Source organism: Camellia sinensis, chromosome 6, assembly GCF_055761805.1.
Source record: "Camellia sinensis isolate YWXY chromosome 6, ASM5576180v1, whole genome shotgun sequence".
In the NCBI taxonomy this organism is placed as follows: domain Eukaryota; kingdom Viridiplantae; phylum Streptophyta; class Magnoliopsida; order Ericales; family Theaceae; genus Camellia; species Camellia sinensis.
In genome coordinates this window covers 142,549,617-142,621,705 of record NC_138966.1, presented here as the reverse complement: position 1 = coordinate 142,621,705, position 72,089 = coordinate 142,549,617, and the positions used below count along the sequence as shown (strand labels likewise).

At 36.2% G+C, this 72,089-nt stretch overlaps 1 protein-coding gene and 1 pseudogene across 1 annotated transcript; one reads left to right on the top strand and one right to left on the bottom strand.

Moving 5' to 3' along the window:
* Window positions 1-28,418: 28,418 nt before the first annotated feature.
* Window positions 28,419-30,652, bottom strand: LOC114308267 (endochitinase EP3-like). The gene is made up of 2 exons (XM_082874956.1): window positions 30,131-30,652; window positions 28,419-29,243 (listed from the first exon to the last, which is right to left on the bottom strand). The coding sequence occupies exons 1-2, from the start codon at window positions 30,549-30,551 to the stop codon at window positions 28,840-28,842; spliced, it is 825 nt and encodes a 274-aa protein (XP_082731082.1). The 5' UTR covers window positions 30,552-30,652; the 3' UTR covers window positions 28,419-28,839.
* A 13,919-nt stretch (window positions 30,653-44,571) lies between these two features.
* LOC114281867 (endochitinase EP3-like) lies at window positions 44,572-45,909 on the top strand (annotated as a pseudogene).
* The last annotated feature ends 26,180 nt before the right edge of the window (window positions 45,910-72,089 follow it).

Here is a 72,089-nt window from a genome sequence, read left to right as displayed (position 1 = left end):
CCCCCCCCCCCCGAATGACCACCTCAAGAAGAAAAATAGTAAAAAATTTGCACTGGCCGATCGACCGTTCAGTCATCTGCCTGGTCGACCGGTGGTTTGACGAAACTATAAAACCCTCCATTAGAGCACCTAATATCAAAGAGAGTTTTTCCTCAAATTTTACTCAAATTTAGTGAAAAAATTGATACACTGTTGGAGATGCCCTAAGAGCATCTCCAACCCAATCCTCTCACCAAGAGGATGAAAATATTTTTTTTTATTCAAAAAGTAAATACAGAGTATGCCAATATTCATTCAAACTCCAACCACAAACCTTCACAACCCTTCATTTTCTTCCGGATTGGGTATCACCGGACGATCAATAGTAATTTTTTTTTTTTTTTTTTTTTTTACTTGTTGGGCATTTTTTCTTCTCTAAAGATTTATCTCGAAAATATTTTCATCAAAAAGTAATTTTTGTTCATTAACAAATATTTAATTTTAAAATTTTTGTAAAATATATTTAATATTATACTTATTTTAAAGCTATGATTTCATACTTTTTAATGATGCCAATTTTATAAAAATTAAATTTATGTATTAAAAGTTATTTGTAATATAATAAAAAATATAGAATGAATAGTGTTTTGGAGGGGATCCTCTATTTTTCATCCTCCCTCCAAATATAAAGGATCAACTCATCCTCCTCCCAAATAGAGATGAATTTAGAGGATGGGTTGGAGGAGCAAATCCTTCATATTTGAAGTTATAGAGGATGCATTGGAGACGCTCTAAGACATGAATAGATATAGTTCATTAAGGGGATTTACAGTGAGGGTATTTACAGTAATTTATTCAAAATATGGGGTTTCTTTTGATTAAACCGTGATTAGTGCATGGATCCCAAAGCCCACATTGCCAATGCCCACATTGCCAAGAAACCCCACATTTCCAAAGCCAACTTAAAAATGAGTTATAATTGAGGGCATTTACAGTAATTTATTCTTTAATATATTTTGTGATTTATTATTTGTCCAAAACATCAAAAAAAAATTAAATAATAATAATAATAATAAATAATGTGACATAGCATTTTCAATCACTTAATAATTATCTTTAAAAAATGGAGGGTCTGTTCTCTTGAGTCCGGATTCTCGGCCGCCCTACCCGGCAGCCCCCAAAACGACGTCGTTTTGGGGGCAAATTTTCAACAAAAAAAAAACGCAGAGGAAGAGAGGGAGGAAGGAGAGGAAGAGGGAGGGAGGAAGGAGGAGGAGGAGGAGGAGGCGGGGCCAGAGGCGGAGGCGACGGCGGTGCAGTGCTGGAGGCGACGATCTGGATCGGGCGACGATCGGACGGCTGCGACGGCCGGCGGCGAGGCGACGAGCTGCGATGGCGAGCTCGCAACCTCCTCCCTCCTCCTTCCTCCCTCTTCTCCCTCTCCCCTCCCCTCTGGTTATGGCAGCTCGTCGGAAAAAACGAAGAAGAAGAAAAGAAAAAAAAAAAAAAAAAAAAAAAACCCCAAAACGACGTCGTTTTGGGGGGCTGCCGGGTAGGGCGGCCGAGGATCCGGATTCTTGTTGTCTTACCCCTTTTTCAGTGTTTCCTGTTACTAAAGTAATTGGCAGCTTTTCACTGTTTCCTTTTGTTAAAGTAATCGCCATGATGCAATTTTAAATGCAATAATCACGGTTTAATCAAAAGAAACCCCACATTTTGATTTTTTTTATTTAAAAAAAATATTATGTCATTCAATAAATTCTATATTGAACGTGTGCTTAAGGAATAATAGGAGCTAAATGAACATATATTCTTAAATTAATAAAATAGTAAATAAATTAGAAAAACATATCAGACATATAAAAACGTGATAATTTGAACCAATTAAATAATTTCTGCTTTTTAGGAGAATATTTAGAGAGAGGAAGGCATAAAATTCCATTTTTAAACACATTTTGCATTTCTCCCTAATAATGATGTACAATGAGCAAGAGCTATTAGGCCATCTCCAACCCTACACCACATCCATCACCAAAATCAAATCTGGTGAAAAAGTTTCTTTTTTGTGTTCCAATGATTTCACCAAATCTGTGTCAAATTGAGAATGTTAAAAAAATTTCACCAAACTGAAGATCTAGGCTACCTTTCACCATTTTACTATGCATGACCGTTGAGGTGGGACCAACCGGACGACTGGCCGGATGTCCCCTCAGTCATCCTCGTCATCGAACAATTCTCACAAAAATAGATAACGCAGAGTGTTGGAAAAATTGTTTGTGCAACGGTGACTTTTGGCTAACTTTGAGCCTAAATTAAGATGGGCTTTGGACACCGATTGAGGTGTGTCCGGGTGGAAACACGTTGTTTGCCAGGTGGTGATTCACTTCGTATATTTGATTTCAAATCATTTTATGAGTTAATGCAAAATTGACTCCGAAAGAGACTTCAACAGTATGGTAGTTGAACGAATTTAAATTGAATTCGTCTTTGGTTTCTTCATCAACAATGAGTTCGCAAGCACTCAAATCTTCAAGATCAATCTTCATCAACAATGAACTCACATTCCCAAATTCAATCTTCATAACGTGTGTTTGGATGCTGAGAAGCTACAGAGTGGAAAACAAATGGTGATCTTTACTTTATTGCATGCTGATTTCTGATTGCTTCTCTCTCTCATCCAATTAAAATTCTTGTGAGTTAAGTAATGCTATTTTACAGGGTTCATATGTCTGTTATTTTGGAAGTTAATTGTATCTTCCATTAAATTAGTTTTTGACATTAATGAATATTTTGTTTTTGTTTTCTAAGTACATATGTTCTTTAATTTACCAACTGTTGTACATTATTTGATTGATATTTGCAGTCATTCTTTTAGGAATTTTGCATGAGCATTTTCTGGGCCTGTCAACTACTTATTTATGTTGTGAATCACAGGAAGAAGCAAAAACACTCTACGGATTATCAAGACACTGAAAATGATTTTCATATAGAGCAGGAGAGGTGTGAATTCCACCATGGAAAGAGTATTGACAAGAAGAAGAAAGTATCTCTTAAAGGATGGAAGGGTTGTGGTGTCCCCTCCAATCAAGAATTGGGGCCAAACAATCACTAGCTAATAGCCCTGTTTGGTGGAGCTGTGGGAAAGTACTTATAGCTTATGCCTAAACAGCTTATAGCTTATAACTATGAACATAAGCTGATTTCTGACTTATAAATTAAGCATCTCCTGCCCCACTCAAAGAATAAGCTGATTTCTGACTTCCAAAAAGCTATAAGTTATAAGCTATAAACTAAACCAAACACATCAAAATAGCTTAAATTAAGCTGAAAGTTGAAATAAGCTACTTTTAAGTTCTGCCAAACAGGCACAATATGCTCATAAAGTGTAAAACTAAGAAAACAAGTAGCCTTAGAAGTGTCAGACCTCAGCTTCTCTCCTTCTCTCTCATTCCACCTCCTCCTCTGTTCAAGATTTGTGTTGGATTTCTTTTCAAATTGCCTTGCCAATGGACCGGCTGGTCATCCTCCCGGTCGATTGGCATTTTATTGATAGACAAAATATATTGTTGGAGAGCTGGATATCAGATGGAGTAATTCCTTAAATTTTTATTCAGATTTGATAAAATATTTGATATACCGTTGGAGATGCCCTTAGGACCGTCAAATAATACCAATTTTTTAGTTATAAACTATTTAATATCCTGATTTGAATCCTTTCTGATATCCTTTTCTCCTATTATCCTTACTTGACCAAAAAAAAAAAATATATATATATATATATATATATATATGAGTTAATTACATTAAGACTCCTTCAATTATGAATTCATACATATCGATCGTCTTAATTATTAAAATTATACAAATACATTTTTTTTAGAGATGATTTAAAGGGAGTGAAAGTAATATATTTTTATAATTGAAAAGATTAAAAATATTCATAAAAAAATTAAAATAATATTTATTAATCATTAAAAATTCTTAAGGTAAATAATCCTAAAAATAAATAATGATGTACAATAGAATCTAATTAAGACCCCACATACAATTTTCCAATGGTAAGCGGTCTTTTTTTTTTTCATATATATATATATATATATATATATATATTTTCCAACAACTTTAAGAAAAGGAAACAGTGGCAAGTGTAAAGTCATGACTGTACAATAGGGTCTGATTAAGACTCCACATATTATTATTTTTCGGATGAGGATTCCTTTCTGCACGAAATTCTATTACGGATTTTATTCTGGTTATTTAAATAGTTTATTTTGTTAAGTACTTGATGTAGGACAAGATTTTCAGGATAAGATTTTAAGAATTTTTATATTTTTTAGTTTTAATATTTTTAATATATTATTATGATTCTTGTAATTTAGTATAAATATTTTAGAATTATTAGGTTTCTTAATTTTATTATTTTGGAATTAGATTTTGACTAGGATTTTAAATAGTTTAGAATTCTAGTTTCCTATTCTCTTAGGTTTCCTAATTTGTATTGATTTAAGTTTCCTAGTTTATTTTAGAATTACTTAGGTTTGGTTTATTATAAATAGCTATGTAAGCCTCATGGCAAAGACAATTTTTTTATTCAATATTAAGATATTTTCTTTTCCTTGTGGATTCAAGGTTCTATTTTTCTCGTGGATTCGAAAGCCCCTTTCGTCTATTAGAACAATATCTAGTCCCCGTGTATTCCCCTGCGTCAAGTGGTATCAGAGCAAGGTTTCTCCTCGCTCGATGTCATTCATCGAAAGAGGAAGCACAAGCTCTATTGACGATGATCATAGAGAAAGATCTAATAGGATTCGAGTCAAGGGATTTGCCCAAGGCCAACCTGTTAGTCACAATGTTAATAGGAACCATGCTATGGGATTTGCCCAAGGCCAACCTATTAACCACAACGTCTTGAGATGATCTTCTTATTATCAATATGATAATGAGGATAAATCTAAAGATGAGTTATTCGAGGATTATGGTGAATATCAGTCGGTAAGGCAACAACGAAGATTCAGTGATGTGTTCAATAGCAATAATTGTATCAATCATGACTTTTCAAATTATCAAGTACCACTGGAAATTCCCTATTTTAATACTTCTTGTCATGCTGAGGATTTTATTTATTGGTTTCGTAAAGTTGACAAATTCCTTGAGTGTATGGAAATCTCTGAAGAAAAGTAAGCCAAATATGTCGCACGTAAGTTACAAGGTTATGTTTCTACATGGTGGAAACAATTGCAATATGGTCGAAAGCAACAATACAAACAACTCATTAGGACGTGGCATAAGATGAAGAAGTTGATGAGTTCTAGATTCCTTCAATCAAATCATGGGCAAATATTGTATCAACAATATCAAAGAAAACTTGAATCGAAACAATTTTTCCAAGGTAATTCTGATTCACAATATTCTTCGCAACTCAATAATTATTATGCAATTGTGGATAAAGATTATTCGAGAAACATGACTACGGCTTTGCCAAGTTTGGGTCAATCAAGTCTTATAGGTCAACAAATTTGTTACGCTCCACCACACATTGAAGAAGAAAAGGTTTTAAATATCTCAATGTTTCAAAATTTTGAAAGCCCAAACAGACATTCAATTGAAGTAGAAAATCAAGTTGATTTCAATAATGGCGACAACGTTGAAATTAATGAACGAGAGGTCACTGAAATTATTTTGATCAAGATGTTTGAAGAAGACAACGAAAAGGTGAAGCAAGAGAAAAATGTTGAAGGTAGCCAAGAGCTTCTAATGACGGAACTATCATCTCTTGATTATTATGATGGTTATGAGATCGCAAGAGAAGGAGATCTAGTTGAACTCAATGGAAAAGAAGAAATAAAAGATGAGGTAATAAAGTTGACATGTGCACCAAAGAAGTTGATTGAGGATGTTGCAATTGATATTCCAAGATTGATAATTGAATATCCAACTGATTCTAAGACAGAGCAGAGTCCAAAGAGTATCCAACATCAACATAAAATACACTTCATTGATTTTCTTGGTGTGGAGCAATTTAATTTGATTTTCAATGCTTGTCTAATTGATCTTGTCAACCAGTTGAAGCATATAGAGAACAACTTTCAGAAAGTAAACTTCTCTGCATATAATGTTCAGAAGAGGGACAAACAACTGAAGTATTCCAAGTATCTTTTTATTTGGGATGGACGATGGCAGATCTCTAATATGAACTCGAGGACGAGTTCTTTCAAAGAAGAGGAGTCTGATGTAGGACAAGATTTTCAGGACAAGATTTTAAGAATTTTTATATTTTTTAGTTTTAATATTTTTAATATATTATTAGGATTCTTGTAATTTAGTATAAATATTTTAGAATTATTAAGTTTCTTAATTTTATTATTTTGGAATTAGATTTTGACTAGGATTTTAAATAGTTTAGAATTCTAGTTTCCTATTCTCTTAGGTTTCCTAATTTGTATTGATTTAAGTTTCCTAGTTTATTTAACAATTACTTAGGTTTGGTTTATTATAAATAGCTATGTAAGCCTCATGGCAAAGACAATTTTTTTATTCAATATTAAGGTATTTTCTTTTCCTTGTGGATTCAACGTTCTATTTTTCTCGTGGATTCGAGAACCCCTTTCGTTCTAGTAGACGAAGCGGAATACACGGGGACTAGATATCGTTCTAGCAGACGAAAGGGGCTCTCGAATCCACGAGAAAAATAGAATCTTGAATCCACAAGGAAAATAGAATCTTGAATCCACAAGGAAAAGAAAATACCTTAATATTGAATAAAAAAATTGTCTTTGCCATGAGGCTTACATAGCTATTTATAATAAACAAACCTAAGTAATTCTAAAATAAACTGGGAAACTTAAATCAATATAAATTAGGAAACCTAAGAGAATAGGAAATTAGAATTCTAAACTATTTAAAATCCTAGTCAAAATCTAATTCCAAAATAATAAAATTAAGAAACCTAATAATTCTAAAATATTTATACTAAATTACAAGAATCCTAATAATATATTAAAAATATTAAAACTAAAAAATATAAAAATTCTTAAAATCTTGTCCTGAAAATCTTGTCCTACATTAGTACTTCTTATATTTCATTCACAAAAAAGTTAAATGGATTTGATAATTGGAACTTGTTTAATTATTGTTGTTGTCATTAAAAGAAATGTATGTTTATTTTTAAAAATATAATTATCGTCTATTTTTTTAGTGAAAAACACAGTAAATTGAACAAGTGTCAGTTATCAGATCGACTTATTTTTTTTGTAAATGAAATACACAAATTGTCAGACAAAATATCATTTGATCAATATTATGGGTTTCCTAAAAAAAAAAAATTGCCTTGTACTAAATATCACATGAGGGAAGAGGGAGGAGACACTACAGGAAAACAAAGCAAAAAACACGGAGTTTTTAGCGACGCCGCGCCCCCCGTCGCAAAAAACGGTTTTTTGCGACGGTAACTTCACCTGTCGCAAATAATAGCCTTTAGCGACGGCACTTACCCGTCGGTAATGAAACTAAGCGGAGGGGTCGGAAATGCGGAAGTATTAGCGACGGTAAATAAAACCGTCGCAAAAAACCTTTTTTTTGAGACGGCATATATCATTTGCGACGGAAATTTGCCGTCGCAAAAAAGGATTAATTCAAACGGCGCCGTTTTACGACCTACTGCCTTCTATTTGCGACAGTCTACATCATACCGTCGCAAAAAGTCAAAAAAAAAAACCCCCCTCTTCTTTTTCCTGTTGCCGCTCGATCCTCCTCCCCAAATCCCTAACTTCACCCCCAAATTTCCCAAACGGGCTACGAGGAAGACAGTGGTGGTGCGGCGGCGACGGCGACAAGTAGTGGTGCTCCAGTGACGACTCTCTCTCCCTCTGCGTATGCTCTCTCTCTCTCTCTCTCTCTCTCTCTCTCTCTCTCTCTTTCTCTCTCGGTCTTTGTATATATATATATAGATGAATGTCTGAAATCTGTCTATATATATATGCAATGTATATAAATCTATATATATATATAAATCTGAAATCTGTCTATATATATATATATATATATATATAAATCTGTTTATCTGAAATCTATATATATAAATCTGTCTATATATATATATAAATCTGTCTATATATATGTCCAGAGACCCCCATTGTCAAAGACATGTTCTCACAGCTTTATTGTAGAGCTTGAATTTAGTACAAGTTATTGTTTAGGGGACACTCTATTTTCACACTTCATTAATAAAAGATTTAAAAGATGAAAACTCGTATTTTGATAAAGACATTATTCACAACAAAATTGACAATGAAACTGTGAGTTTTTATGTTTAAAATCATTTTTTTAGCACTACTTTATTCAATAAATCAATATTGAATTAAATGACATAGTTCGATAGGTAACGTTATGGGTGAGCATGGTTTGGTTTGGTTCAATTTTAAAGTAAATCAAGATCAAATCACTACCCAATTCCATAATTTTTTTAACTAAATTGAATTATAAAAATTTTGGAAACAAACCAAATTTAACCATAAAAGACCAGTTTGATTTGGTTTGAAATTAAAATTTTTATAAACCTTGTTATCGTTTACAATATGATCACAACATGCTTAAACATTAAATAATATACTATGATTTCATAAACAAGAACTTGTAGAACAAATTGCGAACAAAATATAAAATTTTGTAAACTTATGAACCACGTTGAATTTGTTAGGATATTTTCAATAAAAACAATAATATTATTAATAACATACTTTAATTGTTTAAATCGTTTCAAATTATATTGGTGTTTAAGAAGATTCAATTACAAATAACCAAGAGACAAACTCAATTATAAAGTTTTAATAATAATATAAACTCAATTATAAAGTCATGAAGTTTTATCTTTAACTAATGGGGGTGTTTTTAACCACGGAAAGTCAGTGGAGGTCTGAAAAAACTTTACTAACGAAATAAAATTTTGACAATGGGGGTTTGATATCATACACATGTAATGGTTCGATTACAAATTTAAATTGCAAATGTTTAAATAAGTCATAAAAATATTTGAGAGAAAATAAAAAAAATACAAAAAAAAAAAAACAGGATTTTAACCCTTATAATAAAATAAATCTTAAATTTTTAATTTAATTAATTTAAACCTTAAATAGGAATTTTAGACATTTCGTTAATTTGCCAAATAGGATGTCGAGTGAATATTTATGTGTAGGTATTATATTTAGAGTTACTTTGGTGAGATATTCTTGTGGATGTGTACAGATGATGGATAAGAGTTGGATTGATTTGCCAAATAGGATGTCGAGTGAATACATTAATGGGATTGATGAATTCCTTGTGTTTGCCTACACCAATAGGGTTGAAGGTTCGATGATTAGTTGTCCGTGTAGGAAGTGTGAGAATCGATACTATTTTGTACGAGATGGTGTACGGGAGCATCTGATTTTGAATGGTTTTTTTAAAAAATACAAACATTGGATTAATCATGGGGAATCTTACATATCTCTGCATAGTAATCGAGAGAATGAAACATTAGCTAATTTAGACATTGGAGATGATATGATTGGAATGATACAAGGGGCTATGGGAAATCCACATGCCGGTACAAGTGTTGAGGGTGATGAACCACAGGGGCCTGATCCCCGTGCATCTGAACCCCAGCTCGGTCCAAATGCAGAGACTGCAAAGTATTTCAAACTTCTTCAAGATGCACAAACTGAATTGTATCCGGGTTGTCAAAAGTTCACATCTTTGTCATTCATTGTTCGACTTCTACATTTGAAGGTGCTTAATCAATGGACGGACAAGTCTGTTGACATGTTGCTTGAGTTATTGAATGAGGCGTTTCCGTTGGGTGTGAAACTCCCGGACTCATATTATAAAGCTCAAAAGGTCACAACAGATTTGGGCTTCACGTATGAGACGTGGGATGCATGTCCCAACAGTTGCATGTTGTTTCGAAACGAGGACGCCAATCTTGATAAATATGTCATATGCAACAGTTCTAGATGGAAATCAAATGGTGATGGTGGTTCAAATGGTCCTAACACAGGTGGCAAACAAGTAGCTGCAAAACAGATGAGGTATTTTCCTTTAAAGTCAAGGTTGCAGAGGTTGTTTATGTCATCTAAGACGGCCAAGTTAATGAGATGGCATGCAGAGGAACGAACTGATGATGGTGTCTTCAGGCATCCTGCTGACTCCCTTGCATGGAAAGATTTTGACCGTCGGAATATTGACTTTAGTAATGATTGCCGAAGTGTAAGGCTTGGCTTAGCATCTGATGGTTTTAACCCATTCAGGACGATGAACATAGTTCATAGCACTTGGCCTGTTGTGCTCATTCCATACAACTTGCCGCCATGGATGTGCATGAAGCAACCATTTCTAATTTTATCTGTGCTTATTGACGGCCCGAAAGGACCTGGTGACAAGATTGATGTTTATATGCAACCGTTGATTGAGGAGTTGAAAGAACTATGGAATGAGGGTGTGTCAACATTTGATGCATCAACAAATCAAATGTTTCAAATGCATGCAGCTTTACTGTGGACAATTAGTGATTTTCCTGCATACGCAAACTTGTCAGGATGGAGCACTAAAGGAGAATATGCATGTCCATGTTGCAATAAGGAAACTACATCGTGTTGGTTGAAGCATAGTAGGAAACAATCATACTTGGGTCATCGCAGATTTTTACCTACTGGCCATAAATTCCGGAAGGATAAAGTATCATTTGATGGTAGTCGGGAAGTCAGACTCAAACCAAAATTGTTGTCTGGAACTGAGATGTTGCTACAATTAGAATCTGAGGGTATTTTAACCCAATACAATAGGGATGACCTTAAGGAGAGGCATAGGAGACAGGTAGAGAAGGAGAAAGCTGGACATCGCACCCATAGTTGGAAGAAAAAGAGTATCTTTTATGAATTGCCATATTGGGAGCACAATCTAATAAGACACAACCTCGATGTGATGCATATAGAGAAGAATGTTTGTGACAATGTGTTGTGGACAATATTAGGGGTTGCAGGAAAATCGAAGGATGGTGTTAATGCTCGGCGTGATTTACAAGATATGAATATTAGAAAACCCCTACATTTGCAGTTAAGAGGGTCGAATAAAGCCTATTTACCACCAGCACAATTCACGATGACCAAGGATGAGAAAGATTTGTTCTTGAAAGTGTTGAAGGAAGTAAGAGTTCCCGACGGGTATTCATCCAATATATCACGTCGTGTGCGCTTACATGATAGAGGATGTGCCAAGGGCATTAAAGAGTGGGGTACTGGTAAAAAGCTGCACATACAATTTGATGGAAATTACTGCCCAATAGGGGATAACGTGGCCAAGTTAACTAGTCAACTTGGCATTATTGTCCGGAATGGTAACATTGTTCCTCTTACTTTTGTTGACTGGAACAGTGTGCCTGATGATATTGTTGATGCTATCTGGAAGGATGTGAAGGTAAAAGTATATTTTTGTCCACAAATTCGAATTCCAAATTTGTGTTATACTTAGCCTTAAACTTTGTGTTTTATAGGACAATTTGAATATATGTCTAGAGGAGTACAACCCAATCTGCATGAAAAACTGCAACAGCATATGGAAGGATCACAAGAACAAGCTTAAGGCTAAGTATTTCAAGCCTAGAAGCTCTGATCCTAATCTGAAGGATGATGTTCCTATGAACGTTGTGCCAAGCCAGTGGGAACAACTTGTGGAGTATTGGCGTACTTCCGATGCTGAGGTATACAATTACGTTATATTTATGATATATAAACATACAAATCATATTTACATACTTACATTTGTTGAACTTGTTATAGAAAATTGCAAGTAGGAACGCTAAAAATCGGCAAGCTCACGGCATAGCTCATACCACAGGGCGTACTACTTTCTCTCAGATACGGCATGAGGTTTACATTTTATTGTTTTGTTTTTCTATATAAATAAACATTGTATATTTGCAAATTATTTGGATTCTAATTTTCATATTTCTAAAAAAAATTTAGATGACCAGTAAGGGGGAGTCTACTGATAAGATGAATGTTTGGCTTATGACACGTAGAGTAGATGACCCAGAGGTTATCCAGACCTTGGTAGTTTCCAAACACCTTTGATTGTATTTAAAGTTTATTTTTTGTGTGTCAACCATCTTAATTTGGCGTATACTTGTGTGTCTTATTCAACACAGGATGAGTTTAATCGTCAACTCTCTATGCTACCTGAGGATGGTCGGACTTTGGATACTAGGAATGCCATTTTCCATGAGTTGATAGGTCATGACAGACATGGATATTGTCGCACATACGGGAGAATCGTGCCTCGGAGAGTGGTGTATAAGGATGGTGTTGGGCCATCACAGTCAACACCCCAGCCATCGACTATTGATCAGATCACGCAGCAGGTTCGTGCTGAGCTAAGGGATGAGTTGAGGGAGGAGCTGCGAGCAGAGTTCTCTACACATTTGCAGCAGATGAGAGCTGAGATGATGGCCCTTGTGTCACAGGGGGCGAGTGTGGATCCCAACAGACAGGTTCCATATAAACATCACAATTGTTTGATAGTTCAATTTTCACTCAAGATTATGTATGAAATTCGAATATGATTAACACATTATGCACTGACTAACATAGGTTCCTGATGCATCGAGTGGCCACCGGGCATTTAGGGAATCTGCAGAAGATGAGAATCCATATACACCACCACCAGAAGATCAGGTATAAAATGTATCTTTGCATTCTAAGCTAAAATGCATCTTTGCGTTCTTTACTTGAATTCGAGGCGTTAACGCCCCAAAATCACCAAACGACGTCGGTTTAGGACAAAACTTGGCACACACGACTGCCTAGGCACGAGAGACTTGTGAGAGAAGACGGGGCTCGAATCGGGTTCCCGGTTTGGGAGTTAGAGTCGGATTTCACTTTAGGCAAACTACTTCTTTAAGAAACTTCTTTTCGAGGCGTTAATGCCCCAAAATCACCAAACGGCGTCGGTTTAGCACGAAACTTGGCACACACGACCGCCTAGGCACGAGAGACTTGTAGGAGAAGACGGGGCTCGAATCGGGTTCTCGGTTTGGGAGTTAGAGCCGGATTTCACTTTAGGCAAATTACTTCCTTAAGAAACTTCTTTTCGAGGCGTTAATGCCCCAAAATCACCAAACGGCGTCGGTTTAGCACGAAACTTGGCACACACGACCGCCTAGGCACGAGAGACTTGTGGGAGAAGACGGGGCTCGAATCGGGTTCCCGGTTTGGGAGTTAGAGCCGGATTTCACTTTAGGCAAATTATTTCCTTAAGAAACTTGAATTCGAGGAGTTAACGCCCCAAAATCACCAAACGGCGTCGGTTTAGCACGAAACTTGGCACACACGACCGCCTAGGCACGAGAGACTTGTGGGAGAAGACGGGGCTCGAATCGGGTTCCCAGTTTGGGAGTTAGAGTCGGATTTCACTTTAGGCAAACTACTTCCTTAAGAAACTTCTTTTCGAGGCGTTAACGCCCAAAAATCACCAAACGGCGTCGGTTTAGCACGAAACTTGGCACACACGACCGCCTAGGCACGAGAGACTTGTGGGAGAAGAGGGGGCTCAAATCGGGTTCCCGGTTTGGGAGTTAGAGTCGGATTTCACTTTAGGCAAACTACTTCTTTAAGAAACTTGAATTCGAGGCGTTAACGCCCCAAAATCACCAAACGGCGTCGGTTTAGCACGAAACTTGGCACACACGACCGCCTAGGCACGAGAGACTTGTGGGAGAAGACGGGGTTGGAATCGGGTTCCCGGTTTGGGAGTTAGAGTCGGATTTCACTTTAGGCAAACTACTTCTTTAAGAAACTTCTTTTCGAGGCGTTAACGCCCAAAAATCACCAAACGGCGTCGGTTTAGCACGAAACTTGGCACACACGACCGCCTAGGCACGAGAGACTTGTGGGAGAAGACGGGGCTCGAATCGGGTTCTCGGTTTGGGAGTTAGAGTCGGATTTCACTTTAGGCAAACTACTTCTTTAAGAAACTTGAATTCGAGGCGTTAACGCCCCAAAATCACCAAACGGCGTCGGTTTAGCACGAAACTTGGCACACACGACCGCCTAGGCACGAGAGACTTGTGGGAGAAGACGGGGCTCGAATCGGGTTCCCGGTTTGGGAGTTAGAGTCGGATTTCACTTTAGGCAAACTACTTTTTTAAGAAACTTCTTTTCGAGGCGTTAACGCCCCAAAATCACCAAACGGCGTCGGTTTAGCACGAAACTTGGCACACACGACCGCCTAGGCACGAGAGACTTGTGGGAGAAGACGAGGCTCGAAACGGGTTCCCGGTTTGGGAGTTAGAGCCGGATTTCACTTTAGGCAAATTACTTCCTTAAGAAACTTGAATTCGAGGAGTTAACGCCCCAAAATCACCAAACGGCGTCGGTTTAGCACGAAACTTGGCACACACGACCGCCTAGGCACGAGAGACTTGTGGGAGAAGACGAGGCTCGAATCGGGTTCCCGGTTTGGGAGTTAGAGCCGAATTTCGGTCTAGTCAAAATTATTTACTAAACTATCTTTCTAATTATATAGTAGTCAATTTTTTTTTTATTTTTCTATAATTAAAATATTAACACATTATATGGTTTTTAATTATTTTTATCTTGTTTTTTTCAGATATTTCCTGAGTAGCAGTTGGCTTTTTCTGGAATGCGGGCGTATCAAGATTATGACCAATTTTTGTTTTTGTAACCCACGAACGAATGAAGACGAAAACTTTTGGTTTTGATTTTGATTTATGTTATTTAAATTTGTGAGCAACATTATGTATGTATTATGCGACGTTATGTAGTGGCATAATTTTTATTGTTATGAATTTTTATTTATGTATTGCTATGAATGGAACAATATTATTAATTTTCATTATTTGTCAATTTTTGTTTATGTACGTATTTATATTATTCTGTAATTTTTCAATTTTTTTATACTTATTTTTTATCTAATACAGGTTATTTTAATTTTTTTAATAATTTATCAGCAGGGTTTTTTTTTTTTTTTTTGAGACGGGAGAAGAACCCGTCGCAAAAACCATTAATAGGCTTTTGCGACGGTACCAACACAGTCGCCAAAGCTCTCCAATTGGAATGTACAAGACACCTTTAGCGACGGTAACCGTGCCGTCGCCAATACTTATAAGATGCCAGAGTTTTAACGACGGTAATGTTCCCGTCTCAAAAACTCACTTTTAGCGACGGGAATTACGTGCCGTCGCGAAAACTGATTTTTTTTCCCATTATTTGCGACAGGAAAAGTGCCGTCGCAAAAAACACACCTTACCGTCGCAGAAACTAATGGCGACGATACTTACCGTCGCGAAAGCTCTTTTGCAACCCCCTTTGTCGCGACCCCCCCTTACCGTCGCAAAAAGCCACATTACCGTTGCAAAAAGTATTAGCGACGACTTCCGGAGCATTTGCGACGGCCCTTTACCATCGCAAAAAACGAATTTTTTTGTAGTGAGAGTTAAATTATGAGTTTTTGAAAAACAATTAGAAAGTAGTTTTGCGAAGACAATACAACCAAAAAAAAAATGTATATATTTTTTCTTTCATTTTTGCTTTGTGTTCATGGAAACAAATAATAATAGTTATAAGAAGAAGAAGAAGTTCAAAGAAAAACATCCTTGTATGAAAATAATAGTTAAAGATTCAAAAACAACTTTGTGATGTTTGATTGTATCCATAAAATTTTGTTAAAAACAGCTTTTGGAAACAGTTAAACAACCAAACATCTTGTGTTCTCTCAAAAAATAAAAAATAAATAAAAAAAAAACAAAAGTACAATACAAACAGGTTTTCATGAAGAAAAGAAATTGAACTCATTATACAGTTGCTTTCAATTAGCAAACAAAAACTACTTTCTAAATATTTTTCGAAAACTCATTATTTTCATCAACTAAAATAGTATTAAATGCAGAATTAAAATGATCCATTGTATGGAGGAGAGTTACATTTGTTTTGACACTTCTCTCTAATAGTGGACTTAAAACTCATTATTGGACTTAATTGACTAATAAATGAAAGGTAATTAAAATGGAGTAATAAAATTGGGATTAAAATGAAGCAAAATAATAAAATGGTTTAGGTTCAATCGGACGTCAATTGAACCTATTGAGTCTTGAGAGGGTAATTTATGTACAAATTAGGCCGAGCTATGTGGAGTCTCCCTTGGATGTTGGGCCGTGTGCTGGGCCGAGGAAAGGACATGTGTAGCTCGATTGACCGTGCAGGCATTGAGCCAGGACCTGAACCAAGCTGCCTAGATACAGTCCAGAAATGAACCGAGGTTTTTCCAGTACATAGAGCCGAGCTGAAATCAGCTTGGTAGAATGTCATATTGGTTCTGTCCAGCACAGAACCGAACCAGGCTAGCTCGGTTGACTATGCTACCAGCCAAGGTAACAGACTTGAACCATCTCACTTGGTTGTGAGAGGGCGTGCTCAAGATAGGCTTTATCGTTGGGAGTGTGATTCTTAGGAGAACTCTGTTGAGAAAAGTTGGAGTCCTACTAGGATTGTGCCAAGCAAAATCTATAAAAGCTCATGACAGGGCCTATGCACAGGTATTACAATTCTTATTCTCAAATACACAGGGCTTTTGTATCTATTATCTATTTTGCTAACTTAGGTATCAGAGAGGTTTCCGATACACACCCGCCAACCAACTCACGTTTGTGTTTTCAGGTAGTAAAGTGACGATGTTTAGAGGAGTGCAAATTTGATCAATAAAATTATACGAGAAGATTATTTTGTGCTCGTACATTCATCAACCAAAATAGTATTAAATGCAAAATAAAATGATCCATTGTATAGAGGAGACTTACAGAATTTGATGAGAAAATGAAAAGACATTTTAGAAGGAAAAAAACCAAGAGACATTGTAAATATGACACATGTCATATTCTAAGATGAACATGTGTCTCACTTTTAAACTTGTCATGGTAAAGGACTCGTTTTTTTTTGATCGGCAAAAATGAAATCTTTATTGATGAAACAAACAGGGAGCAATATTACATCAATAAAGAGGAGCTTGGTGCTAAAAAAGCACCAAGCGCCAGCTGGTGAGGAACCAACAAGAGAGAGCAAGAAGGAAGAGCAAGCTAAAGGATAGACTAAATTAAAATGGAACAAAGAAACCAACTGATATACCCAACTGATATACCAGTGACCGACCAACACTAGCAGAGTTTGAGCCAACCAGTGACCAACCAACAATAGTGACCACCCAGACCAACAGCCACCATAGCCAAGCAGCATGTACCCACTACCTATGCACCAAAGCATAATACCACAGATGCATAATACCACAGATGCATACCCAACCATCTGTGTTGTTAATATCACAAAAGCAACCCAAACAGCTTCAAGACAGATTTATATCAACAGATGCAACCCAACATAATAACACAGATGCAGACCAATGGCAATCAGATACAGAATCAGACCAGAATCAGATGCAAAACACAGATACAGACCAATGGCAATCAAACCAGAATCAGACCAGTAACAAAACACAGATTCAACATATGTTGCAACCCAACAAGTAACACAGATTCAACATAATGCAACCCCACATAATTACACAGATGCATACCAGCAGCAGACTCAGACCAGGGCTCAGATACAGACCAGTGGCGTAATCAAACCAGAATCAGACCAGCAAACAAAAAGCCCGAAAACAGCCAATACTACACACAGAGACAGATTTGCTTCAGGTTATAAATGACATCGTGCACCGAATAATTAAAACCCTTTAAAGATGTGGCTACCCACAAAGCTACTCTAGCCTTTATTAGTTCTTCCAGAGCATTCCACTCCGGCTGTACCTTGTTAAATAAACAGTCATTTCTACTTCTCCACACTGACCACAAAACTGCTACCGGAATTATTTTCCATACAGCTAGCATCTTCTTCTTCATTCTTATACCTGCCCACGACAAAAGAAGTCCCTCTACTGTTCCAGGACTAACCCATTTGTAATTCCACCAGTTCACTAAATTGGCCCACAATTTCCAGATAAAAGGGCAGTGGAGAAAAACATGGTTAACGGTCTCCAACTCAGCTCTGCAGAACACACAGAGCGCAGAGGTACTTGGACTCAATACTCCAATACGTTGCAAAAATTCAGAGCATTTTATCCTTCCTTTCCACGCTAACCAACTCAAGAATTGGACTTTGGGAGGGGCTAGATTATTCCAAATGCACCTAGTGACTGTCAAATCTACCCCTTGCCTTGCTTCCACCCACATCCAAAGTGATGCAACAGTGAACTCTTCTGACGGGTGAGCTAGCCATGAACAAGAGTCTACCACCCCTTCTTGGAGGCTAGGCGCATTCCGCAGAAAATCATTAAGTTTTTGCACTTCCTCCTCTTCCCATGCTAGGAGGGGACGTCTGAAGACCAGATTCCAATCTGAAGCTGACACCTTTCTGTTGAAGAATTCAGCCAACTTCCCATCTTTTTCAACTGATAATGTGAATAATCTGGGAAAAAGCACACTCAGATTTTGGTTGAGGCACCACTTATCATTCCAGAATTGCAGTCTTCTACCATTTCCGACAACTAGCCTGAAATTTTGCAAGAAAAAATCACGCAAGGCAGTGTTTGCTCCAGCCACTGATATTATATCCTTCCATGTGTGCGACATCCATACTGAACTTATAGATAGGGGACACCATCCGCCTCCTGAACCTCCATACTTATTACATATCACTTTTTTCCACAGAGCTGTCTCCTCCTTGCCATACCTCCACCACCATTTTACTAGTAAGCACTCATTTACCTGGCTTAGATTTCTCACCCCCAACCCACCTTTATTTTTACTTAGGCATATCTCCTTCCAGTTAATTAAGTGCACTTTCTTACGAATTTCAGTCCCTCCCCAAAGGAAGTTAGCTTGAATTTTGTGAAGTACTTTTGCAATACCCACTGGCAACTTGAATAGGGAGAGGAAGTAAACTGGCAAGCTTGACAGAACGGATTTGATCAATGTTAGTCTTCCGGCAAAAGAGAGATACCTTCTCTTCCACGAAGCTAGTTTACTCTTAAACTTGTCTATCACAGGTTTCCAAGCAGCCTTCCTCCTCGGATTGGCTCCTAGTGGTAGCCCCAGATAACTCATTGGCAACTTTTGACGTAGGCAGTTTAGTTTTTGTGCCAGGACCTGAACAATATCATCCTGCACACCTACCCCACACACCTTACTTTTGTGGAAATTTATTTTGAGTCCAGACATCAACTCGAAGCACCTTAAAATTCTTTTTACGGCAATGACTTCCTCCCACTCCGCTTCACAAAAAATAATGGTATCATCGGCAAACTGCAAGTGTGTAATTTTCAACTCAGTTGGACCTGCAGATACTCCTCTAATCAAACCCACTTCCTTAGCTCTTTCCAAGAGAATGTTCAGACCCTCCGCTACAAGATTAAAGAGGAAAGGAGAGAGTGGGTCACCTTGCCTAAGACCTTTCATGGGCGAAAACTCCGAAGTAGGTGAACCATTGACTAGCACTGAGATACGAGCTGTGGATAGGCAAGTCTTCATCCACCCCACCCATTTCTCTCCAAAACCGAAATTTGTCATCATCGAATACAAGAACTCCCAATTTACAGAGTCATATGCCTTTTCAAAATCCAGCTTTATTAATAGGCCTTTCTTTTTTGACCTTTTCCACCAATCCACCACTTCATTGGCAATTAGGACCCCATCTATAATATGCCTTCCGCTCAAAAAAGCAGTTTGAACTTCACTAATAATCTTGGGTAACACTTTCCTCAACCTTCTTGACAAGACTTTAGCTACAATTTTGTATACAGAGCTGATCAAGCTGATTGGCCTATAGTCGCCCAACCCCACAGGGTTTTCCTTCTTAGGAATTAAGGTAATGAATGAACTATTTATTCCTTGAGCTAGCTTTCCATTAGAGTGGAATTCATTCATCAATTGCACAAACTCACCTTTCATGACGGCCCAACATTGCTGGATACACTTTAGATTGAAGCCATCCGGCCCCGGCGCTTTATTCCCATCACAATCTTTGACTGCTTCCCAGATTTCTTCCTCAAAAAATTCTGCCTCTAACAGCTCGGCTGACTCAGTTGGACTGATTGAGTCAAAGCCACCTGCTAATCTTGGTCTATGCTTCCAATCTTCAGTGAAAAGGTGCTCGAAATGACTTGCCACTGCCTGTTTTATCATCCCGGGCTCATTCTGAATCACACCATTCACAGTAACTGAGTTTAACAAGTTTTTCCTCTGCCTTTTGGTTGCCATTAAATGGAAAAATCTGGTATTTTTGTCCCCATTTTCAGCCCAAACCCTTCTAGATTTTTGGAGCCACAACCACTCCTTCTTCTTACTCAGATCCCACACTAAATTTCTTATTTCTACCCTTCTTTTGATCTCAGCTTCCTGTAGATTCCTTCCTTCAGCTAATAAATCCCACTCATGCAATTCCTCCTCTGCTTGTTTCAGCTGCTCATCAATATTACCAAAGACTTCAGTATTCCACCTCTTCAAATGGATTTTCAGGTTACCCAATTTTTTCAGAAGCCTGTAGCTAGCCCAACCTCTAACCTGGTATCCTTCCCAACAGTTCTTCACTTCTGATTTGAATTTGGGATGCAAACACCACGCATTAATGAAGCGAAATGGTTTTGGGCCCCAATCCCTCACATCCTCCATAAGGATTACTGGGCAGTGATCTGAGATACACCTAGGCAGTCCCCACTGTTTAAATTTAAACTCTTCCAGCCACCTTGGATCGATTAAAAATCTATCAATTCTACTCCATCTATTTCCATCCATCGCATTACACCAAGTGAACTGCCTGCCTAACATTTGCATATCTACTAGCTCTAATTTTTCAATAAATTCATTAAAATCCTTCATCCCTCTTTCCCTACGAGAGCACCCTTTTCTTTCGCTCATAAATCTGATTTCATTTAGATCACCACCTAAACACCAAGGGCTTGGGAATGATGGATTCAGTGTTTCGAGGGACTTCCAAAGTTGCCTCCTTTTAGGCACATCATTGGGTGCATAGACATTAATGATAGTGCAATTAAAAGTATGATGAACCATACCTGATAAAATCATGAAACTCCTGGAGCTACAGCATTCCTTAAGCTGAAAAGACTGTGGATTCCACAAGGATGGTAAGCCACCAGCACTTCCTTCTGCACCCACCTCCATGTACTCCATCTCCTCCCACGGCCATAAGGACTTGACAAAATTATCATCTACTGAGCTTCTCTTAGTCTCCTGTAACAGAAGGACATCTACCTTCCTCTCCCGAACTAAGCTCTTTACTTTTGTTCTCTTCTCGGGTCTTCGTAGGCCCCTAATGTTCCATGATAATAAAATCATTAATAATCTACACATTTCCTTCAATCACCTGCCTTAAGTCCAGACCAGACTTACGGATCTGCAGCTTCCCCTTCTACTCTCTCCATATCCTTTTCTTCAAGTGCAGTCAACTTACCAATCACCTCCTTCTCCTTACCTTCAAAATCCAATCCCAAGATTTTCCCAACTTCCATTGTAGCTTGGGCTTCATTTAACAGCTTATTTCTCCTCCTGGTGTTGAGGCTGTGCTCTACTGACATTGATATAGCTGCTGCAGCTGCTCTGAAAATAGCCCCTTTCTTGAAGCAGTTACCACTCATCACTCTTTTATTCTTGCTCTGTTTGCTGTGTGGTTTTGCCTTATTTTGCCGATTGCCACCATCCTTATAGCATCTGTTTACCACTGCTGGAGTGGGCTTTCCTTGCCATACTGGGTTGACTTGACCTACTACTCTGCACTTGGCTTCTTGTTGAACAAGGGGCCTCAGTTGGGTTTGGGCTACACATGCACTTAAATTTGAAGACTCTGTGATGGGCCTATTCTCCTGTACCCCAACCTGAAGCCCACCCAAGGACTCGTTAAAGTCATTACTTATGTTTTATATGATATAGCAGCCTTTTTTTAAATTTTCTTAACGAATGCTTATTAAGACCTTCCTTAACAAGACAATTTTAATTTTTTTTGAAAGCTGACCTTGAAAAGACCTCCACACCGAAAAAAATAAAAAATAAAAAATTCTACTCACAAGCATAATACATGTTTCACATAATTAGAAAATGCCTCTTTCAATAAAAAGTACCTATTCGATTTTTGAAAGGTTCACATTATTAAAAAGAAATTTATTAAAAAATATCTCTGTCTATAATTATAAAAAGACTGACTTTAATATATAAAAAAATTCCATCAACTTAGAATAGGCTGAAGTTTATTAGTTTTCAATTTATTTTCTACCTAGACTTCATTTTAAATGTGTAAGCACTAATTACTGGATGATTTATAGCAATTTTCATTTCTTTTCGTTTTATAACCCTTATAAAAAAAAATTTAAAAAACAAAACTTGCAAAATTAATAATATTATATGAATTTGTATTTATATATTAAATTTAAAAGCCTCCCAATAATATTTCGCTTTGGGCCCCTGTCAAGTGATAGGCCAGTCCTGAAGAAAATATTTTTATTTATATATATTTATAATAATATTTTTTACTTTTTATATTAATAGAAATTGATATTACAATCTATACTTTCTTTATTTTTATTTTTTTTGGGGGCCAATGTACATACTCACCACTCCTGCATTATTGAGGATGATGTTTGTGGGCCTTTTCTTCTAGATGCCTATGTGATTAATTAATGGATTATGTTAGGGATTTAAAATAATCTATCAAATTTTTTTTATCAAACCTCTCATATGGGTGTGAAATCCACAAATATGTAGGTTTGTGTAAATCTCACACCCATATGAGAAGTTTGGTAAAAAATTTGATAAATTGTTTAGGATTTATAACATTTTTCTTAATTAATTGTAAGAGCACATGGAGGGTTTTGACTTCACAAGAATTTGAAAGGTTTTTTAAATGATGATGCACAGAGAGCACAGTTAAGAGCATCTTTAATTTTTCATTAATGTTATTTTGAATTTAGGCCACAACTTCTTTTCCGTTCGAAATTGGATTAAAGGGTGTTGCTGGGCTATATTGGGCTCAATTATGGACCCATCTCAATGACTCAAACCGTTCAATATGTAAAGTTCACATAGTACATCATATTTGTAAAAAATCACGTTAATCGGATTTTAACAACAATTATGATTTTTAAAATAAATTACAAACACAAATGCAAGTTGATCAAGTGTCAATCGATATCCGATTAATGTGATTTTTTGTAAAAATAATGTACTTAACGAGTTTGACACATTTGAACGGTTTGAATCATCAAGATGGGCCCAAAATCAGGCCCAAAAGCACCATCCAGTCTGTTTCCAAACTGGAGAGGAGCTGGACCCTTAAATTTAAGAGACATTTACATACAAGTCCTAATTTATGAACTTATACTCCATTAAATTCTAACTAAGATTTTTTAGACCTTCAAGTCTCATTAAATTTTTAATAGTCGGAATTGCCCTTCAAATAATAATTGTTCATCATTTATAATTATCTTTAAAGGAACATGATGATTTGACATTATTTTGATTTTCAAAACTTTAAAATATCAACTTTCAAATTGAAAAAAATTAAAAAAAATTATGTGTTTTTTGAAAAAATTGAATTTTGTTTCTATAAAAGGACATGACGATGGAACATTGATGTGCAAAATTAAAAAATAAAAAATAAAAAAAAAAACCTTAAAAAATGAAAAAATTGTAATGTTTTCAGTTTTGAAACTAAAAAAAAAAACCCGATGATGTTCTTTGTTTTATTGAATAGTTGAATCAAATCAATAAGTAGAAGGGTAAAAATATTAATCTCATACTCTTTTTTTTCCCATCAGGTAGTGAAACAATTATATGGAACATTACTTTGCAAAATTAATAATGTTCTTAGTTTTAAAAATTGAGAAAAATCGATAATATTCTCAGTTTTACTAAATATGACTTATTGGTTCAAAAAATTTTAGATAGGACCTAAGTTACCATAACATTTGTAAATAGGATTTTTAGATAATTAATTCTAAATTTAAATAAGGGTCTTGCTAATAAGTGGCTCTAGGGCACAACTAAAAGACAAAATATTTGCAAAACACAATACACTTTTATTAAAATCAATACAGTTTTTAATATTTTTATATATTTTCAAGACACTTTTTACACACTTTCCAACATTAAACAATACCTATGGGGCACTTGTTAGCATTTGCCTTTAAGTAAAGAAAATGCTATAGGTCCCAAATTTTGTACTAAACAAATAATTAAATGTCTCATATGGGTCAACACCCATGTGATACAATTGGTTATTTGTTTAGTAAAAAATTTGGTATCCCTAGCATTAATCAGTAAGTAAAACGTTTGATTTTATATGAATTATTTTAATTATTTTATTGAATTTTTATCAATTTTTTAAAAATAAAAAATCATATCTTATTTAAAATTTTCTTTTCGTCAAATTTTATGAGGAAAAAAATCATATTTAATTCTTACTTTTCAAAATTTTTATCATATTTAAATTGAAAAATTTAGTCTAAGGTCCCTCTCCCGTTTTTAATAATGAAAGAGATTTACAATATTATTTTATGCCTCAACTCCACACTCATATATCACAGAGAAATATGAGTGTTGCAAATCAAATCTCATTTCTCTCTCTCAAACACACTCTAAACACACACACACTCTCTCTCTCTCTCTCTCAATGACCGTTTAGCCTTCTTATTGCTTCTTCCATTTGATGAGAACAATGAGAATAAAGCAAAAAGGAAATAAAAGAGAAAGCGTTGTGAAGTTCCTGGAACGGCTCTCTACCAAATTAGAATTTAAAACAGGTGATCGTTGCCCATAAAAACTCTCTGATCAATTAGTGCATCAGAATGAATAGCTTATATAATATCAGAATGAATAGCATATTATATAAAGGACAATTAATACTGGGAACATGGATTTAGTAAAGAAGGTGTTTGATGAAATGCCAAAGAGAGACTTTTTGTCTAGAGAAATTTGGTGTGGGTGACATGTAAAATTTCTCCGTGATGTGTCCAAAAAAAATTTGAATTTTCTCTGTGATGTGTTCAGAGAAATTTGGAATCACAGAAAAATTTGAAATTTTCTCTGTGATGTGTTCAAAGAAATTTGGAATTTTCTCTGTGCTTTGTGCAGATAAATTCTTTAGATGGAATTTTCTCTGGATCGATGTTAAGGGACCTTAAATATTATAAAAATATTAAGTGTCCTTTATACTCTAAAATCGTACTAAGGACCTTAAAAAAAAATTCCCTATTCTAAATATAAATTTAGGTAAATATATATTTCAATTGAAGTACATCTTTTTATTTTTTAAAAATAAAATTAAGTAAATATATATGCATACTAATATCCAAGAATACATATGATCCCCGACAGTTCAGTAGAAAACTGTACATGATGAGCTCAAATGTTGAAAGAAAACGTGTACATTGGAGCTAGCTGAGGCGGCTCAGCCAAATAGTCAAATCCAAATTTTTTTTAGATTGAACCTAAAATCCAAAGTTAGTAACATGATTTTTCATTTTATTGATGGATGCTATTCATTGTATTTGATTTTAATTTTTTGAATTTAATATTTTAAAAATTAAATTTTTTATTTTTCGTATTTTTTATTTTTAGTGAATATTTTTAAAATTTTAAGCAAATTTTATTTTTTTTACTTTTTTAGATGCACCTTACTTAGATGTATTTGAAAAGTAAAATATTTATAAAAATATTTTAAAAAATAATAAATACACAAGAATACGAAAAATATATTGAATTTTCAAATTTTTTATTTTTTATTTTTGGTATTTAGTGAATTTTTTATAGATTTTTTTTTTTATAAATATTATACTTTTTAAGTATATTTATATTAGGTGTATCTAAAAATTAAAAAAAAATATTTAAAAAATTTAAGAAGCTCAATAAAAATAACAAAATACGAAAAATAAAAAAATTTAATTTTATATAAAATAAATCCTAAGTATGAAAACAAACAAGCTGATTAATTTTTAGTGTCGAAATTTCTGATATATTTGACCCTTTTAACACTTCAATCAATTGACAAACCAAATTTGAACAAGAAGGCTTGGTGGAAACAGCGTTTTACGACCGCCACACAACACATTAATGCTTCACAAGTCTCTCTATTTTTTTATTTTTTTTGGCCAATGTTAGATTTTATTGATAGATAGAAATACATACATCAAGAGTGATTATTCCTATTCTATAAGGATTACAGCCAAGGTTCTGTATTCCAAACATGAACACTTGACACCCAACAACCATAGCCCGCAACACACTGCGACCACCAACTAGCAACCATAACCACAACATACTGCGGCCACTAACCAATAACCATACTCGCAACATATTGCAGCCAACAACAACAAAGACAAACCAAAATCTCTATGGAGGAGGAAGAAAAGCTTCCACAAAGGAGTGAAAAAACAAGAAAACAAGATATAATAAACACACACACACACACACAAATCAAAAAAGTAGATTCACGCGATCCATAGCGTAGGACTGACAAGCAACTCTAGTGTCGACTTCAAATCTACAACCCATGGAGGCCGTGAAAGCCTGAATGATAGAAAGCCTCAGATTGGAGAGTAAAAGACCAGATCTAAGAAAAAACAAATCACCTACGTAGACAGATAGGAAATGAGAAGGGAAAGGGGGATCGAATGCCACCGCCCCCACTTCCCAAGGTACAACTTGGGCTTGGGGTTGTGCTCCATCCAGATTTTAAGTTCAACTTGTACTAAGTGCTATCAACTCTTTAGACTAACGCCCGTGGGCTATGTCAGAGATTTGTTTGATACACGTCGAAGGAGCATTTTGCATGGGAAAGAGAAAATGTGTGTGAAATATAGGTGAAACGGAGTTATATTTTATTTACATTTCATTTATTTTTTTCCTTTTCCTTTCCAAATCTCTCCCGAAATCTATGTATCAAATACACACCAAGGATCCTCTAGAGTGAAATTTCCTTAAAGTTTCCTAGAGTGCTCCATTGTGTGGTTGAGATTTACTGGCAAGTCACATCAGAAAAATTGATGTGACTTGCCAATAAATCTCAACCACACAATGGAGCACTCTAGGAAACTTTAGGGAAAAATCACTCTAGAGGATCCTTGCTCTCAAATACAGCCTTAAGATGCAAATGAGTAGTGACGGAACTACAACAAGACCGTGAGGGGCCGTGCCCCCCCCCCCCCCCCCCCCCACCCCCCACCCAGTCATGAGAAACAATTGGGTGTATGATACTTGATAGTTGATAATATGCTTACCATTTGATAGATATATTAGCCCCTAAACTACTACACAGTTGAAATCAAGGCCCATATTATATCTTGACATTTTATAGACATTTTATTTATAATTGGGTAGTTTTTTGATTTAATGAATTAAAGGTATAATGGAATGATTATTAGAATGTTCATTTGTACATTTGATTTATTAAAAATAATAATACAAAATACATGACAAATAAAATTATCATTTACCATTATAAATGACTTGTCATTTCAAATGGAGGTTAACGAAGGAGTAATCTCATTTCATTTCACTCTTATTCTAATGAACCAAAAATGACATTAGGACTAATTTGATTATTTTAAGAGGTTAAGGGTTTTACTCTTGTCACAAGTAATTTTTTTTTTTTTTTTTTTTTTTAGACTGTAGTCTCCAATGTACACATAATAATAATAATAATAATAAAATGATTTTAATGAGTTAACCAAATAATATAAAGAAAAAAAATTACGAATGTAGAATTTATACAGAATTTTCTAACTGTTTAATGTGGCAATAATTTTTTTTTTTTCAATTAGTCATGCAACATCTCGCCCCCTGAACATAAGATTCTAGTTCCGTCCCTGCAAATGAGATTGCAATGGGGTTTTCTCTGTCAAATTGCTTTATTTGAATGCAGAGCATCTCTCTGTATGACTTTGATCATAACAAGTCCATTATTTCTTGTATTCGGAAAAATCTCTATTCATTTCGTGTTCAAGTTTTTTTACTGACAAGTTTTCTATTGGCTTTTGTTTTACATTGTATCAAACATCAGAAAATGTGGAAAACATTTTCCAGAAAGTGTTTTCTGCCGACACAAATGGAGCATGAGTTTCAGAACAAGGTGTTTTTTGTAGTTCTCTCTGTTGGGGGGTTTAGTAGTTGGCACCTTGTTAACTACTGGCCTACTGGTTTTTCTGCAATCTTTTTTTTTTTTTTTTTTTTTTGCTCCTGTCCGGATCTTCTTTATACTCTCTTTTATATTGATTGTAATTTTTATTATTACTATCAAAATATATTCCTTCTCTGCGGATAAAATGACTGATACTAACAAATTTATTTTATTATTATTATTTTTTTTTTTTTTGCCAAAAAATATATATTTTGAACAACGATATGAAAGCAAAATTTATCAATTAATTGTTGAAGAAACCAAGATTATTTAGCAGCAACTCAACAATACATTTGAATCTTTACTAGTAATTCCCCCCATATCATGACCAAACATGTACATAGCTATTTTATTCATTGCAGTGGTATTACTGCAAAACTTATGCTGTGTTTAGTTGAAGAATTTAGGAAGGGATTTGAAAAGAGAAAAGGAAAAAGTGTGTAAAATTAGGTAAAATATAGATATATTTTATTCACATTTTACCTAACTTTTTCCTTTCCCTTTCCAAATCCTTCCTCAAATCCCTCAACCAAACACACCGTTAAAAACAATAATAGTAATATTTATTTTCTTCCATGTATGTCGAATTTATTACAAGGTACTGAAGAGGAGCTAGCTTCCATGTCGGCTAAATTTTTTTAGTGTCCTAGCATTGGAGATTATCACCAGGCGCAACCCCAAGTTGGTTGCAATAGTCAGTGTAGTACTTAACACGAGCATTGACTGCATTTGGGTTATTACCATTGCACTCGCCACTGTTGATGGCTCTGATTGTTGCACCGAATCCAGAATTTATGACATTGTGAACGTTGTTCGTCCAAAACCACAAGGCAGTCTTGAACGACACCACTGAATCTGTTGCCACAGTTTCCGGATTGTTTAGTCCATCGAACCCAATGTTTTGCCCAGCAGGCCCATAGTTGTAGTTCCATGACAGTTGAAGAGGACCTCTGCCATAGTAATTCTTGTTTGGTGCACATGGGTACTGAGTATTTGATGGATCACAGTAGTTCTTAGAGGCACCATCTATCTCTTCAATATTGCAAAAAACTGCCAAATCAGAAAGTTGTGTGTAAGATATATGTTGGTAAAATAGAATTTGTTTTGATTGTGTTATATTTATTTACAACTATACGATGAAGGCTTGGATGAAAAGCCCCAGAACAAGTTCCTGAATCGGGAAGGGTGCCAACTAAATACATCCATAAGCACAAAATCCCCGATCATTGAATAACAGGAATAAAATAAAACGATAGATCATGTTGACGATCAATTCCTCCTCTTTGTCATTTTAAAGAAAGCATTATATTGACTAGACCGTTAGAACTCCTTTCACATTTGCTAAATTGTGCAAATTTTTCTAGTATTTATGTACAAGAAAATGACTCGTAGCTCGAATTTGGTGGCCCGAATTCGGCTCGAAACCCAAACGACGTCGTTTTGGGTTTCGATTTTTTTTTTTTTTTCTACCTTTTCTTTCTCTGCCTTTTCCTTCTTTCTTTTCTTCTTCTTCTTTGTTGAACACAAGAGAAGAGCAGAGGAAGAAGAGAGGAGAAGAGAGAGGAGGAGAGAGGGAGAAAGAGAAAGGAGGAGAGGAGATCGTCGCAGCACTACCGCCGTCGCCTCACCGCCGCCGATCGTCGCAGCACCAGCGATCGTCGCAGCACCACCGCCGTGGCCTCCGGCCCTGCCTCCGCCTCCTCCTCCCCTGTAATTATGCCCCCTCCAGCCCTCCTCCTTCCACCTTCTCTTCTTCTTCTTCCTCCTTCTTCTTCTTCTTTTCTTCTTCTTCTCCGAATTCGAGCCAAATTCGATTCTCCAAATTCGAGCTACCTATCGGAACCGCTATATACATGTACATGCATAAAAATTTTCAAATTTGTGCAGATTTTAGCAATTTACGTGTGGATTGGAGGAAAGTGAAGTTGAAATCTTACATCCAGTCTCATGCGTGGCATGTGCGAAGAAAGCAGCAATTTCGCGCTTAGAATCGTCAGTAGTTCCAGTGGTGCCAAACGAAGGGTAGGAGCCGAGGGCATTAAGAAATGCAGAGCGGGTGAAGAAGCTTTTCCCTACACATCCAGCAGGAGCTTGATTGATTATGCCATCGAAAAATGCCTGTGTGACTATATCAGGGACCGAGGCACCATTGGAGCCAGAGCCAGAGCCAGTACAAGGGCCTGATTGGCACCCTGCACCACAGTAGGCGTCGCCAGTGCCACAGTACCCGAACTGGCTGCAACATAGTCCTGCAGCACAGCCGCAGTTCTGACCCAATACGATTTTTGGTACCATATCGGCGAGAATTCCGGCCAGAATGATTGTCAGTAAGCTGTTTTTGATATTGAGGGATACCATTTTGGAAGAGGAATGTGTGGATGGAAGAGTGTGTGTATGTGGGATGAAATTAAGGTGAGAGACACATGTATTTATAGTTGTACAATGGAAAAAGTGTGGAAAAATCAACATTCCTACTATACGACAAATGTTTTCAAATTAAAGTTTGAAAAAGTTAAAAAAAAAAAAAAAATTGGTAATAAAATTAGACACAATCATCTTATATAAGGTGAGTCTAATATTTTTGTAAATCTTATTTTTTTGTTAATCCCACATTTATATGAAAAAATTGTGTCGAACTCTGTAAAAATAGAACAGGTATTAAAGTTTAGCTTGCAATTATTAAAAATTATGTAATTAATTATGTAAGTAGAACAATGGTTGAAGCTTAGCATGCAAGTTTCTAACAAGCGTGTTGACTTTGGCGTCTGGCTTGACCTTGACTTGTGCGTCAATAAAGTAGACTGATTCTCACCATACGATCTTGTTTTCTTTTCTTTTCTTTTTTTTTTTTTTTTTTTTTTGAAAATTACAAGTTAGTGAAATAGTGAAAAATAATTATACTATAGACGATTTTTTTTTTTTTTGATATAGCTCTAACACACAAAAAAGAAATGTACCAAATATAAGAAGAGCTTGCACCATTTACACAGGACATTAATACTACTATAAAAATACAAATATTTTTAGGGGTTGTTTGGAGTGTCATAAATAAGTGTACTTTTTGTCTTTTTGAACTAAAAAATTGAGGAAAAAAATATGAATGTTTGGGTTAACTTTTTGACTTTTATGAAAAAATGTGTATTAAAAAATTATATAAATTAGTACATAGAGGAAAATTAAGATTTAGAGTTGTGCAGCTATAATTTTTGACTTTTGATGAATAGTGATAACTTTTTAAATTTTTGAATAACTTTTTGACTTTTTTACAAGTTACCAAACTTGGCCTATACGATAAATGTTTTCAATTTAAACTTTGAAAAGTCTAAAAAATAATAAATCGATAACAAAATTAGACACAATTATCTTATATAAGGTGAGTCTTATATTTTTATGAATCTTATTTTTTTTTTTAAGTCCAACATTTATATGAAAAAGTTGTGTGGAACCTAGAACAAGTATTAAAGTTTCGCTTGCAATTATAAAAAATTATGACTTGACCTTGACTTGTGCGTCAATAAAGTGGACTGATGATTTCCCACCGTATGATCTTGTTTTCTTTTTTTTCTTTTTTTCTTTTTTTTTTTTTTTTGTTGGAAATTACTGAGATAGTGAAAAAAATGATTGCACCATAGATGAAAGATAAGATAAATTACACTTACTCTTTTGGAATTTGAGTTTAATACATAACTTTTGAAAAATTACACTAACTCTCTTGTTATTGTAATTATTCAGACAGAATGAAAATATTAAACTCATGCACTATTTCTTTTCTTGTTTTGCTTTACTTTCTGTTTTTTTTTCCTGCTTTACTTTTTCTTTTTAATGTAATTTCTTCTATTTTTCTGTCAAGAGTTGTTGCCTTTTTTATAAGTATAAGAGTTTGTGAAAATAAGATTATTAACCATAGGGATGAAAATGTAATTTTCATAATGTCAAAGGGTGAGATGTAATTGGATACAATCTTAGAGGGTGTCAGTGTAATTTACCTAATTTTTTTGGGTACAATTCTAACCCAGAAGAAGGAATTGTACCAAATACAAGAAAAAATTGCACAATTCACACAAGACATTTATACAACTATAAAAATGCAAATATTCTTTCACTATCTCATTAAATAAGTGCACTTATTAAAATTATATTATTTTTTTATTTTTTTAAATATCTTTTCGTAAAATAAAAAAAAAATCCTAAACAAGTAAATTCCAAATAGCCCGTCACAATTAGTGCCAGGGAATGTGCCAAGGCATTTTCAATCGTCATGGTGATGGCCCCCACAATACCCATTTACAATTTAGGATAAATTATTAATAGACTATAATAGTTTGACTCAATTTTTATAAAGCACTGTTAAAAATAAGTCTTAGTTAAATCGTCGTTAAAAATAATTTTTTGTAATAATTTTTTATATATGTTTGCAAAAATTGATAATTAGTGACTTTTTTCTTGTCACAGTTTTTATAAATTGTCATTAAAATTTACAATTAGTGACACTTTTATGTAACAAATTTTTTAAACTATGACTAAAACTTATAATTAGTGATATTTTTTTGTGACAAAATTTTCAAATCAGCAGTGAAAATTAACAATTACTGACATTTTTTTAATATTGTTTGATAAAAAATGTCATTAATTATCACATAACTTACTGAATAAGAAATCTATCTATTAAGCCTCTGTTTGGGAAGTGGGTTGACTTTTTGGCTTTTTAATTTTTTGGCTATTTTAACCTGGGACTAAAAAGCCTGATTTGGGAAGGACTTTTTGAATTTTTTGATTTTTTTGGTGAGAGAAGAGTATAATGATTATGGGTTGGATTTGATGTTTTATTTTTTGTGGCTAAAATAGCCTATTTTATTTTTTGTGACTATTTTAACCCCTAACCTACCAAAATCAACTTCCCAAACTATGCCTAAGACTTACACGTAAATCTCACTTTAGTTTACTCATTTGGGTTTGGTTAGGGAGAGTTAATCAATGAAATAACCAACTGTTTTAATGGTTCTAACGGTTAATATTAATCTAATAAAACCATATTGTGCATACAAAAAACAAACCTTCTCTTTGTAAATAGATGCCCGATCTTTGCGGATGGACAAACACTGGGTCAATTTTTATTACATATTTTTTCATAAAAAGTCAAAAAGTTAATCCAAACATCCATATTTTCTTCTTCAAATTTTTAGTTCAAAAAGACAAAAAATACACTTATTTAGGATACGCCAAACAACCCCTAAGTTAAAAAATAATAATAATAATAATAATAATAGTAATAATAATAATAATAATAATAAATTCTGGTACTAAAGTCTATGGACCCACTTGATTTCAGTCTACAAATTTGTTCCAAGTCCAATCTTAAAATATTGCCAGGTTCGGAAATAGGTTAATTTAGTAATTTTTAATTTTTTTGGTTAAAATATGAGATAAAAAAATTATTATATTTAAGATAACTTTTTAATTTTTTATGAAAAGATGAGCAAAAAATTAAGAAAAAATATAATCTTTTACTTTTTATATAATTTGCTAGATTTTTGACTTTTTAAATGATTTTTTGACTTTTAAATTAAAATGTCACGTTGTGAAACGAGACCTCGAGTCTACCCAACAACTTATATATTAAATAAATAAATATATGTGCATTATAAAATTAATCATTAATAATTTTATGATTAATTTGGCACAATAGCTTAATATTTAGCCACTATATTCTAAAGATAAATTTACGTACATATATATTTCAATTAAAATACATCTTTTTATTTTTAAAAAATAAAATTAATTAAATAATATATCAACAATGATACATGAGCTCTAGTGAGATGGAAAGTAAAAAAAAAAAAACAAACAGAATAAGGTCAAAATATCACATCAGATGAACTCTACATACATCAAAACATTTTTGATAATATATATGCATACATTACTCCAAGAATACCTATGATCCACGACTGTTCGGTAGAAAACTGTATACGATGAGCTCAAATGTTGAAAGAAAACGTGTACATCGTAGCTAGCTGAGGTTGCTAAGCCAAATAGTCTAAAATCCAAAGTTTGGTAAAAGAGTTTTGATTTTATTGATGGATGCTATTAATTTTTGGTGTCGAAATTTCTGATATATTTGGCCCTTTAAACACTTCAATCAATTGACGATCCAAACTCGAACAACAAGGCTTGGAGGAAACAGCTTTTATGACCGCCACATGAAAATGAAAATGAGCTGGGGGTGCTGGGGGTGCCCCCAGCTGGGGGTCCCTAGCAGTTCTGTTCACATTGAAAAATGCGGCAGACCCCCAACAAAACCCACCCCCAGTGACCCCCAGTGCCACGTGGCACTGGGTGATTGGAAGGAAAGAAAAAAAAAAAAAGAAAGGAAACTGGCCAATGAAAATGAGCTGGGGGTGCTGGGGGTGCCCCCAGCTGGGGGTCCCTAGCAGTTCTGTTCACATTGAAAAATGCGGCAGACCCCCAACAAAACCCACCCCCAGTGACCCCCAGTGCCACGTGGCACTGGGTGATTGGAAGGAAAGAAAAAAAAAAAAAAGGAAACTGGCCAATGAAAATGAGCTGGGGGTGCTGGGGGTGCCCCCAGCTGGGGGTCCCTAACAGTTCTGTTCACATTGAAAAATGCGGCAGACCCCCAACAAAACCCACCCCCAGTGACCCCCAGTGCCACGTGGCACTGGGTGATTGGAAGGAAAGAAAAAAAAAAAAAAAAGGAAACTGGCCAATGAAAATGAGCTGGGGGTGCTGGGGGTGCCCCCAGCTGGGGGTCCCTAGCAGTTCTGAATTCACATTACAAGTCTAGACAAACCATTAGAGGAAAAGACAATTCTATACGTTAATACTAACACGAGTCCCAAAGCACCCCCGCCTCCCATTAGAGGAAGAGACAATTAAACTTTAAAATTTATAATACCTTTTTAAAAGGAAAATGTTTGGTAGCTCAAAATTTTGTGGCTCAAATGGCTCAAATCTGTCAAAACGATGTCGTTTTACACTCAAAATCTGTCAAAACGACGTCGTTTTGACAGACTTGAGCCATTTGAGCCACAAAATTTTGAGCTACCTAGCATTGTCGTTTTTAAAATTGCTCCGCTTTGTTATAGTTAATACATATAGTTTGATTTTAATTATTTTTTTAAAAATTAAAATTTTTATTTTTCTTGTTTTTTGGTTTTTGGTAATTTTTTTTAATATCTTAAGTAAATTGTTTACTTTCTAAATGTACATAACTTAGATAAACGTAAAAAGTAAAATATTTAAAAAATTCAATAAATATGAAAATATACTGAATTTTTATATATATTTAATATTTTTTTGTATTTGATGATTTTTTTTTCATAAGTATTAAATTTTTTAAATATATTTAGGTTAGGTGCATCTAAAAAATAAATAAATAAAATCTTAAATTATTAAAATTTTAAATAATGTTTGAGGGCCCGAAATTAGGGGCTCGAATTTGGCTCAAAACCCAAAACGATGTCGTTTTGGGTTTTGATTTTTTTTTTTCTTCCTTTTCTTCCTTTTCTTTCTTCTTCTTCGTTGAATTGAACAGAGGCGAGAGAGAGAACACAGAGGCGAGAGCGAGAACGTAGGTCGTCGTCGTCGCAGCTCGTCGGCGTCTCAGCTCGTAGGCCGATCTCGCAGCTCGTCCCTCGTCGGCCTCGCCTCCACCTCTGCCTCCGCCAACCGCCGCCTCCGCCTCCACCTCCACCTCCACCTCTGCCCGATTTTGTTGGCCGCTCCAGTCTCTTTCTTCTTCTCCTTCTTCTTCTCCTCATCCTCCTTTTTCTTCCCCCTAATTTCAAGCCAAATTCGAGCCCCTATATTCGGGCTCTGTATCATTACTGTAAAATTTTTGACTAAAAACAAAAAAAAAAAATTCAATTTTCTGAAAGTGGGTTCAATTTTCTAAAACTAAACAATGTGATTATTTTTTGAAGGCTTGGCTTCGCTCAAGTTGAGATCAACTTGGGAGAGCATTTGGGCTTGGTAGGTCGATTTTGGGACTAATTTCAGTGATTCGAACCGTTTCCTTTATAGGACTCATTGAGTAAATATTCATGCAAAAAATCAAGATGATCAGATATCAATAGTTATGTGTTTGAATCAAATTTGCATTACAAAATATTGATAGCTATTCTTGAAATTATATTTGTTGTCTATTTTTGTAAAGCAATTATGATTCAAACATATAGTTACTGATATCTAATCATCTTGATTTTTTACATGAATATTCTACTCAATAAGTCCAAAAAGATGAACGGCTTGGATCACCAAAATCTATGAAACTCTGTATTTTTATATAATAAAAATAATATGTATATTTTTAATTTTCTTAAATAATTATTCACAATATTTTGAATTTAATAGTCTGTATATTTTTATACTGAAAATTTATTCAAAATAAAATAAAATAAAATATTTTTGACTTTATATTATTACTCAATATTAATTTCTGAACCGTATGATATTTTTATTATATTTTTCTCTATATTTTTTGTAATCAAATTACACTAAAACCTAATATTTTATATCAAAAACCATGGGTTTGCTCCCCAGGTTTTCTCGCTTTCCACCTTCAACGTGTAATCATCTTATGTATCAAAAGACAACATGGTGAACATGCTGGCCAGGTGTTCAATTTCTTCTTCTTCTTCTTCTTTTTTATTTCTTTTCATTTTCTTTTATTTTCTTTTACTCTTCCTCATTTTGCTTCTCTTCCAATTGTTGCATAGCTCTCTTTCTATCTGTTTCATCTCTCTCTCCCCCTCCACCTCTCATTCTCAAAACTCTCTTTCTCCTTCTTTATCTATGTTTTTCCTCCTTCCCCGACCTCCATAGCCACGGCCTTAATCCACACTATCACCAACCCACGACCTTCTCCACCACCAGCACACCGTCGGATCGCCACCACCACCATCACCTATTTCCATTATCATCTAGAACCACCATTCACAAAGTGTTGTAGGTGAAGAAAGAGAAGAAGAAGGAAGATGGAGGAGAAAGAAACAAAGTTAGAGAAGTTTATTTTGAATTTCAAAAGTTGGTTTTCGGCTTACTTTCGGCATGCCAAAACCATTCATTCCGGAAAGAAGTGAGAAAAATAGGTTATGTAAGATGAAGTACGGAGTAAGTTGAAGAGATTGACGAAAGAATGAAGTAAAATTGTTAAGAATTAAGAAAGTTATGGAGTCCGAAAGATGGTTCAAATAAAAAAATGTCCGAGACGGTAGGAAAATAATCTTATTTTTCGTCAAATTTTGGAGATCCGATGACATGTAAAAAGAGACGGAACGAGGCGTGTGAGTAGTGAACCAAAAACTAGGCCGTAAAGTGAATCCAATGACAAAAAATAAGATAAAACGGAATTACGATGAAGAAGATACAAGTATTTGAACTGATGACATTGAAAATAAATTTCTGGGTCTTTCTGTCGTGCATGCTGCGGTTGTGGGAGAAGATGAACTAAATTTTATCTAGCGTTTCTTGGCTCATGGTGTTACTGTGCATCCTAGTACATTTAGGTTAATCGAGTGGTCCTATGACTTTGGGGATGACCACCCTTAGGTTTTTCGACGTGTAGAATCCATTTTTGGGGTTAGATCTTGCAAATTCTGAGTCTAAGATGATGATCAACAACTAAAAATTCTAATAGAATCCAATGGAAGATCAACGGTGAGATCGCGTCCGATTGATGTGAAATTTCAGCAAGACGATCATGGAGCCAGGACGGTCATATCTTATGATTAGAATCATAAATCAAATTCGGACGATAAATCGTTAGCAACCTAACATAGTAAGAAAACTCTCATAACCCTCTCATTCTTTTTAATTGTTAAATTTTTAGATTTGTGTTCATATGTTAAAATAGCTAAAAATTTAGATAAAATTTTGTTTATAATTGTATGTAAATTTGTGATTTGTATGTTAAATATTTGAAGGTTATTTTTTTTATTAGTAGCCTTAAAATCATGATATAATCTTGGAATTAGACTTTCATGTGTAGTTTGTGCCATTAAAGAGATGATTAAAGATTTTATTTGGTTTGATTATATAACTCTTCAATCTACCAGAAACTTGTACGAATTTTTAGACAATTTTATGCTCAAAATTTTGAGATGATTTCCTCTACAAAGTTGTTGAGAATGATGTTTAGTTCATCTAGGAATTTTTGCAACAATTATTGAGCTTTGTACGAATTTATACAAAATTTTAATTAAATCTAAAACTGTAAGACAGATTTTACTATATGTTTGAAAATTTATAAAAAATTCTATGTTAAGCCAAATCTGGTAATTTCTAACTAAAATATAAAATTTGAGTAGTCTAGTTTCATAATAAATTTTTAGATTAGAATTTAAGTATGAAATTAATTTAAGAAAATGTGATAAATCTATGTCATAAAATTTTTGAGAATTTTACAGAATTATTTATAACTTATTTTTGGAAAATTATTTCTGAAAAATGACCCAAACATATTTATTGAATATTCTGTACATTTTCACGAATTTTAGAACTGTATAAATTATTTATTTATAATTTTTATTACCTAAGGTATAACCTGAAAATTTCTAGATAGGTTAAGATCATCACTTCAATTATTTATTTGGATAAAAATTAGTTATTGTGTTGGTCTAATTCATCAAATATTGTAAATTAGTAATCCATGTACGGGTGTATTGTGGTTTATTTAATATATATTGCAGTAGCCTAATTTTGTAAATTAAAAATCCATGCATGTGTGTGACTATGGTTTATTTTCTTTGTATCTAAATTATTATTTCATACCATGGTTTAAATAAATTGTTTATTTAAATTCTGTACATTTATTTATTATTGTGTGACATGTGCAATATTTTATGTTGAAAATTTTAATGAGTTGGTATAACATTATTTGTGATTAAAAATTAGAATTATTTGTGATTAATATCAAAATTAACTGAAATGATTAACGGCATACACAAAGTTAACAATTGACGGTTAATACCAGTTGTTCAGGGTGAGTCTTGGTTTTAAAAATTCTACGAAATTAAGGGTTGACAGTCAATACCGGTTGTTCAGGGTGAGCCCTAGTTTTGAGAATTCTCACGTAAATTGTGTTGCGAAACTCTAAGATGGCACGGGACTTATTTGAACCCTTTTCGGTATTCGGTTTTGGAATAAGGGTGGATGTGCCGACGGCACACAGGGAGGTTACGTACCCCTGGCAGACCGTTTCCTTGGGGCAGACCACGGATGCCACTACTTGGGTATATAACTCCGGACATGGGCATCCCTGGTTGTTACGGTTGGTAACACTTAAATATTTGACTAAGTGAGGGTTTCAAATTAACCGTTGCCATACTTAGTGGTTGGTAAGTTAAATCTCTTTGGTGAGATTTCGAGTGTCATTTAATTAATTTGTTAAAATTATTGAAATTATTTTAATGGTTGTAATTTATGTTTACAATTATATTGCTATCTCATATTTACAATCTCATTATTTTTCTCTTAAAAAGAATGGTAGGTTGATTATGTTTTCTTACAGTGTTGCAAAACTCATGGCATATATTTTTGTTGCCCTGACGTTTTATGCCAGGTTTTGACGAGGAAATAATTGAAGCTGAAATAGAGTTGACGCTAACGTAGAGCCTTGGCTGACTTGAAATCATGACTAAAGTCGAATAACTTTATTATCTTATAAATTATCTATTAAGGACCTTATAATTTCATTTGATGTTGTATTTGGATAAATTTAAGTTTTTATTTAATATTATTTGAACATTTGGTTATGTACGAGAGTTGGAATGTCCTATTAAGATGTCAACTTTTTAGTTTATTAAGTCATTTTGTTTATTTAATTTCCCTTGATGCTCCAAAAATTTGGGGCGTCACAAAATCGGTTCCAAAATGAGTCTATCAAAATATCAAAGTAAAAATAAATGTTAGAAAAATTTAAAATGTAAAATTTGTTACAAATTAGTAGTTGCAAGTCTTGCAGTAGTTCTATTAAACCAAACTTTCTAATCCATTAAGGCATGGTAAAACAAAAAAATTAACAAGAGGAATCAACTGAGCTAGTTGGTTTGGTCTGAACCCATGCACCTCATTAAGGTTTTAATATTTTAAAATTAAATATATTAAGTGATAATTAATTAAACGCGTTTGATAATCATAATTGATATCATTTAAAAATTTTAAGTATCTCCTAAAATGTAGGTTAAAATTTAAGAAAATTTTAAATTATATAAAACTTATTTAATTCTGACTAAATTTAAAAATGCTAGACATAAGTATCAACATATATATATATATATATATATATATATATATATATTATTATAAACTCACCACCACCACCATCACCACCACCATTAATGCTACCATGCAGTGGGGAAGCCACACTTGGTCCAGGGGTCACGTGCCCCCTGGTTTTGGAATAATTTTTTATTTTTTTTTGGGCAAATACAAAGAAAACATTTTAAATAAAGAAAATTATAAAAAATTATTTAGAGTGAAATATCAATAACATTTTTAAAATTATGAGAATAATAATGGTTGTTTTTTTATTGAAAATAAAGATAATACGATAAGTCATATTATTATGGGGATTTTTTTTAAGGTCCCTGGTATTGAGATTTTATAGTATGAAGGACATCCAATATTTTCATAATGTCTAAGGTCTCTCAACATTGATCTAGATAAAATTTGATTCAGAGAAAATTCGGTGTAGAGAATTTCTCTGGATACATCACAGAAAAATTTCAAAATTTCTCTGGACTCCTCAAACCCAGAGAAATTCCCAGACAAACATTTCTAGAGATTCTCTCACCCAGAGAATTTTTCTGGACTCCACAACCCAGAGAAAATTCACAGACAAATATTTCCAGTGAAATTCTCTCAACCCAAAGAATTTCTTTGGACTTCACAACCAGAGGAAATCCCAGACAAACATTTCCATATTGTCAGCACTTGTATTTGAACCCACAGTTGGAAGGCCATGGGAAAAAGATCAAACTAATATTATTTTCCAATAAAATAAACATCTAAAAAGCAACACTTACTATGACTACAAGATCAAAACAAATGATCATGATTATAAACAGCTAATTTCTTCATATATACCAAAAAAAACACCAAAAACTACAAAACTAAAAAGGAATAACTTACTAATAACCACTCCAAATTTCTCTTGCCCAGCAATATCCCAACAGTAAAACCTTATCTTCCCACAGTTGGTGAAGAAATCCAGTGGATGAACTTCAACACCAATCGTAGCTGCAAATCAAAAAATCTCCTCGATCCATATCTCACTACACACATATCTACACTATATATATATACACGAATATGCATCTATATATGCTTACATTTGTATTTCTTCTCAAACTCTCCCGTAAGATGGCCTTTTGATCTGGGGATTCCGAAATCATCCAATCTTTGCTCCATTCGAGACCATCACAGCGGAGACGGAATTAGCAATTGTGACCTTGCGGTTCTCGAGGACTTAGAGGGAGTTCTTGGTCTGAGAGTCGAGAGTTCTGATCTTGTTCATCAGAGCTTTGGAAGATAAAGAGAGAGAAATGAGATTTGATGTGGGAGAGTCAAATTTCTTTGTGATATATGGATGTAGGGTTGAGGGACCTTAGACATCATAAAATAATATTGTGGATCTCTTCCATTACTAAAAATGGGAGAGGGACCCTAGACTAATTTTTCCAAGTCTTAATAGATGGATTTATAGTTTAGTAAGTTTAATGAAAATTAATGACGTTTTTCATCAAACACTATTAAAAAACGTAACTAATTATTAATTTTCAGTGATGATCTAAACATTTTGTCACTAAAAATATTACTAATTATAAATTTTAGCGACGGTTTAAAAACTTCGTTACATAAAAACGTTTCTAATTGTAAGTTTTAGTGATAATTTATAAAAACTATGATAAGAAAAAAATCACTAATTGTCAATTTTTGAAAACATGTGCAAAAAATCTTCACAAAAAATTATTTTTAATTACAATTTTACTAAGACTTATTTTTAACTATACTTTATAACCTATTCATAACTTATCCTAAATTGAAAATGTCGTGGCACATTCCTTGGTACTAATTAATCATATTGTGACGGGTTATTTGGAATTTACTTATTTAGGATATTTTTTTTAAAATTTTTTTTATGAAAAGGTATCTAGAAAAATAAATAAATGATATAATTTAAATAAGTACATTTATTTAATGAGACAGTGAAAGAATATCTAATATCCTGTGTGAATTGTGCAATTTTTTCTTGTAATGGGTACAATTTCTTCTTGTTTGTCAGAATTGTACCAAAAAAAATTGGGTACATTACACTGATACCCTTTGAGGATTGATCCAATTACATCCTACCCTCTGATTGATCCAATTACATTCTACCCTCTGACGTTATGAAAATTACATTCTTACCCCTGTGATTAATAGTCTTATTTCACAAACCCTCTACTTAAATAAAATGTAACAACTCCTAACAGAAAAACAGAGGAAATTACATTTTAAAAAAAAAAATAAAGCAAAGAAAATGAAAAAAAAAAAAGAAGAGAAAGTAAAGCAAAGTAAGAAAAGAGAAAGTCCATGCGTTCAATATTTTCACTCTGTCTAAATAATTACAATAATAATAGAGTTAGTGTAATTTTCCAAACGTTAAGGATAATATATATTAAACCTAAATCTCAGAAAGTATAAGTGTAATTTATCCCCTATCTTGGATAAACAACCAATAGGTCCTAATAGTTAGACTTAATTTCCATCAAGTCCTATTGAAAATAAGTCTTGGTAAAATTGTCGATAAAAATAATTTTTTGTGACAATTTTTTACATACGTCGCTAAAAATTGACAATTAATAAATTTTTTGTCATGATTTTTATAAATTGTCGCTAAAACTTACAGTTAGTGACTTTTTATACAACAATTTTTTCATAAGACTTATTAGATAATAAGTCCACTTATTAGGACTTACATGTAACTACCCCTTTTATATAAGATGGTTGTGCCTAATTTTGTTATCGATTTATTAATTTTTAGACTTTTTCAAAGTTTAAATTGAAAACATTTATCGTATAGTAAGAATATTTGTATTTTTATAGTGGTATTAATGTCCTGTGCAAATGGTGCAAGTTCTTCTTGTATTTGGTACAATTCATTTCCGTGTGTTCATCTATAGTATAATTGTTATTCACTATTTCACTAATTTGTTATTTAAAAAAAAAGAAAAAAAAGAAAACAAGATCATATGGTGAGAATTAGTCCACTTTATTGACGCACAAGTCAAGGTCAAGCCAGAAACTTGCATGCAAAGCTTTAACTAGGGTGTTCACAGTTCGATTGCGACTGAAAAATCTTTAATCCATAATATATCTGTTGGATTAGCAGATTAGAAAAAATCAATCCGCATTCGTCCGCCAGATTGATGGATGCAGATTGAGTGGGTTGGCGGATGGATACAAATCGGTTTAGCGGTTTAAACTTTTATAAATTTTGAACAAAATACAACAACTTATTAATATTTTTTTTTATAACAATCCAACTTAACATAATCAAAAGATTATCAAGCAAATTGTCAAATAGGAATAATAAATACATATAAAAAAAAATTATACATTATCAAAACTATTTCATTACTTTTTTTATTCAAAAACTATATAATTTGATTTTTAAAAAAATAAAAAAATTAAGACTTCTATTTTCCACACAAAAATACCAAAAATCAACACTTGCTATTTTTTAATAAAAGGATTTCTAAATTGGAAACAAATTGAAAACACAACAGAATATCTAAACTTTTTTTCAATAGAAAATACAAGCAGAATATCTAAACAAATTAAAAATACAAAGTCTTACAAATTACTAGGGTTACTCGCGGTTTGGCGATTCGGTTGCAGCCAAATGAATACCAAATTCGTCATCTGTTTAAAACTAGGCGGATTGGAAAAATTCAATCCACAACCATTTGCTCGTCATCACACATTCGTTCAAAATACGGTAGATTGGTTCGGATCGGTTCGGTCGGTTTGGACGGATCGAAATATCCGTTGCTCAACCCTAGTTTCAACCATTGTTCTACCTACATAATTAATTACATAATTTTTAATAATTGCAAGCTAAACTTTAATACTTGTTCTACTTTTATAGAGTTCGACACAATTTTTTTATATAAATGTGGGACTCACAATAAAATAAGATTCATAAAAATATAAGACTCACCTTATATAAGATGACTGTGTCTAATTTTGTTATCAATTTATTTTCTTTTAGACTTTTCCAAACTTTAATTTGAAAACATTTATCATATAGTAGGAATGTTGATTTTTCCACACTTTTTCCATAGTACAACTATAAATACATGTCTCGCTCACCTTAATTTCATCCCACATACACACACTCTTCCATCCACACATTTCTCTTCCAAAATGGTATCCCTCAATATCAAAAACTGCTTACTGACAATCATTCTGGTCGAAATTCTCACCAGTTTTGTACCAAAAATCGTATTGGGTCAGAACTCGTTCCCTGATATAGTCACACAGGCATTTTTCGATGGCATAATCAATCATGCTCCTGCTGGATGTGTAGGGAAAAGCTTCTTCACCCGCTCTGCATTTCTTAACGCCCTCGGCTCCTACCCTTCATTTGGCACCACTGGAACTGCCGACGATTCTAAGCGCGAAATTGCTGCTTTCTTCGCACATGCCACGCATGAGACTGGATGTAAGATTTCAACTTCACTTTCCTCTAATCCACACTTAAATTGCTAAAATCTGCACAAATTTGTAAAATTTTATGCATGTACGTACATATATATACTAGAAAAATGTGCACGATTTAGCAAATGTGAGAGGAGTTCTAACGGTCAAGTCAATATAATGCTTTCTTTAAAATGACAAAGAGGAGGAATTCATCGTCAACATGATCTATCGTTTTATTTTATTCCTGTCATTCAATGATCGGGGATTTTGTCCTGATGGATGTATTTAGCTGACACCCTTCCCGATTCAGGAACTTGTTCTGGGCTGTCTATTATTTTGGGCTTTTCATCCAAGCCTTCCTCGTATGGGCCTAACGTAGTTGTAACTAAATATCACACGTAATAAAAAAAGTTCTATTTTACCAACATATATCTAACACACAAAACTCTATGATTTGGCAGTTTTTTTGCAATATTGAAGAGATAAATGGTGCCTCTAAGAACTACTGTGATCCATCATATACTCAGTACCCATGTGCACCAAACAAGAATTACTATGGCAGAGGTCCTCTTCAGCTGTCATGGAACTACAACTATGGGCCTGCTGGGCAAAGCGTTGGGTTCGATGGACTAACAATCCGGAAACTGTGGCAACAGATTCAGTGGTGTCGTTCAAGACTGCCTTGTGGTTTTGGATGAACAATGTTCACAATGTCATAAATTCTGGATTCGGTGCAACAATCAAAGCCATCAACAGTGGTGAATGCAATGGTAATAGACCGGATGCAGTCAATGCTCGTGTTAAGTGCTACACTGACTATTGCAACCAACTTGGGGTTGCGCCTGGTAATAATCTCCAATGCTAGGACATTACAAAAATTTAGCCGACATGGAAGGTAGCTCGTCAGTACCTTGTAATAAATTCGACATACATGGAAGAAAATAAATGTTACTATTATTGTTTTTAAAGTTTCGCAGTAATACCACTGCAATGAATAAAAAAAGCTCTAGCTAGGTACATGTTTGGTCATGATACGGAGGGAATTACTAGTAAAGATTCAAATGTATTGTTCGGTTGCTGCTAAACAATCTTGCATGGTTTCTTCAACAATTAATTGATAAATTTTGCTTTCATATTGTTGTTCAACATTTTATTTATATTTTTTTTGGGGCCAAAAAAAAAAAAAAATTGTTATTATCAGTCTTTTTATCAGCAGAGAAGGATATATTTTGATAGTAATGATAAAAATTACAATCAATATAAAAGAGAGTATAAAGAAGATCAAGACAGAAGCATCAAGAAAACCAAAAAAAAAAAAAAAGAAAAAGAAAAATTGCATAAAAACCCAGTAGACCAGGAGTTAACAAGGTGCCAACTACTAAATCCCCCAACAGCTACCAAAAACACCCTGTTTTAAAACTCATGCTCGATTTGTGTTGGCAGAAAACACTTTCTGGAAAATGTTTTCCACATTTTCTGATGTTTGATACAATGTAAAACAAAAGCCAATAGAAAACTTGTTAGTAAAAAACTTGAACATGAAATGAATAGAGATTTTTCCGAATACAAGAAATAATGGAGTTGTTATGATCAAAGTCATACAGAGAGATGCTCTGTGTGGGGACATATTTTGTGAGTGACAGCACGTGGCCAAGGTGACACCGGAGTGTCAGCCGAGGTGCCTCGTGGCCTGGTTCTGACATCGAGGTGATTTCGGCTAGGCCGAGGTTATTTGCAGAGATATCAAAATTTGAGATGAGTGGATAAGGGACAAGAGTTCTAGAATAGGGGAGGATCTCAGCCTGGATAAAGATAAAACTCTTAGGGAGTTTATCCCTATGTAGCTGAGAGTCCAAGATAAGTATTGAGCCTGAGTCCATTGAAGTTAGGCCTCTATAGAGATCAGGTTAGTGCTAACTATAAAAGTAGGGTATCCCCGTGGGTCTGAGGTATGTGTGATATATTGGGAGCAGAAAGTACTCTTTTGTAAGATTAAGCACAATTTTCTATCTTTGAGAGATATTAATTACTGACTTGATTGTCAGAGTGCCCTTGGGTGGACGAACCACTGCCGAATTCTCATCTTCTTGTGCAGGTTGTTGGGCTTAATCTATTCTGCTGGTACTCTTTGGCTAAGTTTCCCGTTTGGTTATGTGGTCAAAAATCAACACCCACAATTTGGCGCCGTCTGTGGGAAAATAAAGAGAATAGATGGCCAATGAAGGGCAGAAAGAAAAGATCAGAGATGACATCCCTAGTGGGAGTGGTAAGCATGTCGACCCAAACATAGAGGAAGAAAACCATAACGAAAGAACACGGGATCAGAATCCAGGGGAGAAAGACATCGGCCAAGAGGGAGACACAATGAAGAAAGCAGGCCGAGACGAGTATTACAACGAAAACGACCTCCAGGTATGGAAAGATAGATGTCTGAAGAGGGACGGCGAGATGAAGGGAATGGAAAATAAGTTGGCAGACCTGTAATCAGTTGTCAACTTCATGATGCAAAACAAAGTCATACAACCACCTTTTCCATCGAAGGAAACGCCGATTCTAGCGGCCAAGAACGATGCCCAGAAAGGGGGGCAGAAAGCAATCCTAACAGTCTCTTAGCATGACAAAGTGAAGGAACGCTCACATTGGCCTTCACGGGATGCTGGGCGAACTGAATCAATGAGAGGAGAGTCTCAGAGGACACCTCATACCAAAGGAACTTATGTCAAAGAACATCGGCACATTCAAGGGAAGGAACTTTGCTTTGATACAGTAAATGAAGAAAAGTCCAAAAGGACACATAACGACACTGAGAATAGCGCGCCAAAGAGACTGAAATCCGTTGATAGTCGAGCCTCTGGTCGGACTAAGGAGGATTTGTTGGACTACCTCCAAAGGAAGAGGCAAAATGCCGACGTCACATCACCTATCAAGCCAAAAATGCCGTTCTTAGTAGAGTTGTATAAGTGTGAAGCCCCCAAAAGATTCCATATGCTGAGGTTCCAGATATATGATGGTAAGTTAGATCCAAACTTTCACGTCAGCTTATACTTGAATTCAATGGCATTGTATACCGGGAATGAACCGTTGCTCTGCAAGGTGTTCCCTTCATCCTTTAGGGAAATCGCATTAGATTGGTTTTACAAGTTGCCGAAAGGAACTGTAAAGTGTTTGGAAGGCCTGGCCGAGATGATTGTGGCCAGGTTAGTTACAAACAAATTGTAGCTGTTGAGGGTAGACTCCCTGATGGCTGTGAAAATTGATGAAGGTGAAATCCTCAGAGCTTATGCCAAAAGGTATTATGAGGTGTTCAACCGAATACCAGGATGTAACCAAGAGTTGGCAGTCGTGTCTTTTAAGAACAGCCTGGAGGATGACTGCATTCTTCGAAAGTCACTAACAAAGACTCTGCCAAAGAGTATGGAGGAGCTCATGGCAAGGATCGGGAAATATGCCAGAACAGAAGAGAATACACCAAAAGCAAAGGCACCAAAGCAAGAAAAGAAAAATGGCTTGGCAAAGCGAGGTCGAGGTAATACTAGATTTAATAGACAAGAAACAGGACTAAGGACTGCACAGGCAGTCACCACTGTGTTCCGAATCCCGGTTTATAAAGTACTAGAAAGGATCAGCCCGTACTACAGACCGTCGGAGAGGATCCCTGACGAATTTATGGGGAGAAATCTAGGGAAGCACTGTGCTTACCACAATGAAGATGGACATCTGACGTAGGGTTGTAGAGCCCTAACGGCGCATTTGGAAGATCTGGTCAGACAAGGTCACTTAGGGGACCTAGTAGATGAGGCCAGAACGAGGGAAGAGCAGGCAAGGCTGCCCCAGGCACCGGCAGCACCACCTCTACCAGCACCACAACAGCAAGCAGATGAACCTCAAGTGATCAATGTGATTCACTCGAGGGTCAATGAGAACGAGTTACGTGGGGAGACTCAAAGGGTGAAGCACTTGCAGCATGTGTATTAAGTCCAGCAAAAGAGGCCTAGGATAGACGAGTGCCAGGGACTAATGGTGTCCTTTACTGAAGCAGACTTAGACATAGTGCAGCATCCGCACAACGATGCTCTCATAGTAACCCTCAAAATTAGAGAATACCAAGTAAGGCGCATTCTGATTGACTAAGGCAGCTCTTGTGACATCATATATGTCAGATGTTACAAGGAGCTCGACTTTCACTAAGATGATTTAGAGCAGTCCAACAGCCCAATGGTCGGGTTCAATGGAACACCGACATGGCCCCTTGGAGCAATGAATTTAGAGGTGTAGGCAGGCACCAAGAAGGTAAGTACAGAGTTCACAGTAATTGACACCCCCTCTCCTTATAGTGTTATCTTGGGGAGGCCATGGTTGCACGCAATGAGGGTTGTTCCCTCAACACTGCACCAACTGTTGCAGTTCCTAACAGAGCATGGAATTGAGGAGGTCAGAGGGGATCTGATACAGGAAAAGAATTGCTCCATGGCATCAATGAAATCCACTTGCAACGTGCGAGAGGCAGAAACAGTAGAAATTGAAGACGTGAACATGGAGGTCTTGGATGATGTCGGCAAAGAGCCGGCCGACAAAAGCGAGGAAGCCTTAAAGAAAATTTTGCTCCAACAAGGTGATGAAGAACACTTCTTCCTTCTTGGCTTAGGACTAGCCAAGGAGGAGGAGAAGGAGTTAGAGTCATCCTTGCGAGCAAACATAGAGGTGTTTGCCTGAACGCCATACGAGATGCCTGGCATTGATCCTGAGGTCACTTGCCATAGACTAAATGTAGATAGGTCGGCTAAACCTATCATTCAGCGAGCAAGCAAGGCGATGTTGGTTCATGTGGAGGCAGTAGAGGAGGAAATGGACAAATTATAGGAGGCCAGAGCCATTCGGAAGGTAAACTATCCAACTTAGTTGTCAAACACAATTGTTGTGAAAAAGAAGAATGAGAAGTGGAGGGTCTGCATGGACTTTACTAGCCTGAATAAGGCTTGTCCCAAAGACAGTTTCACATTCTCCAAGATCAATCAATTAGTAGATGCCACTTCAGGGCATGGAAGGATGAGCTTCTTGGATACTTACAAGAGATACCAGCAGATAGCAATGTATCCCCCGATAAGGAGAAGACTGCATTTATCACTCCAAAAGGGCTGTATTGCTACAAAGTGATGCCTTTCGGGTTGAAAAATGCAAGAGAAACCTACCAGAGATTGGTGATCAAGATGTTCAGATATCTAATTAGCAAAACAGTGGAAGTGTACATTGATGACATGGTCGTAAAGACCAAAGAACCTGAGAGTCACCTGGCCGACTTAAAAGTAGTTTTTCATATCCTTAGAACATATTGGCTCCGACTCAATGCTTTGAAATGCACATTTGGAGTTGGGTTTGGTAAGTTCCTGGGATACTTAGTTACCAGAAGGGCATTGAGGCAAGCCCAGATCAAATCAAGGCTATCCTGGACTTGAAAAGCCCGGCATCAGCAAAACAAGTGCAGATGTTGACTGGAAAGGCCGTAGCCTTGAACAGATTTATAAGCAGAAGTTCAAATAAGTGTAAACCATTTTCAGTTTGTTAAAAAAGGCCACAGATTTCTTATGGATAGAGGAATGTGAAGTCGCCTTGGCCGACTTGAAAATGTACCTGACAATAGCTCCAGTTCTGTCAAATCCAGTACCTGGAGAGGAACTATTCTTATACTTGGCCGGTTTAGAACACGCAGTGAGTGTAGTGATAATCAGAGAAGAGAAAGGAGAACAAAGGGCAGTATACTATGTGAGTAAAACCCTAGCAAACGTAGAGATCGGGTACTTACCCCTGGAAAAATTGACATTAGCCCTGGTAATGGCTTCGAAGAAACTGAATCACTACTTCCAAGCCCACAAGATCGTGGGACTGACGGAGCATCCTTTGAAGTCCATGTTACAGTAAGGAGATCTGACAAGAAGAGTAGCCAAATGGGCAATGGTGCTGGGCCAATATGACTTAGAGTTTAGGCCCAGAACGGCAATTAAAGGCCAAGTTCTGGACGACTTTGTGGCCGAGTTCACACCTGGTGCTGTCCCACATCGGGCTCCGGTGAGCCGTGGTTTAACGTGTCTAGGGGAACAAGAAGAAACCCAGCTAGGAATGAAAAACCCCACAATAGCAAAGCAGAATAAAGTAGAGAAACCAAAGCCCTGCGACATCTACATCAGTGACTCCTTCCGCCTGTTTGTTAGTCCAAATCATCAAGGAGCGTGGGCAGGAGTAGTGTTAGTATCGCCAGATGGGCGAATGTTAGAACAGTCAATTCATTTGGGGTTCAAAGCCTCAAACAATGAAGCAGAATATGAGGCAATGATTGTAAGATTGAAGTTAGCAGTAGCAATGGAAGCTGACGAAGTAGTAGTCTTCTGCGACTCCCAACTTATTGTGAACCAGACAACAGGCGAGTATGCAGCCCGGGATGAAAGAATGATAGCCTATGTCAAAGAAGTTGTTAGGCTGCTATGGCCGAGGAGGCAGCATATGATACGGCTGCTGCCGGTGAGGCTACCAGTAAGGGGGAGCAGCCACCTCCAGTCCATACTATCTGAGGCAGCTCTGTCATTTCGAGCAGTCCATTGTTTTATTTTGATCGTTTGGAGGGCTGGATGAATATTTTCGAGGCCAGGCTTATAGATCTTGAGACTACTGTTGATACTCAGCTCACCGCATTGGAGGCCTCATCTAGGCGCATTGAGGAGTCCGTTGCATAGTCCTCTACTCATCTGTCTCATATCTTGCCACTTCTACAGATGCAGTCACCTCCACAACCACCAGCTTAGTGATCTTTGTTGCACAGACATATTTTTTGGCTAGTATTTTTTTTGCACAAACATATCTTTTGTTCTTTGTTGCATTGTTTTCTCTATTGTTTTTTTCTCTCCCAGACAAAAAAGGGGAGTGGATGTTAGAGATACTTTGTTAGAAATACTTGAGATAATACTTGATGCATGCATTATTTTGGATTTTGGATATTGGGTTACTTTTGTTTAGATATATATATATATATATATATATTTGGCTATTTATCTAGTTCCACAGTTTTTGGTTTGTATGGTTGTTTGCTCAGGTGGATTGTTCAAGGATTGCGTGTTTTATGGTTGTCGTATTCAGCTCTTGTGGTTGTTCTTTTATATAGTGGTTTTGTTTTCTTTAAAAAATTGAGGTTGTTGATTGTTTTAGTTAGTTTGTTTTCTGGGTTGTTTGTTAGGAAAATTGTTTAGAACAGTTTTGTTCGGGATTTGACAAAGGGGAGATTGTTAGGACCCTACTTGTTGTCAAATTCCATGGGCAAACTTGGACTTAAATTGAGTTGTAATTTTCCAGTTTTTGGTCTTCCCGCTCAAGTAGGCAAGGTGGCACTCGAGCGGAGTTTACACTCTCATAGTATTTTGTGCGTCTGCAAAAATACTGAGTGGTGTGTTTTTACGCTCAAGAGTGGGATCTTTCGCTTGAACGTGAACCCTGGTTTGGAACACGGGATATAAAGTCCCCGCTCGAGCGGACCTCGCGATCTCAGCCTCTATAAAACCTCATGTTGCTCCAAATCTAGGGTAACTTTTCATAGATCTTCTTTAAGGGTTTTCATTTGGGGATATTTTTCTGGTTTTCCTTGATGTTTGATTGAGTTTGAACTCGTGTTCTTATAAGCACACATCAAGGAGTTTGTTTGACCTTCTTTGAGAGTATTCTTCTTCGGTGGAATCTGAAGATTCAAGCACAAAGTAATCAAAGGAGTTTGATACTGTGTGTAGTCGTTGATTCGACAATAGATGTTGTGGATTCAACATCAAACTAATCAATTCCGAATGAAGGTTGCAGTGAAAGACATACAGAAGATTTGAAGACAAATTGGAAGCATTTCTAGTAATTTGTGTGGTATCTTTGTAATCTTTCTTTCTTCAGTAGTGGATTGATTTGTGACATTTCGCCGGTGGTTTTTTTATCACAATTGAAGGTGCTTCAATTGTGATTTTTCCATGTAAAAATCGTTTGTGTCAATTCATTATTTTCTGAAACAACAATCTAAATCACTTTCGTACGTGCTTGATGATTTAGATTGTAATTTTTAATTGGTTGGGAATTGAAACAATTAAATCTTGATCTAATCACGAATCACTTAGGTTTTTCAAATTGTATAATCAAAGTTTTAATTGTAACTTTATTCTCATACACAAGTATGAATTTATAAATTTTTTGACTCGTTAAGGCTCGTGAACAGGCTCAAGCCAACTCGGCTCGAACTCGGTTCGTTAAATTTTTATTGAGCTCGAGCTTGAGTTCGTTAAAATCTTAATAAACAACTCCAACACATACTAAAACTTGGCTCAACTCGGCTCGTTTGCAACCCTAGGAGGAAGAGGAAGCATGGTGATGAAGAGGGAGGTGATGCTATGGGGATTTAAGGAAAAGTACGACATCGGTAGGAACCCCTAATCTTGATGAACAAATCACAGATAACTTCAAGGTTCTGGATTAATCGAGGTGCGCATAAATTGACCTGAAACATTCAGTTATCAAAAAAAAAAAAAAAACTACAGATATCGAGGTACTATTTCAGAATTAGATTATAATACCACATGGATGAGGATGTGAACTCTAAATTACAACAATATTATATATTTAAAAGAAAAATTATCTACAAAATTATTTAGAGAAATAAATTAGTAGACTATATTTATTGTGAGTGTCTCTATAATTTTCCACATCTCACAAATTTTAAATTTATACCACATGTCATTTTCATAATAAGTTTTAGAATAAAAATTCATAATTCATAAATAAAATAAAATTTTATAATACATAACATTTTTAGTAATGCTATAAATCCATAAATTTTATCTAGAAACATCAATATATGATTCAAATTTCTTTTGCATATACACACTTTCAATCTCAAACACACTTATCCTTGACATTTTTTCTCCAGACTTGGTCAATTGTGAGTAGTTTAGGTGAGATGGCAACCTTAATTTTAAAAAAAAAAAAATTAAAAAAATCCACAAACAAGAGTCAGTAGTCCGTCTATCTTCCATTTTGTAATTTATTTTTGTGTCGGTAGCACTGTTTCTGATAATATAAATAAAATAAGAAATAAAACTGACATTCTCTAACTCATGTTAGGATTTTTTTTTTTTTTTTTGGTGGCTTGGAACTCACGTTAATCTTAACGTATAGAATTGGTTAGTCTCTCCCTCCAATGGTTTGTCTATACTTTTTTTTCCTTTTGAGATAGGCTTCTCTATAATTCACGAAGTAGACTTGTTGGATTCATGGAACTCACCATGAGTCTCGTTTCAATAATTTGAACCTTCAATGCGTAAAGCTCATCGAGTACTTCATCTTTGTAAAAAATCATATCGATTAGATATCGATAGCCCTTTGATCAGAACATATTTTTTTAAACTTATTTTTCAAATCATATTTATTATTAACAAAAATATATTTTAACAATTTATCAGGTTGATTTTTTATTTTTTATTTTAATTCCAAACACTGTTATCGGTTGCAACATGTGATAATATCTGTTGGCACCATAAATCTATAATTTTATTATTTATATAATTGCAGGACATGTGGCACCCTCCTACTCATTTGGAGGTTATAAGAAGTTATGAAATGTGGAAAGATGATAGAGAACAAAGTAGAGAACATGGAGTATGAAGTGTAGGTTGAAGGAAGTTACGGAAGATCATGGAGTATGAAATGAATGAGGTAGAAGAGTGGATAGTTTTAGGTAGTTTTTCCTACAAATGTTTGCCTATAAATAGCCATTCATGGCTACATTGTAAAATGTCCAAAATTCAAATCAAAGACAATTGATTTCTATTTTTCTTGTCATTTATATTTACTGCACTTTATTTTATGCTGTCACGACCCAAACCCACCCCTGTATGTTTAGCATAGTAACCGGCAAGTAATCCTTGGATTACCAAAGCCCTCTGAATAGAATAACATATAGTTAGGGGGTGCGGAAGCAAATAGACAAAATATATGTAGTCCATTGAGCTATGAAGACATACATGGGACAGATAATTTAAAACTTTTGCAAACTAACGAGTGGCGTCAAAAGATACAGTATATGCACATCATTCCATGAACATATTATAAAAAATCTTGCCCGTAATTCAAAAGAAACAAAGTCTAGTACATTCACAAAAACAGCAACTAAACTTGACTTAATCCGGAACCTCATCGGGAGGCACAAAGGTTAGCTGACAAAAACTGAGATGCCAGATCCTCAACTCTGAGCCTGGTCACTTGTTTGATCACCTACATACATAATATAAATAGTGAGCGGAAGCCCAATGAATAATAACAGAATAAGGGTTTTAATGAATGATGTCCATACCAGATTCAGAAATCATAATTCAAATTCATAAACAGATTCACATTCTTGTTCAAATCATATACAGAAATCAGAGTTCGTGTTTGATCATACGTGGTACATCCATTAGCGCTAACAGCTAACAGATATCGCATGATGCTAAGGATGCCACGAATACATTGCCAGAAATTGGACGATCATTCATTGTACAGAACATAACATTTCAGAAAATAGATCTTATTGCATCATACAGAAAATAAATAAAGTGGAACATAGCTTTACTAAGTTATTACTCACAAATGGCTTCGGGTGCAGACAGAGAGAGCAGACTAATCAAACGGTTTACGGCACGTAACCTACATCAACACATAACAAATACACACTTGAAACACGCGTTGGAATATATTTAACTCATTATGTTCCGTTCTTAGTGTGTTTCTACATTTTACCTTCATTACTATGTCTTAATCTTGGCTTAGGAATGCCTAGGATGTAATGAGGATGCTAAAATGCATTGAAAAACACTTGGTCAAATTTCTGAGAATAGGGTCCTCGCTCGAGCGTAGTTTCCTCCGCTCAATGTGTGAGGGAACGCTCGAGTGCAACTTTCTACGCTCGAGCTTTCTGCAAATTTTGAAAAGTATTGGTTATACGATTTTCACACTCGACGGACACTCGATGGTCACTCAAGCGTGAGACTCATGTCCCCGCTCGAGCACAACTCTTGACACTCAAGCGGTCTGCAAAAACATAAAACTTCTGGGAGCATGTATTTCACACTTGAGCGGGAGTACAGAATCTGGAATTTCCAGATTGTCATGACCCAGACCCGCCCCTATGGGTTTAGCATCATAACCGGCCAGTAATCCGTGATTACCAAAGGTCTGCTTAACAGTAAAGATAGTAATACAGAGTATAGGGGCTGGCAGAAGCCAAAACAATAAATAGAGATGTCCAATGAGCTGTGACATTCTATGTGCAAAAAGACTTTTATGAACAAGTCACATTCGTAACCAAAACACATTTACATATTAGATATACATACATACAAGTTAGGGATTCAATCCCTATGCCATAACTGTACAGTAGGAGTCTATAACATCTATTACAAAACAGAAACAGAAGGGTGAATCTGAACACCCCAAAACAGCCGTAGCTTGAACGGACTTGGAACCTCGAGGCGAGGTACATAGGTTGGCTTGACAAAACAAGAGCTAACCCGACGCTCCTAGCTCCGGTTTGGTGCCTGGACTCCTACATATATTTATATATATATAAACAGTGAGCTAAAGCCCAGTGAATAACAGTTATGTAAAGAGGTTAAGAATGAATGTCCTTTTAATAATTAAACAGTCATATCAGTCACTTAGAAACCATAACAGTTATATGTGGTGCATCCCATAGAAAAACAGTACGGTAGGTCTTAACAGACCGAACAGCCAGTCGATGGCCATCATAATAGTAACAGTAGTGGTTCTAAACATGGGAATCGACAGAGATCTCTGTGTCAGTAGCAGTAACAGTACAATAACAGTAAATTGCTATGGATGCCACGAATGCAGTTTACAAATAGGACAAATATTCATTAATTAAACAATAACGTTTCAGTAAGCAGAATAGTTAATTATTCAGAAAATAATCATAATTGAACATATCTTTACAACATTGTTACTCACAGAGCACTGGGCTATAAGCAGCTAGTAGGCGTCCTCGGGTGCCAACCCTACACAGTTATAGAACGAACACATACTAAGTTACACACTCGGGAATAAACAACTTAGTCCCTATCTTGACTCGGTGTGGTTCTACATTAATATCCTCATTAAGATGCCTTAAACGTGGCCTAGGAATGCCTAGGATGGAAAGAGGATACAAGGATGCACTTTAAAACACTTTTCAAAATTTGCTAAACAGGGGTCCACGCTCGAGCGTGGCTTCTACGCTCAAGCGGACATACAGACAAAGGAGCTCCGCTAGAGCGTGACTTCCTACACTCGAGCGGACTGTAAACTTCATGAAAAGTACTGGATGCATGCAATTCACGCTCGACGGACGTTGGACCCCCGCCCGAGAGTGAGACTCAGGTCCTCGCTCGAGCATAAACTTTCTCGCTCGAGCGGACTATAAAACACATGAACTTCTGGGCATATGCATTTCACGCTCGAGCGTGACTCCTACGCTCGAGCGGAAGTGCATGTACTCAGAGTGCACGCTCGAGCGTGAAGTCCTACGCTCGAGCGTGGGTCCAAAATCTAGAATTTCCAGATTGAACCTCAAGCATGAAATTCAACTTTTAAAGCTTCAAATTTGATCCCCTTGGGCTAATTTTTTGGAAAACTCTTGGAAACTCATAGTATAACATGTCTTTGAAGATCAATTTGTAAAATCAAGCCCAAAGGTAAGCCAATTGAACACAAATCCAAAGGAAACTTGAAGAACGATGCAAAAATCGTACATGCATGAGTTCTCATGAACTCTAGTGTTTCAAAACAAGATCAAATGCAATGTTGAGCTCAAAATCATGATGAATTTATGGACCATAACAAAAATATGAACTTGCATGTGGAAATTCTCATGAAACAACTCCAAAATTCAAGAATATGCACATGCATGTAAGGATTAACTCTCAATTCAACATTTTAAACCAATTCTTGACTTAGATCACTAATTTACCATGAACCATGCAAGAAACAATTTAAACACATGAATAAGAGGATGAAATCCCTACCTTAGGTCTTGAATTCAAGTATGGAAGCTCAATTATGCAAATTCCTTTCAATTCTCCTAACTCTCCAAGCCAATTCTTGTTGAAATCAAATTCTTACCAAGTCTCTCTCTCTATCTCCCACGGTTTTGTCTACGAGAAAGGAAGAGAAGTGGTGCATCAACATATGTAAAGTGTAAGGAGTGTTGGTCTAGAATTAGGCCACTTAGTGGCAAAAGTGGTAATAAATCCAACTAATGTGATTTAACATTATTTAATCTAATTTAATCATTCCAAATCAAATTTTAATTAAACCTACCATAAAATCGCATAAATTCTAACTAGCATAAAACACTAATCAATTTCAGATTCGGCCGCCGATAAAGCCTTCAATTTGCAGTTCGAAACCTAAAACATGAATAGATCAATCAAATGACAAACAGATAGAAATGCAAGTAAAGCAATATACTCATGCATTCAGTTCAGAATTTCAGTCAAATCAGTTACTTATCATTCTCAGTCACAGTTTAGCATTGATCAGAGGTGAGGGTTGTCACAAGATTGCACTCCCAAGCTCCAAACTCGAATTCCACATCTCAAAACTCATTTTCTTAGACCAAAATTCTGGAAAATGTCTAAGAACTTGTAAAACATCATGGTTTGAAGTTCATCTCATGAAATCAAGGCCCAAAAGTAAGTCCATTGTGCAAAATTCATCTTGAAATGTAAGAACATACTATAAATATGGCATGCATGTATTCATTTAAACTCATAGCTTCCAAAACATGATCAACTATGGTAATTTGATGGAAAGCATGATGAAATTACAAGACTATGGTAGACTTAGTACATGCATGTGAAAATCCTTAACCATTAGACTCAAAATAGAAGGAATTATGCATGCATGCATGGTATGAGTTACAATTTTCAAATTTTAGCTTGATTCTCATGCTTAATCTTCTAATTTTCTTGAATTCTTACACCAAGTAATTCAAATTCATAATTAAGGAGTTGAATTTCCTACCTTAAGCCTTGAGTTAGCAATTGTTGGAGCTAAACTTCCCTCAATTCAATCTCCTCTATTTCCTTCTTAATTCTCTTCCTCCTTTAAATGTTGGCTTCAATCTCTCTCTCTCTCTCTCTCTCTCTCTCTCTCTCTCTCTCTCTCTCCTTCCACATGTTTGAGCTCAAAATGAATGAGGAAAAAGGGAGTCTTGGGCTTGGTAGTGGCCTTATATAGGCTAATTAGTGAAGCTTCATGAATTCTTGCTTAGACTAATCATTTGGAATTATTTTATTCTAATTTAATCATTCCGAATCGAATTTCAATTAAACCTACCACAAAATTCTATAAATCCCAAATAACGCATAAATCAAGTCAATTTCTAAATCGGATGCCGATAAGGCCTTCATTTTGCAAACTGAAACAGAAACATGAACAGATCTTTCTATGTTAAACAGATATAAACACAAATAAGGTAACATATGATGCAAAATTTTACTTTAATTACTCATTAGGCATAATTAAACATGGATTAACGTTAATCATGGGTCGGGGTTGTTACATATGCACTTCATTTTCGAAGCATATGAGTAGAGGTAAGTTCTCTGCACTTTATTTTATGCACTTCCTTTTCGAAGCATAGGAGTAGCGATAAATTAATGGTTAGTTTGATTATTCACTTAATCATCTTTCTCTGTCTCCCTCTTTATTCTTTTAATTTTTTTTTCTCTACACTTGGCAATTTTGAAGTCCTCTTCATTGAGGCAAAAGAACCGTTAACACAATTGCTTAATAATTGGCTTGAATTTAATCTATAAGGATTTTTCAATCTTTGCTGACACGCTTGCATTTATGATATTTTCCTTCGTAGGAAAAAAAAGCCAACAAGTTTTGGCACGCCTAGTGGGACGTCAAGTGTAAGAAATGAAAAATAAATTGGATTCATCTATTCTAAATAGCCTAGATGAAATCTTTTGGCGTAGACAAAAATTTTTGGATCTTGAAGAAGAGATCCATTTTCTTAATGAAACAAACTTTCATCCGTTACAATATTGTTTGGTAGAAGAAAAAATATACTATTTAATTGGAGTAATTCATCAACTTGATATGAAAATTTGCCAATGGAGACATGAGTTATCAGCCCTTCTTGTCAAGTCTTCAATAATTGAATTTTGTGGGGTTTTACAAAATATTTTCAAGACATTTGTGACTGAAATTAGTGAAAATATAATTTCATCAATGGCTCGGGAGGTTCAAGAGCCCGTTTTTAAAAAGCCTAATTATGAAATTGACATAACAAAAGAGCATGTTCTTGATCCAAATTTGGCTAAGAATGATGTTCCATACATGGCTCGAGGGGTCCAAAAACCAATTTTTAGAGAGTCAAGTCGTGAAAATAACATACCTATGGGGGATTTTCATAAGCCATTAATGACTAACATGGAAAAACAGTCCACTTTGCCAAATAATTATGAAAATTAATTCGGCAAAGGTCATGTTTTTAAACCAAACATGGTCAAGAATAATGAACGAGCCATTATTCATGAATTCAAAATTTTTGACATTTTTCAAAGTGTCAAACAGTATGAATTTTCATGGCCACACTATACTATGACTTTTGTTGTTCAAAATCTATTTTGGATTTGTGGATCACATCAAATGTTGACTATGATAGAATGGCTAACAAATAATATTTTGTTATTGCAATATATTGGGCCAAAAATATGGTTATTAGTTGACCCATAAAACTATCACCATTTGGTTTTGTGGTTACCTTCGAAGCATGTTATTAAGAATATGTGAGTGTTGTTAAACCTCTTTTCAAAGGATAAATGGTTGTGTTGTTATTGAAAGGTAGCAGTCACAGAGTTGCAGCAAAGCAACAGTAGCCACAGCAGTTGAGCAGCCTCAATAGCAGTCACAGCATAGTAAAGTTAGGGCAGCTACTTCAGTAGTCACGTGTGAATTGGCTAGGAAATTATTTTGTTAGAGTTAACTATAGTTGAGTTAGATGATTATGGTTAGGTTAAGTGTATCAATCTTGTATATATACTATCTCCTTCGTGTAATAGATTCATTCAGTAAAAATCAATAAAGTTGATATCTTCTTGTTTTCTCTTTATGGTATAAGAGCATTAGGCTCTTGCGAGCTTTGATCCTTAAGAGGAGTTCATCAATGGCTTCTCCAAACACCATAGCTACAGCACCATCATTCTTTTCTCCTTCTGCACCATCTTCTTCTTCTTCTATGTCTTCATCTATCACACTGCCATCAAATCTCACATTATTAATCTTAAATCTTAGTGCCTTTGTCACTACAAAGCTTGACTTCTCAAATTACGTAGTCTGAAAAAGTCAGTTGTAGAATATCTTGCGAGCAACAAAGCTTCTTGGCTATGTGGATGGATTTGAGGTATGCCCTTTATCAGTTGTGTTAGATTCAAACAATCTTGAAGTCTTGAATGCAAATTACACCTTATGGAGCACCATTGATGCTCACCTCTTGAGTTGCATAACTGCACCTCTTTCTCCTTCTATCTACACAACTATGATTCATTGTCAAACTAGTCAAGAAGTCTGGAGTGTTCTTGCCAAGAGGTTTACCTCTCTTTCAAGATCTCACATCTATCAATTGAAGAATAAACTTAATCGAATTGTTAAGAAATGAACCACAATGGAAGAGTATTTGAATCAATTCAAATTAATCTCAGATCAGCTTGCCTTGGCTTCATCATCTCTTGATGATGATGATTTAGTCCTCTTAATCTTGAATGGGCTACCTGAAGAATACAATGCTTTAAAAATCACCATATGAGCTAGGTTAGAACCAATCTCCATGGATCAACTAAGTTCTTTACTTTGTTCAAAATCTATCCATGTTGAATTTGCTCTCAAGCATACACATGCTTCAGAAATTCCAGGTTCTTTTGCCTACACTACTCAAAGGAGTAGTTATTCTCATAAAGGAGGTTCTAGAGGCTCCTATAGGGGTAAAGGTCCTGTCAGAGGCAGAGAAGGGGGTAGATTTCAAGGTCAACATAGTCAGTTTCATAATTAGAATCAGAGAGGTGGAAACACTCAATTTCAAAGAGGCAGAGCTATAGCAGGCTATAATACGCATACAAACAGTCACAGCTACAATACAAACAGTCTTATTGTGATCTGTCAAATTTGTGGAAAATGAAATCACACTGCTCTAGACTGTGGGTACAGACTAGGTGCAACTTTCCAGGCTTCATCTCAAAACCATTACGCTAGTCTTTCATTATAGCGATCCCGGGTTTACCCTTGTTGTACAGTGATCCGGACATGTGTCCGTGGATGTTGGTAGTTGTTTATTTTCTAGTTTGCATCCTCTTTACTTTGTATATTGAGTTATAAGATGCGTTGGGCAAGTTTGTTTCAGGCTGGTTGCGTTTGGGAGCCTAGTGTTGCTGCTCGGATTTTTGGTCCTTCGCTCGAGCGAGGAGTATGTCGCTCGAGCGAGAGTGGTGTTGCGTCTGGTTCTGGACCTGAGAGTTGCATTTCCTGGCTCGAGCGAGCTTTTCGTGGCTCGAGCGGTCTGGGTTTTTCTTCGCTCGATCGAGAACTTCTTGGCTCGAGCGAGAGTTTTCTGTGTCTGGTCGCTCGAGCGACCAATCCTTCGCTCGAGCGAGCGTGTTTTATATCAGCGCACAGCAGCGTCTAAAACATCACTTTTTCACTTCTTTTCTTTGAGCAAACCCTTAATCCGACACTCTCTCTCTCTAAACTTGCACTCTCTCTAAGGTTTGATCTCCCTAGGGTGTGAATCTAGCCTAGGGCCTTTGTTAAAAAGGTAGAGGGTGTTGAGAGCTTCGATTTAATCTGAAAAAGTTTGGCTTTGGAGCAAGTTGATCTTGGAGTCTTCATCTCCTTTTGGGCTAAAACTTCAAGGTAGGGATATCCTACTCCTCTCTATGGGTTTTGTCTTTAAATTTTGGTATTTTGAGATGTTGGGCTTGGTTTGGTAATTTTGTGAAAGTTTGGGGCTTTTGTGTAATTTTACAAAAGTTGGGGTTTTATTCATAATAAACCTAGATGCATGTTTGGCATAGAAAAAATGGAATGATTGTTGAATCATTGATGAAAATGGGACCTAAGGGTTGGAATAGTAATTATGGAAAATGGCCTAATTACATTGTTTAATTAATTGGGATAATTAATTGGTGAGAAATGAGGAAATGAAATGTTGATTGAATATCCATTTGTGCATTTATTTTCTGTTTTAGAAATAACTGCTTTGGGCTATCGGTGGAGGATAGTCGAGATTGTTGTAGACAATGCATGATGATTAGGTAAACGGAAACTAATCAATGGAATGTGTCATGGAACTTGACGGTTGATAGAATACATTAATTGTGTGTATTGTGTGATTGTATATAGAACCAATGTGTTTATATACGTTATGTGTAGAGGAGGAGATAGGGGATGTACTCCGCGGTTTAGGGGAAGATAGGGGATGTACCTCTAAACCGGATAAGTATTGGGAGGAGATAGGGGATGAACTCCGTAGACACAGCTCATATGCTTGTCTAGAGAAGTGAAGATAGAGCTCATATGCTTATCTTTGTGAAGTGTGGATACAGCTTGTATGCTTATCTGTGGATATTGTTGTTATACATATCTGTTGAGAATGTGGATATAGTTTTTATGCTTATCTGAATGTGAGATATAGTATTTATACGTATCTGTGGAAATGATGATAGAGCTAGTATGCTTATCTGTTGAAAAAGGGAAAATGAAATGTAATTGGGACTTGTAAGTCGTTGACATAAATATGTAATTTATGTGATTGTATCAGTGTTGACCAACTATCAATTGCTAATGTTTTAGTCATTGTCCATGGTTGGTTTAGTGTATTTCTACTGGGCTGTGGCTCACCCTATATGGGAATATCATTTTCAGGTGCAGGAAGCATGCCACCTCCAAGGACATAGCTTGGGAGGCTAGAGGCGGACATAGTGTAGTTGTTTTACTTTTGATGTATTACATGTAACTTCAAGCCAAGGGCTTAATGTGTAAACGAGTTAGTACTCTTTTGTTGAAACCAAGTGTTAACTTGGAAAGCTGTAAGCCCGTAGGGCATTTTGTTTTGATGTTAACATGTAATACTTATGTAATGAAACTCAATGAAATAAAGGAATGTGGTTAGTTTATATGTAAATGCATGTCTTATCTGATGGGTTTAATGTTATTATTTTGAGGGCGTTACATTCATCCTCTACTAGTCATCCTAAGGCCTATGTTGCAGCCAACACAGCTCCACAATCTGAAGCCAGCTAGTTTCTTGATTTTAGAGCTACCACTCACATGACACATGATCTGAGTAACCTCTCTCTATATCAACCTTTTCGTGGTTTAAATCAGGTAGCAGTAGGTGATGGGAACACACTTCCTATTGCTCATACTGGTAAAGGACTCCTTCTAACTCCCTTTTTTTCATTCCAACTTAATAAACTACTTTATGTTCCTACTCTTTCTTCAAATTCACTTTCAGTTCATCAATTGGACATGGACAATAATTATACTATTACTTTTGATGAAAATTCTTTTATTATCTAGGACAAGAGTACTAAGCGAATCATGTATAAAGGCTGCTACTCAAATAGACTATATCCATTCAGTCCAGTCTCTGATTTTGCTGCATTCTCTTCTCAAGCTTGCCTCTCCCACTCTACTACTCCAGCTCCTCCAACTCCTCTAAATTGGCATTTTCGTCTTGGTCATTTTTCACACAAGAAGTTTCATCACATCATTTCTCATCATCACTTAGGACCTACATTTTCATTTCTGTCTAATAAAGGCTCTAGTTTGTGTGAACATTGTTATGTGTCCAAGAGCCATAGGTTACCTTTTTGTTTGTCAAATTCTATTGTAAATAAGCCTTTAGCTCTCATCCACACTGATGTTTGAGGCCCTTTTTCTTTCAAGCTTTAAATACTATGGGTTGTTCATTGATAATTTTAGCAAATTTACATAGCTCTTTCCTCTTCATTATAAGAGTGACGTTTTTTTTTCCAAATTTCTAGAGTTCAAAGCTTTTGTTAAGACGCAATTCTCTACTAAACTTCAAGTTTTAAGGAGTGACAATAGGGGTGAATATCTAAGCACTCAATTTCAGGTTTTTCTTAAACAAAAAGGGATTGAACATCAGTTGACTTATCCTCATAGACCCTCTCAAAATGGTGTGGTTAAGACGAAACACAGGCATCTCATTGAAACCACAATTACTCTCATGTATCATTCTTTCATTCCTTTACTCTACTGGTTTGATGCTCTTGCTACTGCAGTATTTTTGATTAACAGACATTCCACTCTTAAACTCAACAATCTTACCCCTTATGAGGTTTTGTTCAAGCAAAAACCTGACTACCAGTTCTTAAGATCTTTTGGATGTAAGTGTTATCCTTGGCTCAAGCCCTATACTACTCATAAACTCCAACCAAGATCCATTCCTTGTGTTTTCATTGGCTATCAACCTTCTATTAAAGGGTATAGATGTCTTGATTCTCAATCAGGCAAAGTTTACATCTTCAGACATGTAGGCTTTGATGAGTCTTGTTTTCCCTTTAAGGCTTCCTTTTCTTCTCCTTCATCTATAGTTTCTCAGTTGATTAACTTTTTTCTGGCCAGCTTCCTTTGCTGCTGCATCTCAATCTCACTCTTCTTATCCATCTTCTCTCTCCCAGCAGCTACATCATCTTCCAACTCCTATCATCTCTTTCTCACCAGCTTCCTCACAGCAAAAAGTTCCATCTTCCAACTCCTATCATCTCTTCCTCACCAGCTTCCTCATAGCAAAAAGTTCCATCTTCACAGCAACAAGTTCCATCTTCAGTAACTGTTCCTCATCTTTCTCCTCTTATTCCTTTTATTTCTACTGATCCTTCTACTCAAATTCCTATCTCTTCAATTTCTATCAATCTTCCCTGTGTTCCATCTACTGTTCATCCCATGATTACCTGGTCTAAATCCAAACAGCTTCCATCCTCTTCCACTTCTGTCTCTCTTCTTGCTTCCACTGCTCCCTTTGAACCTCAAACCTATTCTAAGGCTACCTCATCTTCTGCTTGGCAGACTGCTATGCTTAATGAATATGTAGCTCTTCAAAAGAAAGGTACTTGGACCTATACTCTTTACCACCTGGTAAATAGGCCATTGGCTGCAAATGAGTTTATAGGTTGAAAAGAAATTCAAATGGCACAATAGCTAGACTAGTTGCCAAGGGCTTTCTCCAAACTAAGGGAGTGGATTATCATGAGACTTTTAGTCCTGTGTTTCATGCTCGAACTAAGTATATTGAAGTGGATTATCATTTTGTTCAAGAGAAAGTTGCAGCCAAGAAGCTTCACATTTGTCATATTCCTACTACTAATCAAATAGCAGACATTTTCACCAAACCTCTGTCTGTGGCTAGGTTTCAGTACCTTCAAAGCAAACTCTTAGTCCTTCCCCATCCTATGAGTTTGAGGTGGAATAAAACGTAGCAGTCACAGAGCTGCAGCAAAGCAACAGTAACCACAGCAGCAGAGCAGCCTTAACAGCAGTTACAGCATGGCAAAGTTAGAGCAACTGCTTCAGAAGTCACGTGTGAATTACCAAGGCTAGGCAGTTAGTTTGTTAGAGTTAACTATAGTTTAGTTAGACAGTTATGGTTATGTTAAGTGTATCAATCTTGTATATATACTATCTCCTCCGCGTAATAGATTCATTCCGTAAAACTCAATAAGGCTGATATCTTCTTGTTTTCCCTTCCTTTGATTGTTGTATTCCGGACTTAGGTTCCGTAGAGTTGGTGGTTGTATGTCTTGTTGTTATCATTTAATTCTGTGTGTTTGAGTTCTAGGATGTATTGGGCGTGTTTTGAATAGGTTGGTTGAGCTTTTGTCCCATTCCTTGTTGCCCAGAATTTTGGTGGTACGTTCGAGCGGGTCCCTTTGCGCTCGAGCGGAGTTTGATTTTTTTGGTTGTCCGCTAGAGCGGGTCTTATTGCGCTCGAGCTTGGTTTACACACTCTCAGCATTTCGTGCCTCTGCAAAACTTCTGCAGGTGTGTTTTTCACGCTCGAGCAAATTTTCTTACGCTCAAGCGGGTCGCGCTTGAACGGGTATCTTGGCACTCGAGCGGGTAGTTCATTGTCTGTAAAAGTACTGGAAGGGAGAAATCTACGCTTGAGTGGCTTGCCCTTTGCACTCGAGCGGGTGTGTTTTGCAATTGTGTCTTGGCGCTCGAGTGGGACCAGTTTTTGTGTCTGACGCTCAAGCGTCCTATTCTCCGCTCGAGCGGGTCATACGTATGTCAGTAGACAGCAACGGGATTACACTTCACTTTTTTATCTCTTTCTTTTTCAAAAACCCTAGATCTGAGCTCTCTCTCTCTCTCTCTCTAAACAACTTCTCTCTAGGGATTGATCTACTTCTAGTGAGTTTCTAGCCTAGGCTCTTTGTAAGAAAGATAGAGGGTGTTGAGGGCTTCCTTTTAATCTGAAAAATCTTGGATTTGGAGCACTTTGGATTTTTTTCATCTCCTCTATTTGAGCTCTTCATCTCGAGGTAAGGATATCCTACTATCTTATGAGCTTTGTCTTTAATTTTTGTCATTTTGATTAGTTGGTGATGTTGGGAGATTTTGGAAAAAGTTATGGTTTGCTTGTAATTTATAAAAGAGGGGTTTTGTGTTTTAAAGCTCCATGTATATTTAGAGCCTTGGAAATGTGGGCTTGAGAGTTAAATTGGTGGAATTTGGTCTTAGGATCATTATTTGAGAATAAGGGAATAATGCCCTAAATGTGTTGTAATAAATTAATTGGTATAATTAATTTGGGAAAAGTGTGGAATTGAGTTGAAATCCATGAAATTGGGGAATTATGGGATTGAATAGTGTAGTTGGATTAATTAATCACTCACCCATTAAAATGTTGCTATTGTATCGATTTAGTGCATTTATTTTCTGTTTAGAAATAACTACTTTGGACTATCGGTGGAGGATAGTCTTTATTGTTGTAGACACTGTATGTTGATTAGGGAAAACTGAAACTAATCACATTGAATATGTCATCGAATATGACGGTTGGAATAATACATCAAATTTATGTATTGATTAATTATGTATATGATATGTGTTTATATACATTGTATTGTGTGGGAAGAGATAGGGGATGTACTCCACAGTTTAGGGAAAGATAGGGGATGGACTCCTAAACCGGATATTGTTTGGGAGGAGATAGGGGATGGACTCCATCGATACAGCAAAAATGTGTATCTATTGAAGTATTGATACAGCAAATTTGTGTATCATGTATGAAGTACGGAAGTGTTTTATTTGAGATTGATACAGCAATTAAGTGTATCTAATGTAATGTATGAAGTGTTTAATTTGAGTTGTTATCTCAATTGAAATGGAAGTACTGTTGATATGAGATGTAGTCTCATTTAAATTGTTTGGCTAGGTTCTGAGCCATTGTTATGAATTGAGAAATTGGATAAGAAATGAAAAGTGGAACGTAACATGGACATAATTGTCATGGAACTGTATTGTGATGTAATTGGATTATAAGTGCTAACCATCTATCAAATGCTATTGTTTTAGTCATTGCTTATATTTGGTTTAGTATATCTCTACTGGGCTGTGGCTCATCCTATATAGGAAATCATTTTCAGGTACAGGTAGCATGCCACCTCCAAGGACGTAGCTTGGGAGGCTGGAGGCTGTTTGACTTTATTTTGTCATTTTTTTTTGTTGTATTACATGTATATCAAGCCAAGGGCTTATTTTGTATAGGGCTAGTACTCTCCTTGTTGTAACCAAGTGTTGACTTGGAAAGTTGTAAGCCTATAGGGCGTTTACTTTTGTTGTCAACATGTAATACATTTTGTAATGAATACTCTGATGAAATGTAGTTATGCTTCATTCTCTTATGTTTAAGCATGTCAAGAATGTATGATTTATGGGTTTGTTTTGAGGGCGTTACAACTTGGTATTAGAGCGTACCGGGTTTGAATACTTGGATACGTGGGAAGTGATTAGTATCACAATGTGTTTGTCTCGCTTGTTAGAGACTTATGTGTAATGTTATGTACTTATGTGATAACATGTTTATGTGACTATATGGGTATGGGATTTAGTTTCTAGGATGGTGATTGGATCCTTGGGTTTCTATGAGTCTTGTTGGAAAAGCACTTGATCAATGCTGTTTCTAACCAGAACTCTAGTAACGCCTCGGGACTATCATTGTCCGGAAATGAAATTCATAAGTGCTTATGTGATTATGTGCTTACGTGGAGTGAATTACGGTTGTCCATGCATTAGGATGCGAGTGTTTTAGCTTCGGCACATTTATGAATATGCTAATGTTCTTCGTTACCTTTATTAGGATGTTAGGACGAGGACGAGGACGTGGAGGTAGATATGGTAGGCGTGGTAGGCAAGAGATGCCTTTACCGGATGATATTCCGGCGCAGCAGGAGGGTGTTGGTCAGGCCAATGTGGCCGTGCCAGCGGGTCAGCAGGCCATGGGTGCCTTAGCCCACGAGATAGGAGGGGCATTGAGGGAATCCATGGGTATCCTCAGAGCTGAGGCTCCAGTTCAAGCCCAGGTTGTTGATGCAGGACCTTTCTTCCTAAAGAGGGAGTTTTTCCGGTCTAATCCGGACGAGTTTGTGGGGAATCCGAAAGAGCCACTGAAAGCTGATGAATGGCTCGAACAGATGACGAAGACGTTTGAGATACTTGGCATCGAAGACGGGGTTTTGAAGGTAACCTTGGCATCTTTCCAGCTGAAGGGGGATGCGGGTCAGTGGTGGAAGTACATGAGGGGTCGTATCGATGGCACGTGGGAGGCTTTTGTAGATGCTTTCCAGGAGAAGTTTCTATCTCCAGCTGCTAGGGAGAAACTGAGAGACCAGTTTTGTCAGCTCAAGCAGCTGAGTTTATTAGTGGCCGAGTTTGAGGCCGCATTTACCAGTCTATCCAGGTTTGCACCTGAGCTTGTGGCGTCTGAGGAACGCCGTTGTCTGGAGTTTGAGAAGAAGTTGAGGCATGGCCTTAAGATGAGAGTTAGGGGTTCTATGACCCGGGATTATGGGCGCCTTGTGGATGCTGCGGCCCATATGGAGATCATGATGCAGGAGGAGGATGAGAGACAGAGGGGCTCCAAGAGAAGTCAGGATGGCCAGGGTGATGGCAGGAGACAGAGGGGTTCTAACCCTCAGCAGTCTCAGGGTGGTTTTGCTAGATCGACCTTTCCAATGCCGAGTGCAAGCTCTGGGAGAGGCAGTCAGGGAGACATCACCTGTTACAAGTGTGGTCAGCTAGGCCACAAGTCTCCAGCTTGCCCGCAGAAGGGCGGAGGGCAGAAAGCGGCTTCATCTTCGACTCGACCTCAGAGCCAGAGTCAGGGCAGAGGCCAGCCGCTCTCTTGTTACCAGTGTGGTCAGGCGGGGCACTTGAAGAGGTTTTGCCCGCAATTGAGTGGCACTTCTGGTGCATCTAGGAAGAGGCAGAGTTTTCAGCTAGCTCAGTCGGTTCAGGCCTCGAGGGCCAATCAGGGGGCTTCATCGTCTCAGTCTGTGCAGCAGCCCTTTGCTCCGAGAGGTGAGCAGGTAGATCAGGGGCCTTCAGGGCGCGTGTATGCTGTTACCGCATAGGATCTTGTACCTGCTCCATTGGTTGTGAGAGGTACCTTATTGTTTTGTAACTCGGTTACCAATGTGTTGATTGATACGGGTGCATCTTATTCTTTTATATCTGCTGCATTTGCATCTGTTTTGGAGTTGGAGTCGGCACAGTTAGCATCTCCTATTTGTGTTGTATCACCTGTTAGAGGTGAGTTGATTCTGAAACAAGGGTGTAGAGGGTGCATTATAGAGGTCGCCGACCGCCGGCTTCCATTTCCTTTTGTGGTTATGCCTATGTCGGGTTTTGATGTTATTTTGGGTATCGACTAGTTATCGTCATACCAGGCTATTATTGATTGCTACCGCCAGAGGGTCACAGTATGTACCTTGAGCGGGGATTGTTTCCATTTCTTGGGAGATCGGGTTGGTAGTGTGTTGCTATCGGTGTATGATCCGCGAGGGCGGAGTGAACTTAGCGGTCTTCTTGCTAGCCTTATGAGTAGTGAATGTGATGAGACCCAAATTGTATTGCCGAGAGTGGTTTGCGAGTATTCGGATGTTTTTCCCGAGGATCTTGTTAGCTTGCCACCACATCGAGAGATCGAGTTCTCTATTGACTTAGTGCCCGGCACGGCACCGATTTCTATGGCACCTTACCGTTTTGCCCCAGCCGAGTTGAGTGAATTGAAGATTTAGCTTCAGGAGTTGTTGGATAAGGGTTTTGTCCGCCCTAGTGTTTCACCGTGGGGAGCACCGACCCTCTTTGCTAAAAAGAAAGATGGTGCCTTGAGACTTTGTATCGATTATCAGAAATTGAATCGGGCTACGGTTAAGAATAAGTACCCTATGCCTACTATAGATGATTTGTTTGACTAATTGAAAGGGTCCCGTTGTTTCTCTAAAATAGACTTGAGATCAGGTTACCATCAGTTGAGGGTTAGGGAGGAGGATATTCCGAAGACGGCATTCCGTACGTGGTATGGCCACTATGAGTTTCTGGTGATGCCCTTCGGGCTCACCAATACACCGGCAGTGTTTATGGATTTGATGAACCGGATATTCCAGAAATTCCTAGATTGTTTTGTAGTCATTTTCGTAGACCACATTCTGATTTATTCACCTTTTGAGGAGGAGCACGAGGAACACTTGAGAGTGGTGCTTGAGTTGCTTAGAGCCCATAGGCTGTATGCTAAGTTTGGGAAGTATGAGTTCTGGCTAGGAGAGGTCAAGTTCTTAGGCCATGTGGTTTCCAGGGAAGGGGTGTCTGTTGATACCTCCAAGATAGAGGCAGTGCAGGATTGGGCACAGCCTAAGACTGTCTTTGAGATCCGTAATTTTCTGGGATTAGCTGGGTATTACCGCTGGTTTGTGAAAGATTTCTCCAGGTTAGCTTCACCGTTGACTAGATTGACACGGAAATGGGTCAAGTTTGTATGGAGTGAGACTTGTGAAAAGTCGTTCCAAGAGTTGAAGGTTAGATTGACCACCTCTCCGGTTTTGATTATTC

Coding starts and splice junctions, on each gene's coding strand:
- LOC114308267 (XM_082874956.1), bottom strand. CDS start 30,551: ATGGTATCCCTCAATATCAAAAACAGCTTACTGACAATCATTCTGGCC. Junction 29,244..30,130: donor TGCCACGCATGAGACTGGAT/GTAAGATTTCAA, acceptor CTGATTTGGCAG/TTTTTTGCAATATTGAAGAG.